Source organism: Thamnophis elegans, chromosome 2, assembly GCF_009769535.1.
Source record: "Thamnophis elegans isolate rThaEle1 chromosome 2, rThaEle1.pri, whole genome shotgun sequence".
NCBI lineage: Eukaryota > Metazoa > Chordata > Lepidosauria > Squamata > Colubridae > Thamnophis > Thamnophis elegans.
In genome coordinates, this window is record NC_045542.1 from 3,935,271 (window position 1) to 3,998,764 (window position 63,494).

The 63,494-nt window shown below is 43.6% G+C and overlaps 1 protein-coding gene across 3 annotated transcripts; it reads left to right on the forward strand.

Moving 5' to 3' along the window:
- The first annotated feature begins 1,175 nt into the window (after window positions 1-1,175).
- On the forward strand, window positions 1,176-55,569 carry PALM3 (paralemmin 3). Of its 3 annotated transcripts, XM_032209375.1 has the most exons (9): window positions 1,176-1,545; window positions 15,105-15,241; window positions 24,237-24,288; window positions 33,519-33,599; window positions 34,360-34,484; window positions 39,120-39,222; window positions 45,111-45,141; window positions 46,713-46,820; window positions 51,963-55,569. In XM_032209375.1, exons 3-9 carry the CDS (start codon window positions 24,244-24,246, stop codon window positions 54,281-54,283), a joined length of 2,814 nt encoding a protein of 937 aa, XP_032065266.1. In that variant the 5' UTR covers window positions 1,176-1,545; window positions 15,105-15,241; window positions 24,237-24,243; the 3' UTR covers window positions 54,284-55,569. The 3 variants fall into 3 exon arrangements, with proteins under 3 accessions (XP_032065266.1, XP_032065267.1, XP_032065268.1); XM_032209376.1 differs by lacking the exon at window positions 15,105-15,241; XM_032209377.1 differs by lacking the exons at window positions 1,176-1,545; window positions 15,105-15,241; window positions 24,237-24,288 and adding an exon at window positions 32,463-33,094.
- The last annotated feature ends 7,925 nt before the right edge of the window (window positions 55,570-63,494 follow it).

Below are 63,494 nucleotides of genomic sequence, written 5' to 3' on the forward strand. Positions count from 1 at the left end.
TCGGCACCCTGTCTTATTTTTGGGGAAACATGGTATATGAATTCAGGCAGCATGGTTTTCATGTTTTGGGGAGCGGGGAACAGATTTTTAGTATGTTACAAAAACCCAGGGAATAGTAAGATGGCAGCAAAAGGATACCTTTGCTAACATCTAATAGTGATCCACATTGTTGCAGTCAGATCATTTAAACCCAGAAAAATGTGGTAATTTTGAAAACCACGGGTGTGTTTCTGAAAACCCAGTTGCAGAGTCTTCTGGCAGCTGAGCAGCTTTTGGAAAGAGAAAGGATTGTAACATAAGCCCTTTGCCACACAGACGATTTCATGAAATGGAAACCTTTGACCATTTCTTTCTTTCTTTCTTTCTTCTTTCTTTCTTTCTTTCTTTCTTTCTTTCTTTCCTTCTTCCTTCCTTTTCTCTCTCTCTCTCTTTTTTCTTTGTTTCTTTCTTTTTTCTTTCTCTCTCTCTCTTTTCTTTCTTTCTCACTCTCTTTTTCTTTCTTTCTTTCTCTCTCTCTCTCTCTTTCTTTCTTTCTCTCTCTCTCTTTTTCTTTCTTTCTTTCCTTCCTTCCTTTCTTTCTTTCTTTCTCTCTCTCTCTCTTTTCTTTCTTTCTTTCTTTTTTTCTTTTTCTTTCTTTCTCACTCTCTTTTTCTTTCTTTCTTTCTTTCTTTCTCTCTCTCTCTTTTTTCTTTCTTTCTTTCTTTCTTTCTTTCTCTCTCTCTCTCTCTCTCCTTTTCTTCTTCTTTCTTTTTTCTTTCTTTCTTTCTTTCTTTCTCTCTCTCTCCTCTCTCTCTCTCTCTCTCTCTCTCTCTCTCTCTCTTTCCTTCCTTTGTTTCACTGAGCCATGAAAGAGCTGGGGGAGAGCTTTGCACTCAGGGAGAAAGGAGACAGTTGGGCAGAAACGGGATGACCCAGAAGGAGGGTCCCACAGGAGCTGTGTACGGCCAGCCTTACCATTAAGGACCGGGTTTTAAGCCTAAATGGAGGGGGACCATTAGCGCGTCAGTGGGCAGCCCTCTCTCTCTTCTTTCATTTTCTGGCCTTAAGATGGTCTCAAGAGGGAGGACAGAAAACCAGAAGTAACCAAACAGCTCAGGAATGCTGGTAAATAATTCAGCTAGGCAGCTGATAAGTCACTGACCCAGCAGTGGGAGGGGGAGTGAAGGGGGGGGAGGCTTTCAAGGGCGCCAGGGCCCAGCAGGGCTGGTGCTGCTGCCTGTGCGGGGGAAACTCACCTCCCTTCGCCCAACTCTGCCTGCCTCTCGGCTTTTTCCGAACTGAAACCGGACTGACCAGCTCCAGAGAGGCTCATTTCTTCTCTCCTCTGTCTTTTGATCTAGGCACACAGAGAGAGGAGAAAGGCTTGGAGCCAAGTCAGGCCCTGCTAGGATGTTAAAAGATGTATGCGCTCTTTGATTTTGCTCTTCTGGCTGCATCCCACTGAAGCGGGACAGAAGCTTTGCCCACCCCCTTGCTCATCCCTTCTGCGTCAGAAGAAACTCTGAAAAAGAACCACTGGCTGGCTGGACATCCCGTGGCTGAAAGGTAAGGAAGGCACAGGAGGACTGGGCAGTTCTGGTAGATGCTGGCCAAGGGGCTTGGGAAGTGAAGGGACAAAAGCAGAGCGGAATGACCAGGCTGGGCTGTTGGGTTAAAACCAGGCCAGAGCAATTCATCCAACAAAATGAGGAGCAGGAGAAAAAGTAACCAAGCTAGTTAGTCCTACAACAAGACCCCTGTTTTGCAAAGATCCTCATGCCATTTGTGACCAGAGGCAAAGACGGCAGCTGTGGATCCCTTCATAATTCCATACATGAAGGAAGATAGCAGGTGGAACTTGTTCTATAGGGAGCAGCCAAGTTGCTTCGCTCAAATTGTTATGTTCCCTTTTTTTTAACCTCCAGTCTCTTAGTTGGGAAAACCCTGTCCTAAAGTGCCTCCTTGCTGGGCAAAGTAAATAATTAGGGCTGCAAAAAAGCAATCAGTGTTAAGGAAAGGGAGGCCTTGATGTTCCAGACAGCTGCAGATGTTCATGTGTACAAGGGGTTGTCAAAAAACAACAACAACAGGTGTACAACTTTTTAATCAGAACCCCCACCTTCCAACTGCTTCATTATGGGTGCCCCGGTGGAAGCCCCAGTGAGTCTCGTGCACTGCGATACTGCACAAATGATGCCAATTGCAAACCCTATGGTTTGCAATGATGTCATGACCCGAATGACATCATTTGCTCCACCCTATGGACTTCCAGTGGACACATGTTCAAGCGTCTCCCTACTGGGCTACAGATGAAGTTTCAAGGGAATAGTTTCAGCCTAAGGTGACTGCTGGGAGATATCATGCCCAGGTGTCCTCCATGTATAGGTATTTGAAGAATGCACACCGAAAATGACTTTTTATGGGTGGTTAATTCTTAAAATTCTTTAGATGTTCTGCCGGATGCACACTTTGAGTTTATTGATGTATGAAGTTTAATCAAAGCCACAAGGCTTTCACCCCTTTCTCAACTATAGGTATGAATATGGTCATGAAGCAAAAGTATTAAGCTGTCAACATGCTAGTTTAAAATGTAGTTGGTTAATTTCTGGCTTAGTGTGTTGTATGAACCCACCCAATAGGTGTTTTGTGAGTCAATGGTCATGTACTATACATCCAGACAGAGGTGGGTTCCTACCAGTTTGCACCTATTCGGTAGAACCTGTTCATCAAATCTACCGAACCGGTTAGAAGAGGTTCCACCAGTGGACCCGGAAAGCAGGCCACACCTACAGAAGAGGTTCCAAATTTTTTTGAAACCCACCACTGGTCCTTGGAGATGATTATTCTACACTATCATGCTCCTATTTATAAAACTCAGTGCCTCTGTGAAAGGTAAGGATGACTACTGCGTTTGTGGTGCAATCAGAACATTGCATGTGTTGAAGTTGTTTTAATGCGAACCAAAGATGCCTTTTAAAAAACAAGTTTACATCATATTCTTATGCATGCCAGTGCTGTGTGGGGGGTAATTTAAGGTGGTTCTGACAAGTGTCGTCGGCATCTTCATATCCGGTCACATGGGCGGCAAGCCACTCCCATCCGGTCACATGGGTGGCAAGCCACTCCCACAAAGGAGGCCACACCCACAGAGTAGGTTCGAACAATTTTTGAAACCCATCACTGCATCCAGATAACTGTATTCAGTAAACCAAGTTTAGGTTGATCATGGATATGTATATATGTATATATGTATCACATGACCTAATTGCGTTTTAATGATTTCATGTATAAACAAAGGCATGAAAGATCTTCCAGAACAATTTAGCAAGTGTAAAAGTGCCCAGAGTAGATCTGTCCCTTGTTTGTCCAGTAGCAGCTTTTGTCCTTGACTTGGCCTTGAAACGATTTAGTGCATTTGAGACTGGAAACGGAGCCTTCGGGTCTTCTGAAACCTGCTTAGCTCTGCTCATTTCGTCGCTTCTCCCTGGGCCTTTTCCAACCCCCCCCCCCGAAATGGTCAGAGGAAACTGTGGCCCTCCTGATGTTACTGAGCTACTCAATGGCTGGGGCATCTGGGGGTTTGTAGCTTGAAATACTGTACATCAGCAGATCTTTCTATCTGTAATCATGTGAGAATACCATGGTAAAAATCCTCTGTCCTCTTGATTTAGGCCCCTAAAATTGAGATAATTAGGGGGGGAAGGGGTGGGGGAGACTGGACAAGATTTGTTTGCAAAAGGACGTACATGAACATTGTTGCTAAAAATAATCCTCACCTTAACATGCACCCAAAGACGTTGCGTACCCCAATTTTGGGAGGATTAAAATCCAGGTTAATGTGCTAGTTCTTTTTTTTTAATCCGAGGTAAAAATCCCATTATATTACAGACTTTATTATGCTGCTTCCTTTCCTTTCAATAAGTCTCTAGCCAGCCTTGATTAGTTATTGGTAAATTTCCTGGAGGATTCCTCTATTTGAAAATAGGGAGGGAGAGAAATTCCTGCTGTTGCCCATTCCTCAGATAATTAACACCCTCCAGATAGTCATCTCACTCCCTTTAGCACAACAAACTTTCTTAGCCAGACACCACAGCTGCAAGAATGAAGACCTCACATTATCATTCCAACAAGAGGTTACATTTACTATCGCAAGAGCTGAGATATAGTAAGGGTCTCTAGTGGGGGGAAAAATATATATTTGGTTTGCTCATCCAAAGTGTTGGTTGAAATTCATTAAATATCCTAGCAACTATCAATCATCCCAATCATAAGAAGCCTAGCTTTAATGGCACACTGTTTCTAATGATTGACATCTGCTTGTCAGTCATATTCTGGGTAACAGTCAGGTAAACAATCCCACAATTATTAATCTAGCAGATCTAGCCCATCTTCCATTGCTTATTTATTTGCCACTGTTCCGGCATCTGGATTAAAAAGTAGTGCTTATGTCTGTTAGAAGATTATGGTTTCTTTTTGATTCATTAATTGGCTGTTTGCCATCCCATGATTCCTCTAAGAGAAATTAATAAGCAAGCTCATATTTTAAACGAAACCTATTGCATCCTATTAATCATTGATTTATCCATTCAGATGAAACAGCTCTGGCATGCCAGTTTTCCAAGTTTCTCATAACCAAAGATGTCCTTTTCTGAATTAAAATTAGAGACTCTGTTCAGTTTGCGACTTCATCCTTCTGGTTCTGTCCCCAGATGAGTCATTGTTCCATTGTGCCATTTCATAAGTAGTAAGTAATTCCAAACCAATAATTCAGCCAGTGAAATTATTGAGTGAACAATAAGCGATCCACATGTGCAAGAGATACCAGCTCCCAGTAGAGGGCATTTATCATAGGAGAGACACAGTGGGAAGGAAGATCTTTTTCGCCATAAAAAGTTTTTATTTTCCATTTTCATAGCATATAATCACATATATACTATTACATAGTCAATATCAAGTTGCATTATTAAGTACATACAACAATTCATCTTACCATCAACTACCAAAGGGGAAAAAAAGAAAAAGAAAAACCCAGTTATTGGCTCTTCTGCTCTCCATACACCATATTTATACCTTATCCGACACTTTCTTCCTCTTCTCTCCTCCCCCTTTCTACATTCTGTCTTCCCTCCATCATTTTCTACTCTACTTCCCCTTCCTTTCTCCTTCTCCTCTCTCCCCTTACCACTCCTCCTTGTACACCTCATCTTCCCCCCTCACCCTCTCTCCTGTCCCTCTCTTCCTATCGTTCTTCTCTCCTCTGCTTCCCACTCTTCTACATCCTGTCTTCCCTCCATCATTTTCTACTCTACTTCCCCTTCCTTTCTCCTTCTCCTCTCTCCCCTTACCACTCCTCCTTGTACACCTCATCTTCCCCCCTCACCCTCTCTCCTGTCCCTCTCTTCCTATCGTTCTTCTCTCCTCTGCTTCCCACTCTTCTACATCCTGTCTTCCCTCCATCATTTTCTACTCTACTTCCCCTTCCTTTCTCCTTCTCCTCTCTCCCCTTACCACTCCTCCTTATACACCTCAACTTCCCCCTTCACCCTCTCTCCTGTCCTTCTCTTCCTATCTTTCTTCTCTCCTCTGCTTCCCACTCTTCTACATCCTGTCTTCCCTCCATCATTTTCTCCTCTACTTCCCCTTCCTTTCTCCTTCTCCTCTCTCCCCTTACCACTCCTCCTTATACACCTCATCTTCCCCTTCACCCTCTCTCCTATCCCTCTCTTCCTATCTTTCTTCTCTCCTCTGCTTCCCACTCTTCTACATCCTGTCTTCCCTCCATCATTTTCTACTCTACTTTCCCTTCCTTTCTCCTTCTCCTCTCTCCCCTTACCACTCCTCCTTATACACCTCATCTTCCCCCTTCACCCTCTCTACTATCCCTCTCTTCCTATCTTTCTTCTCTCCTCTGCTTCCCACTCTTCTACATCCTGTCTTCCCTTCATCATTTTCTACTCTATTTCCCCTTCCTTTCTCCTTCTCCTCTCTCCCCTTACCACTCCTCCTTATACACCTCATCTTCCCCCTTCCCCCTCTCTCCTGTCCCTCTCTTCCTATCTTTCTTCTCTCCTCTGCTTCCCACTCTTCCTCTCATTCACTTGGTGTATTTCAGCTTCTGAGCAAACTCCCTTTTGTGTTGATGGTATTTATAATTCCATTTAAAAAAGAAAAAATAGCAGTATACATGTACAATCATCCCTCCTCCAACTTAGTAAACTCCACTCTCTCCCACTCTCCCCCCCAACCCCCCAACCTTCCCCCACCCTGACTTCCCAGAACCAATACAAGGTATAAATCTTTAACAAAAACAGTTTAAGATATACTTTAAAAAAATGTAGAAAGTTAATAACATTTTTGAATTGAGCTTAGCTCCAGTGGGAAGGAAGCTCTTGAAATAAGACTACTGTAGAGTTTTTAGAGTTTTTAGAGTTTTATTTCATTTGTATGCCGCCCTTTTCCCTAAGGGGACTCAGGGCGGCTCACAACTCAAAGAAGGGAAAGGGGGATACAGACAGTTTGACAACAACACAAAACAATACATAATTAAAAAGCGCAACAATCATACCATTCGAGATAGGGGCAGCGAATCTTTAGCCCCAGGCCTGTCGGAACAGCCAGGTTTTAAGGGCTATGCGGAAGGCCTGGAGGGTGGTGAGGGTGCGAATCTCCACGGGGAGTTCGTTCCAGAGGGTCGGAGCAGCCACAGAGAAGGCTCTCCTCCGGGTAGTCGCCAGTCAACACTGGCCGGCGGATGGAATTCGGAGGAGGCCTAGTCTGTGGGATCTAATTGGTCTAGTGGAGGTAATTGGCAGCAGGCGGTCTCTCAAGTACCCAGGTCCAATACCATGAAGGGCTTTATAAGTGACGACTAGCACCTTGAAGCGTATCCGGAGACCTATAGGCAGCAGGAAGGAAGGAGTCCATTTGGCAGCAAATGCCGATGGTCTCTGGCAGAAAAGGGCTTGGAGATACTCAGCTGGCAGCTGAATTTGCCAAGGCTAAAAAGCAGCATCTCAAGCTCCTAGTCGGCACCTGTTATGCATCTGGCTCAATCTGGTGGGATTCAGCCAGTTCGCACCTATTCGGGAGAACCGGTTGGTAACTTTCTAAGCAGTTCGGAGAACCGGTTGTTGGAAGAAATATTTTGGTTTTTTCCCCACTTTACAGGGCTAATCCTTAAGGAAGGCAGGAAGGAAACATTCTGGTGTTGTTTCTAGCCTCATCTTTATTGCCCTGCTTACAGAAACTGCCTATATTTTTTTGAAATCTGTTAAAGCTTCCTTTTATTCAAACAGATCAGACTCCCTAGTGATTCACTGCATTCATAGGAACAGGGAAGCGAAAGCAGGCAGGCACCATTCCTGGAGTTTAGTTTTAATTCTTGGAATAACGATTCTATGACAGGAAGCAAAGAGTCGGAGGTGGTTAAGAGAGACTCCATCAAGAGGAGATGGTTATTTCCCTGCAAGTTACGATCGAAGGGTATTGTATATGATGGGTGTCTGTCTGGAGCACCTAACTACTGAGCATGGTGCTCTTTTTTCCCCAGTGGCAATGACTTTCTAGGAAATGAAGGATCCTCCCACTTTTGCTACCTGAGATCAATTACCTAATATCATAGATTTAATGTGGAACTCTGGCAGTGGTGGGATTCAGCCGGTTCGCACCTATTTGGGAGAACCGGTTGGTAACTTTCTAAGCAGTTCGGAGAACCGATTGTTGGAAGAAATCTTTTGTTTTTTCCAACTTTACCGGGCTAATCCTGTAAGGAAGGCAGGAAGGAAACATTCTGGTGTTGTTTCTAGCCTAATCTTTATTGCCCTGCTTACAGAAACTGCCTCTCCGGTTAACCCTTATTACCATTGTAACAACTCAGGCGAAGCGCCCATCGACCTGAGTGACATTGACTTGGCCACGCCCACATGATCACATGACCACCGAGCCCCGCCTACTTAGCTGGTCATTAGGGCAGAGAACTGGTTGGTAAATTATTTGAATCCCACCACTGATCTGGCTTCAGGGCTAAATAAAGACTCACTGGCATCCATGGCATAAAATTAAAATGTTACCTATGGCTTTGCTAATTAATACAAGGGATTCTTGGGTCTCTGGGATACAGCGGTACACAGAGCCATTCAAAATAAATGGGAGCTGTCAAAGAGAAACCTCAAGGCTAGCAGCCGAATGCAAAATCACTACAGCACTGTCACTTCAGCAGAAATCAGAAATCTGTCCATTCTATTGTTCCTGACACCCCAGTTTGCAAAATGGGCCTTTATCTAGATTGGTGGCAGATAGCATGGTCATAGTTAATAGTCTCTGGCGCTTGTTGAGCCACCTAGAATCTGTGTCCGATCCTGTCTGGCTGAGTGAAATCTGGGCGTGAATCATTTTGAGCTCATTGAAACAATTTTCCCATTGGTTTCTTTTTAGCTGGCAAAAAGCAGCATTTCAATATTGTAGTCTCCCTTCCGTCCTTGTTGTTCTATATTTTATGTTACGTAGCAGTCTTTCCCAGTCTAAAGCCCTCAAGGTATGTAAAATTAACAACCGGCAGAATTCCCAGCCAGCATGGCCAATTTATTTATTGTAGATTTTTTTTTTATCCTGCCTTTATTATTATTATTTTTTTAACAAATGACTCAAAGGATTTTAACAAATCCTCAAGGCTGGATTACTGCAACGCGCTCTACGTGGGGCTACCCTTGAAAAGCGTTCGGAGACTGCAACTAGTCCAGAATGCAGCCGCGTGAGCGATATTGGGTGTACCTAGGTACACCCATGTTACACCTATCCTCCGCGAGCTGCACTGGCTACCCATTGGTCTCCGGACACAATTCAAGGTGTTGGTTATTACCTTTAAAGCCCTACATGGCTTAGGACCAGCATACCTGCGAGACCGCCTACTGCCACACTCCTCCCAGCGGCTGGTGAGATCCCACAGGGTTGGCCTCCTTCAGATGCCGTCAGCCAGACAATGTCGGCTGGCGGCTCCCCGGAGGAGAGCCTTCTCTGTGGCTGCCCCGACCCTTTGGAACGAGCTACCCCCAGAAATCCGGACCTCACCCACTCTCACGGCCTTCAGGAAAGCTGTTAAGACCTGGCTATGCCGGCAGGCCTGGGGCTGTTGACCTCATTGTTGAGGTCCAGCCCCGATTGAAATGAATGTATCTGTGTCGTTTTAACTTTTCTTATTTTATTTTTACTTTCTTTTATTTTCTTTCTCTTCCCTTCTGTAAGCCGCCCGGAGTCCTTCGGGATTGGGCGGCTATAAATAAAATCAAACTTACAAACTTACAAAGCGGAAAACATACATTTAGTCCTTCCTCCTATTTCCCCCACGATAAACCTGGGAGGTGAGAGAGGATGATGACTGGCCCAAAGTCAACCAGCTGATTTTCATGCCTAAAGCAGGACCAGGACTCACAATTTCCGGAACCTCTTCTGTAGGTGTGACCTGCTTTCCGGGTCCACTGGTGGAACCTCTTCTAACCGGTTCGGTAGATTTGACGAACTGGTTCTACCGAACCGGTGCGAAATGGTAGGAACCCACCTCTGGTTACTTGGAACCCTGACAGATGAAGCTACCCATTTCTTATACCCATTTCTTATACCATTAATGTGGATTAGGAGGAAACAGAATATTATATGGTATAGAACAAGTGGTACAAATGGCTAGAGGACAGGTGTAAAGCTTAAGGAAAGATTAAATGAAGAAGACACAGGAGTTAAATTTAGCGATGTATAGGTAGAGATGAATAAATACATATAGATGGAATGAAGGATTGTAAATTAAGGAATGTATATAATAGTATCATATGTATAGACAAAGTGAAACTGAAATAAGGGGGCGGGGGAGAAGTACATTTACAAGGAAATTTAAAAATAACTGTTAAATAAAAATATTTAAAAATAATAATTTGGATTTTTAAAAGAAATAATAGTAATCTCCTGTTCTCCCCTTGACTTTCTTATAAGTCATCTTATAACCAAATAAAACTGACTGCTTCCTTGAAGTGATTATCAGCTAGCCAGAAGTCACACATTTGGGACATGTGACGCAAGGGGCTAGATTAGAAAAATGATTAAACTTGGCAAGTTTGAGGCAAGAGCAAGAAGTGAAAGATAATAGATAATAGGGTCTGAAGAAATCGCTGGAATGTCCTTGAAAGCCTATAGATTAAAGTGGGAGGCATTAGTCAATATAGTCACCAGGAAACTAGCTAAATACTTACCGTAATCATTTGGCTGCATTGTAACTAATGTAGAATAGAATAGAATTCTTAATTGGCCAAGTGTGATTGGACACACAAGGAATTTGTCTCTGGTGTAGAAGCTTTCAGTGTACATACAAGCAACAAGTGATAAATCATGATCATAATCATAAAATATATTCATCATAAATCATAAGATACAACACTCAGTGATAGCCATAGAATACTAAATAAACAATCAACATAAACCATACTGTCAGATCCCTAAAAGTGATATTGCCATTCAATTGGGAGGAGGGGAGCCTCGGAGTTAAATCATTAGTTACATCTGAAACAACTGAGTTTTACAACTTTACAACTGGTTTCCTGTCACCGGGAGACTGAAGGTCCCAATATCTCTGGAGGGATGTTTATGGTAGCTGTTGTGGCTCGGCAGGAGCTGTTGGAGCTGCCACCAGACTCCGACAGCGAGGGGCCCTATGAATCGGCCCTGGAGGATGTGGGGGACCCTGGACAGGGTTCCGACTCTGCGCAGGGTGCAGAGAGACTGGTTGGCCACCAGGAGGCGCCTGAGCCTTGGACCAGTGGGGAGGAGACAAGGGAGAGTGATCCAGAAACCACCTGTGAGTTGTTCTGGGATGCACGCCATCGAAGGGCTACTCGGCGTCAAGAACAACTACGTAATTAACAGGAGGTAATTATGCTCAGCTGATGCTCATTAAGCTCCTCTCCAGATCATAAAAGAGACTGCTTGTGCCACGCCCTTCTTTCAGAAGTCAACATTAGGGACTAGCGAGAAACAAACTTGGCAGGCTGGATTGCTGCCAGAGTTTGTTTGCATTGCTGCCAAGCTTTGTAGGATTTGCTGCCAAAGTGCTTATCTCTTTGTTGATTTGGCTTTCAGCCAACGAGAGTCTGGAATTATTAAAAAAACGTTCTCATTTACGTTTGTCTCGGCTTTCGTTCCTGGACGGAGGAGGGGGGGTCAGAACAGCTAGCCATGTGGGAGATATAACTTTGATGTCTAACTAGAGATAGCCATGGGAACGTGTGCTTTATTGACTCCCAGGGCAGAAGAGTTAAGGAAACATCTTCACACTTGTGTATTGGTCAGAATCTGCATTCGGACAAAGGGGAGGGGTCATGATCAGCTTAATCCTATTTGCGTGGCCTATAGGTTTTCAGAAGCTGCTTTGCTTCTAATAGTTTCCATCCTGACTGATTAAAGGTTCCTTTTGAAATAATCCGTTTCAAGAATCTTTACTTTCTCAAGTTAGGAGAGGAGCCATTATATAAAGGAGCATCTCTCTGCAAAGTGTTCAACCAGGAGAGAAACATTTTTACTCTACCGAGGGGACCCAGCAAACCATGTCTGAGCATAACAGCGAACAAGGGGAAAACTGACTGCTGGAGGGAGATGGAAACCCCTCCACAACCAGAGACCTGCTCCTTGTATCCTGGCAGAGAGAACGGAGTGAGCTTGGAGGACCCCAAAAAGCCCCGTTGGTCAATCGGAATCGGGACAAAAGACAGCTGGGAAGGGAAGACCAGGGGAGTCACTCTTACCCGAGGTAGCAGAAAACCAGGGTGGAAATTGGAGTTAGAAACCCCCTCTGACCGGGAGGAGCTAAATGAAGTCCCGCTGAGAGAGGATTCTCTGAAGAGGCATGTAACCCAGTTGGTGATGGAAATTTTGGAAAATCTCAACAGCCGGGGGGAGTCAGACCGGCAACCGAGAAGCGTTGGAAGGGCGGCAAACGGGGGTGACGCCAGGGGAAATAACCCCCCTCTGGTCCCTGCTGATCAAGCTGACGGCACAGCAGCAACAGCTAGGAACCCAGAAAACCCTCCCCCCCCAGTTGGCGCATGAGTTGGGGGCCACTCCTAACCACCTCCAAAACCTGTAGTTAGAAAGGAAAACTCCTTCCTCGGGGGTAAAATTTGATGGGAACCCGAAAAAATTGGGATTCTTTGTGGCACACGTGCTCACCTACATGCAAGAATATGGGTGTGATTTTCGAACCGAAGGAGCCCGAGTGCGCGTGGTCACCCTAGCCCTGGAAGGAGCCGCCGCCAGATGGATGGTGACTTTACATGATGCCGATGCCCCAGAACTGCGGGACTTTGATCGGTTCATGATGGCCCTGTGATGACGGTTCGAGGACCCCCTCGCAGATCGCAAAGCATGTGACCGCATTAGTTTGAGTTTGAGTTTGAGTTTAATTTTATTTATAGGCCGCCCAATCCCGGAGGACTCCGGGCGACTTACAGCGAGGGGGAAAAAAAGCAATAAAAGAAAATAAGAATAAAAATAGACAAGTTAAAAAACAACACAGATACATTCGTTTCGGTCGGGGCTGGACCGCAACAGTGAGGTCAACAGCCCCAGGCCTGCCGGAATAGCCAGGTCTTGACAGCTTTTCTGAAGGCCATGAGAGTGGGTGAGGTCCGGATTTCTGGGGGTAGTTCGTTCCAAAGGGTTGGGGCAGCCATAGAGAAGGCTCTCCTCCGGGGAGCCGCCAGCCGACATTGTCTGGCTGGCAGCATCTGAAGGAGGCCCACGCTGTGGGATCTCACCGGCCGTTGGGAGGAGTGTGGCAGTAGGTGATCTCACAGGTATGCTGGCCCTAAGCCATGTAGGGCTTTAAAGGTAATAACCAGGTAATTAAAGGTAATTAAAGTTGTGAAGCCGGGATGCCGGCCAGTGGCAGAGCATATCAAAGAATTCCGAGACCTGGCATGTCATGTGAACTGGCCAGACGATATCCTGGTAAGCTGGTTCAAGGATGGGCTGAGTGATGAACTCTACAATGCTTGCATGGCCCGAGGTGCCCCAACCAATCTACATGAGTGGTATCTCATTGCTGAAGACGCAGAGATCGACATGGCCAGAAATCAGTATTGGGCAGGACGAATGTGGAAGAAATCCCCACCCCAATGGAAACAAGAAGCTTTTAAACCGCAAACGACACCTTCTCCGAAATCCTTAGCCTGTTTCAAGTGTGGAAAAGAGGGGCACCGAGCTGCAGAATGCCGTTGTCAGGCACTGGCTAAGAAACCAGATCGGCCATTGTGGGGGAAACCTACGAAACCTGGCCAGCGTGGAAAAGAGATGGCCCTGAGGGAGTCATAAGAAGATAAGGAAATACTGTAGATAATAGGAAAGATGAGAAGGATAATAGTAATACAGTCCTACTAGGTAGCCTGACATTGTTGTGGGAATTAGTTCTTTAGCAGAGTGATGACATCGGGGAGGTGGGGGGGGGACTATCCTTGTGGCTAGTTGTTTTTTTAAATGAAAATTTTGGAAAAAAAAACTTTTACAAATATTTACTTCCCTCCCCCCATAGCAGTAGCAATAGCAGTTAGACTTATATACCGCTTCATAGGGCTTCCAGCCCTCTCTAAGCGGTTTACAGAGTCAGCATAACGCCCCCACAGTCTGGGTCCTCATTTCACCCACCTCGGAAGGATGGAAGGCTGAGTCAACCTTGAGCTGGTGAGATTAGAACCGCTGAACTGCAATAGCAATAGCAATAGCAGTTAGACTTATATACCGCTTCATAGGGCTTCCAGCCCTCTCTAAGCGGTTTACAGAGTCAGCATAACGCCCCCACAATCCGGGTCCTCATTTCACCCACCTCGGAAGGATGGAAGGCTGAGTCAACCTTGAGCTGGTGAGATTAGAACCGCTGAACTGCAGATAACAGTCAGCTGAAGTGGCTTGCAGTGCTGCACCCTAATCACTGCGCCACCTCGGCTCTCCCCCTCTCCCATCCTCCCCCTCAACCCCCCCAACCTTCCTCTCCCCCGACTTCCCAGAACCAATACAGGGTATAGATCTTTAACAAAAACATTCTAAAATGAGCTTAAAAAAAAGTTAATATCATCTTTCATTTGAGCTTTAACTCCTCCTTGGTAGGCTAGCTTATATGAGCCGAGGTGGCGCAGTGGTTAGGGTGCAGTACTGCCGGCCACTTTAGCTGACTGTTATCTGCAGTTCGGCGGTTCAAATCTCACCGGCTCAAGGTTGACTCAGCCTTCCATCCTTCCGAGGTGGGTGAAATGAGGAGCCAGACTGTGGGGGCGATATGCTGACTCAATTTGTTAAAAATCTGTAAACCACTTAGAGAGGGCTGAAAACCCTATGAAGCGGTATATAAGTCTAATAAATAAATAAATAAATAAATAAATAAATAAATAAATAAATAAATAAATAAATAAATAAATAAATAAATAAATAGCTCTAAGCAAATTATATATCATCCCTTGTTTCTTTAGTCATAAGCTATCTGAAATTTCTTAGTCCCATATTTATTTTGAGTATAGTCAATCCATCTTCTCCACTCCAGTTTATATCTCTCGTTGGAATGGTCCTTGAGATATGCAGATATTTTAGCCATCTTGGCTAGGTTTGTTACTTTCAATGTCCATTCTTGAATAGTAGGCAAGTCTTCCTTCTTCTTCCAGTATTGCGCCACCAACAATCTAGCTGCAGTTATTAAATGCAAAATCAGGTTAGTGGCTGGTTGTTTTGATGTGCAATGCACTAGTCACCTGGTTGAAAACCCCACTTGCATTTGAATGATCGCTGTTTGAAATTAGGGAGTTAAGGGAACTCATTAATGTTCCCAGAGTTTCTATAATCCTATAGTTCATCCACCAAAATCAACTGAAAATTCATGCTTTTGTAATCTGAAGGATCAGAGATTTGCAGCGCATGACATGAAATTTCAAAAAAATTTCTGAAGCTGCAGCTAGTGCTCTACGTGTCTGACCACTTCCTTTTGCCAAGGGTGCATAATTACTACTCCGTCAGCTGCACTGACTGCTTTTCCAGTTTCTGTGCACCGTACAGAGAGTTGCTGGTTTAATTTTATTTTTATTTTTTTGCTGTTTAATTTACAACAGCAGGAGCCTCCTCCATGTCTTGATCCTTTGAGATCCGCTGGTGGATTTCTGTTGGGGGAAATACTACTTTCGCCTCATTGAAGTTGCAAAGTTAGCTTCCTTAAAGTGCCTGAGGGATTCTGGCTGGTTTCAGAAAGGCAAGTGAATTCTATTTTGTTTATGTGGGCATAATTTATCATTTGATCTCTCTAATCTAATATCAAATTACGATTCTCCTCCATGTTTGTTTAAGGCAGTGTTTCTCAACCTTGGCGACTTTAAGTCCTGTGGACTTCAACTCCCAGAATCCTACGTGCTACGCTGGCTGGGGGATTCTGGGACTTGAAGTCCACAGGACTTAAAGTCGCCAAGGTTAAGAAGCACTGGTTTAAGGTATATGATGAAGTGCCATTGTTGTAAGGAAATGGATGTTATGATTTCAGTCTTATCTATTAGTTTAAGATGAGCTGAAGGAGGTGATCCCTTGGCAAAATGTCTGGAAATCCCCTCCTTCCCCCTAGTTTTGTCCTTAGATGTCTGAAACACAGATTTAATTACAGGAAAGATGGTAATAGTGAATCTCAGGAAACTGCCATGCTTCAATTCTCATGATATCAAACTCAAATACACTACTTTTAAGCTCCTTTCCTGTCTAAATGAATATATACATACATCAGAAAGGACTTGATCAAGCCAGGAATTAGCCATTTGAATCCTTACTGAATTCAGTGACGGAGTTAAACAAGAACTTAAAATGTTTCACTAAGCACCAGTGTTTAACTCTGGTGGGATTTACTGATTGCTGGTTTGCCAAAGCAACTACTCCCTGTACAAATTAATAAGACTGAACTGTCTTTAAGCAATGATAAGCAAATCCTTATCATTTAATAAAATAGTGAGAGCAGTAATAGAGGTATATTAAAGAATTCTGATGTATGTATTTAAGCACCCCTTTCCCATTATGAAGAATTGTATTTTTTTCACTGTCCACTCTTAAATTATTTTTTAAAAAAAGATAGTAGTTTAGATAATTTTTTAGAACCTCTTCTGTAGGTGTGGCCTTGCCGGCCATGTGACTGAGTGGGCGTGACCAACTTGTAAAATGTGCTGAAACTCACTTAACAACGCTCTTGCTTAGCAACCAAAATGTTGGCTACGAAACTCTGACATTTGAAGCACGCAAGTCTTAAAGCTGTCAAGTTACAAGACCCTTCTTGCACCCCTAACCCTTTAGAAAAAAAAACCCCAGGGGTGTTCAAACTTGACAGCTTTAAGACTTGTGGACTTCAACTCCCAGAATTCCTCCTCCAGTCATGTTGGCTCAGGAACTCTGGCATTGAAGCACGCAAGTCTTAAAGCTGTCAAGTTACAAGACCCTTGCACCCCTAACCCTTTAGGAAAAAAAAACCCAGGGGTGTTCAAACTTGACAGCTTTAAGACTTGTGGACTTCAACTCCCAGAATTCCTCCTCCAGTCATGTTGGCTCAGGATCTCTGGCATTGAAGCACACAAGTCTTAAAGCTGTCAAGTTACAAGACCCTTACACCCCAAACCCTTTAGAAAAAAAAACCCAGGGGTGTTCAAACTTTACAGCTTTAAGACTTGTGGACTTCAACTCCCAGAATTCCTCCTCCAGTCATGTTGGCTCAGGATCTCTGGCATTGAAGCACACAAGTCTTAAAGCTGTCAAGTTACAAGACCCTTGCACCCCTAACCCTTTAGGAAAAAAAAACCCAGGGGTGTTCAAACTTGACAGCTTTAAGACTTGTGGACTTCAACTCCCAGAATTCCTCCTCCAGTCATGTTGGCTCAGGATCTCTGGCATTGAAGCACACAAGTCTTAAAGCTGTCAAGTTACAAGACCCTTGCACCCCTAACCCTTTAGAAAAAAAACCCTCAGGGGTGTTCAAACTTGACAGCTTTAAGACTTGTGGACTTCAACTGGGCCAAGACTATTTGGTTGCTGGGGCTGCCGATTAAGATGATGGTGGAATCACTTTGATCCTAATTTGGAGGCCTGGCCTCTGTAGCCATCTGAAAGCACATTTCTGTTCCTATTGGCTGTTGTTTTTCACCCACATAACCTTTGGAATAACCGCAAGCCTCTCTTTCCTCTGAAGCAGCACTTTTAGTGGTGTGGGACATTAACCTTGTGGGAGGAGGCAGCCCTAAAGGGCAAAGTAGCCATTTCAGAGCAGGGCTTTTTAGCAGAAGTTGGCCTCTTGCACAAGTGCCCAGTGAAAGGTTAATGAGTGTCAGTTAAAGCAGGCAAAGCAAAATGCTCTTTAATTGAGTTTGAGTTTGAGTTTTATTTCATTTGTATGCCGCCCTTTTCCCTGAAGGGACTCAGGGCGGCTCACAACTCAAGGGAAGGGGGATACAGACAGTTAACAACAACACAAAAACAATACATAGTTAAAACGCAACAATCATACCATTCGAGATGGGGGCAACGATTCTTTAGCCCCAGGCCTGTCGGAACAGCCAGGTTTTAAGGGCTATGCGGAAGGCCTGGAGGGTGGTGAGGGTACGAATCTCCACGGGGAGTTCGTTCCAGAGGGTCGGAGCAGCCACAGAGAAGGCCCTCCTCCGGGCAGTCGCCAGTCGACACTGGCCGGCAGATGGAATTCGGAGGAGGCCTGCTCTGTGCGATCTAATCGGTCTGGTTGAGGTAATTGGCAGGTAATTGAAGGAGGTAATTGAAGGGCGGGTCGCCCTTCTGCCAAAGAACAGACAATCTGCCTGTTGGGCAAATGGGCATTCAACCAGGGCCGTACAGAGAGACACACACTGATATTATAAAAGGGACACGGCTCCATAGTTTTTCAGCGTTCGCTTCAATGGGTTGACACCCAGAGGTCACCACATCAGGTCTCTCAGGATTGAAGGCGGAACCCTCAAAAACACCCTCAATTTAGACTGAGCAAGCCCAGGGGGGCAGATGGGTTCTATGGGCAACATCTGCCTATATTTGCATGTGGATCCCTGGTCTCCATAAGAAGCATCTATTTGTAAGATGTTTTGCTCCAAGATTCTTGTTCTTCTTGTTTAGGTATGTACTTCTTACAGCATAGGAAATGCCCTTTGGGAGAGGTTAATTTGTTCTTACACAGTATGTGTTTCTCCATATTTAGAAACATGAACTACGTTTCTGAATTTGTTGCTGTTGGTCGTGAAGTTGGTCAAATCCTGGACGTCAATGGTAGAGCACATCTCGGAATGTTATGTTATTCACTATCAGGTTGTTATGGCTTTCTCGGAGCCAGTTGTCTCCTGTGTGATTCAGCGTGGCTCTGCAGGCCTTAATATGAACTAGGCCATGGAGGACACACACCTACACAAGGAACTATATTACAACACCTCGCGACCCCATGAACAATGTTCCTCCAGACCTTCCTGTCCTCTACCATCCATTTAAGTTCACACCTACTGCTTCGGTGACTCCATCCAGCCACCTCATTCTCTGTTGTCCCATTCTTCTTTTGCCCTCCATCGTTCCCAGCATCAGGCCCTTCTCCAGGGAGTCCTTCCTTCTCATTAGGTGGCCAAAGTATTTGAGTTTCCTCTTCAGGATCTGGCCTTCTAAAGAGCAGTCAGAGTTGATCTCCTCTAGGACTGACCGGTTGGATGGCCTTGCAGCCCAAGGGACTCGCAGGAGATAGATAGATAGATAGATAGATAGATAGATAGATAGATAGATAGATAGATAGATAGATAGATAGATAGATAGATTGATAGTTGATAGATACGTAGGCAGTCAGTCAGACAGATAGATAGAAGAAGTCCCCTTCTTCTTCTTCTTTTGCCCTCCATCGTTCCCAGCATGAGGCTCTTCTCCAGGGAACCCTTCCTTCTCATTTGGTGGCCAAAGTATTTGAGTTTCACCTTCAGGATCTGGCCTTCTAAAGAGCAGTCAGGGTTGATCTCCTCTAGGACTGACCGGTTTGATCGCCTTGCAGTCCAAGGGACTCCCCGGAGTCTTCTCCAGCTCCATAGTTCAAAGGCCTCAATTCTTTGGCGCTCAGCCTTCCTTATGGTCCAACTTTCACAGCCATCCATTGCAACTGGGATAACCATAACCTTGATTATACACACTTTTGTTGGCAGGGTGATGTCTCTGCTTTTTAGTATGCTATCTAGATTTGCCATAGCTTTCCTCCCCAGGAGCAAGCGTCTTTTAATTTCTCGGCTGTAGTCCTCATCTGCGGTGATCTTGGAGCCCAGGAAAATAAAATCTGTCACTACCTTCATTTCTTCCCCATCAATTTGCCAGGAATTGAGAGGGCCAGATGGCATGATCTTAGTTTTCTTAATGTTGAGTTTCAAGCCAACTTTTGCACTTTCCTCCTTCACCCACATCAAGAATCTCTTTAGTTCCTCTTCACTTTCTGCCGTTAAGAGTGGTATCATCTGCATATCTGAGGTTGTTGATATTTCTCCCGGCAATCTTAATTCCAATTTGTGATTCATCTAGCCCCGCCTTTCTCATGATGTGCTCTGCATATAAGTTAAATAGGCAGGGTGACAGTATACAGCCTTGCTGTATACTCAATTTTGAACCAATCAGTGGTTCCATGTCCTGTTGCTTTTTGATCCTCATATAGATTTCTCAAGAGGCAAATAAGATGGTCTGGTACTCCGATCTCTTTAAGAACTTGCCACAATTTGTTTTGTTTTGTTTTTTTAAAAATAAAATTTGTATTTTTAAACAAACATAAACAAACAAGACATGTAACATAAAAACACCTTAAATTACGTACAGTGTGTCGATTGGTTACAAGGTTTTTCTGCGTCCTTTCCATAGTCATCACTTAAACTTTATCTAAAGTCACATATTGTCAATCAAATGTATTTGTGTGCATTATTGTTATAATACTTCATTTGTCTGATTATCATTGTTGTTTCTTCATTTTAAACAAGACATTCTAAATATGAATTCATTTATATTATAATAATTCATCATATCATCTTCAATATATCCAATGAAAAAGTATTTTTATATCCTATTCTAAGTCATTCTATTATTTTAGTATTGGTAACATTCTCTAATAATTTCCAATTCCATGTTTCTTCCATTATTGGTATCATCAATCTAGTGTATAGGTATACAATTATTATGATTATTAAACATTCATTGAGTATAGCTATTGTTACATCCTTTTTATATGAAGAATACTAAATTTAAAGTAAATTTATATTATGGACAGTTTCATTACATCATCCTGAAATCATCCAATGATATTACTTCTTTATATTCTATTCTATATAAAATTGTTTATCTTTTATAAAAAGGCTTTTCAACATCATCTCCATAGTTCCACTTGCAATTCTATATAAAATTTCATATTACCAATCTAGTATATATAAATGCATTATTATCATTGTTAATCATTTATTTAACTATAACTATTATTACTTTGTCTTATACATAGTACTCAAAGTTTAACTAAGTTTAACTTAATTTTATTGTGACATTTCATTTCATCATCCTGTGTCCTTCCAGTAGTAGTGCAGTCCAACATCTCTTGCCTTTTGTAGAATCTGTATTCTAAGTGTTTTCTTGATAAGTCTTATGTGGACTTCTCTTAGCAACTTGTTGTTCCATATCAGTCATCCAGGTCATAATTGTCCCAAAGATACTTTTTCAAGAGACAACTGGACTTCCTTGTTTTTTTCCTTCTTCTCATCCAGGGAGCTTCTTCACCTCTGGTTTTCTTTGAAGAAAGAGAAAGAGTTGAAGAAGCTTCTTGGATGAGAAGGGAAACGTCTTCAAAGAAAAACAAGAGATTCCAGTTGACGCTTGAAAAAGCACCTTTGGGGACAATCTCCCAGATTGATCGATGATTGCTCTCACTTTGCATTATGCCTGCCAGCCTCCCTTCTGTGGGGGAGAACGTGGCTAGCCCTGTGGTTTTCTTGCAAATGGGCCCATTGGAGCAAGCCGTGAAGGCCTCAACACTCATTCACATCATCTTCAGCCTGCCCTGGTTCTTGTGGTAGGTCGGTCAGTATTCAGAGGCAGAAGGGAAGTTGTGATTCCAAAAATCTGGAGGCTGAGATAAACTGATCATGTGTTGATAAAACTGACATATGAAATGTTGAGTTAATTCCATTTGACTAAGATGGTATAAGAGTCCTGCTTTAAGCAGAGGATTGGGCTAGACGATTTCTGAGCTAGCTCCATCATTCTTCGATTATCTTGAGTCACCCACTCCTACATGACTCAGTAGCTTCTGGAGATCTTCAGTCCACTTCATCTATCCTTTGCACTTCTGTCTGGATCCTTTCGTCCCGGGGGGTGGGTGGGGTGGGTGGAGGAAGGAGGGAGGGAGGGAGATCAAGTGAGACATAATTTTTTTTTTAAAAAAAATCATTCATTGGAGGTGCTAAAACAGGAAGGATTCGCAAACATGAAAGTTAAAAATATCTTTCACACTTCCTGTGCCACCCAATTGAAATATACCTAATGCGATATGCCACCCATTGCTATCTTGCTTCATTTACTCCTAGTTGCCTAGCTAGTAATGTTCTACTTTCTGGCGCTGAACACTCATGGTGGGGTTTCAATGGTTGATTCTAATAGTTCTGCACCAAATGTATATGGTAGATAGCTCATACTGTATTGTATTGTAGAGCCGAGGTGGCGCAGTGGTTAGGGTGCAGTACTGCAGGCCACTTCAGCTGACTGCTAAGCTGCAGTTCGGCGGTTCAAATCCCACCAGGCTCAAGGTTGACTCAGCCTTCCATCCTTCCGAGGTGGGTGAAATGAGGACCCAGACTGTGGGGGCAATATGCTGACTCTGTAAACCGCTTAGAGAGGGCTGGAAGCCCTATGAAGCGGTATATAAGTCGAACTGCTATTGCTATTGCTATTCCATCCTTCTGAGGTGGGTAAAATGAGGACCCGGATTGTTGGGGGTGATATGCTGACTCTGTAAACCGCTTAGAGAGGGCTGGAAGCCCTATGAAGCGGTATATAAGTCAAACTGCGATTGCTACTGCTATTCCATCCTTCTGAGGTGGGTAAAATGAGGACCCGGATTGTTGGGGGCGATATGCTGACTCTGTAAACCGCTTAGAGAGGGCTGGAAGCGCTATGAAGCGGTATATAAGTCGAACTGCTATTGCTATTGCTAGAATTGGGCACTGTGCCCTAATACCATTTTTCCCCCCACACAAAAAGGTTTCAGTCTTCAATATATTTGTATAATTACAAAACACTATTAGATAAACCCAGATGATCATACCATTAGAAATGCAAATTCTTCCCTCTTATCATCTATCCATGAGCAGGCGTTTTAGTGGTGGTAAAATGTGGAATTGCATTGCTGAAGTTGACATTAAAAAGGAATAATGGGATATGGCACAGAAACTGGATGGATGGATGGATGGATGGATGGATGGATGGATGGATGGATAGATAGATAGATAGATAGATAGATAGATAGATAGATAGATAGATAGATAGATAGATAGATGCCATAGATAGATACCTGTTGTGGCCCAGCAGGAGCCGTTCGAGCTGCCACCAGACTCCGACAGCGAGGGGCCCTATGAGTTGGCCCTGGAGGATGTGGAGGATCCTGGACAGGGTTTCGACTCCGAGCAGGGCACAGAGAGACTGGTTGGCCACCAGGTGGCGCCTGAGCCTTGGATCAGTGGGGAGGAGACAAGGGAGAGTGATCCAGAAACCAACTTTGAGTTGTTCCGGGATGCACACTGTCGAAGGGCTACTCGGCGTCAAGAACAACTACGTAATTACAGAAGGTAATTATGCTCAGCTGATGGTCATTAGGCTCCTCTCCAGACTATAAAAGAGACTGCTTGTGCGACGCCCTTCTTGCAGAAGTCAACGCTTTGACTAAAGAGAAACAAACTTGGCAGGCTGGATTGCTGCCAGAGTTTGTCTGAATTGCTGCCAAAGTTTGTCGGCCTTGGTGCCAAGGTCCTTATCTGTTTGTTTACTTGGCTTTCAGCCACCAAGAGTCTGAACTTGTTATTAAAGGACCTTCTCATTTAAGCTTGTCTTGACATTTGTTACTGGACGGAGGAGGGGGTCAGAACAAATACCATAGGTAGGTAGGTAGGTAGGTAGGTAGGTAGGTAGATAGGTAGGTAGGTAGGTAGGTAGGTAGGTAGATAGATAGATAGATAGATAGATAGATAGATAGATAGATAGATAGATAGATAGATAATTTTACAGAATAATGATTGAAAATCATATTCCTGTAATTTGTCAGTGCACTCTCAGAGAGGAGGCATGCTGAGCTGAGGATAGTGTATGCCACATAAACTGTGTGCTTCCCACTTCGAGTTTACCATGTGTGTAGAATATGCAGAGTTTTGCACTGCAGTGTTTTTATACGTGACAATAGTGGTCTGAAAAGGGATACTTGAAGACCAGCAGAAGGAGGATTCATGCAGCATTCTCAGCACATGATTGGCTGTTTCACTACCGGTGGAGCCTTTATTATCTGCCAGTGTGGTGCACATATGAGATAACTATGAGTACACACCTTTGGGAATGTGCTTTCTCTTTCTCTTAAAAAAAATGACATTTATATTTTACCTCTTTGAGCTGAGCTGTGTTGGGAGGCCTTCTCTATGGGAACGATGCTGCTTTTCCATTGAAAAAGGAACACGGTGGTGGGTCAGGTGATAGAAGAAGTTAGAGGAGAGGAATCTGTCTGTACACCAATTGTCCTACATACCTTGCTACTGACAGCCATTAAATAGCAATAGCAATAGCAGTTAGACTTATATACCGCTTCATAGGGCTTTCAGCCCTCTCTGTGGTTTACAGAGTCAGCATATCGCCCCCCACAATCTGGGTCCTCATTTCACCCACCTCGGAAGGATGGAAGGCTGAGTCAACCCTGAGTCGGTGAGATTTGAACCGCCGAACTGCAGATAACAGTCAGCTGAAGTGGCCTGCAGTGCTGCACCCTAACCACTGCGCCACCTCGGCTCTGTTAAAAGACAATGACCAGCTGTTGGGAGCAGAAGAGAGGAAGAGAAGGGTCTACCAGAGTGCAGGGAATAAAGCATGAAGGACCTGAGATGGGAGTTGGGGGAGGAAAGAGGGTGAGAAGGTGAGTACTGTCAACCAGTGTCCACTGGACATATCCCAAGAGGCTTTTTTTTCTCTTTCAGAAGGAAAATGGCAGAAGGCTCCTTATTTGCCCAGCGGCTGCATACTATTGCGGTAAGTGTGCTTTCCCATTCTCCCCTGTGGCATCGGCCGATGCAGCTTTCGGACGGCGAGTGCTCCAGCAGGTCCTTCCGTCCTCCAGATCCTAGGCCAGTCTCATGCCCTCCCAGGGACACGCTTTGAAAATAGTGATTTGACCTCTCTCTCTCTCTTTCCTTCCTTTTGTCTCTCTGTCCCTTTTTTCTTTTTTTCTTTCATCTCTCTCTCACACTTTTTCTTTCTTTTCTATTTCTTTCCTTCTTCCTTTCTTTCTCTTTCTCTTTCTCTCTCTGTGTGAGTCTGTGTGTGTGTGTGTGTGTGTGTGTGTCTTTGCCTCCTTCTCCCTCCCTCCCTCCCTCCCTCCCTCTGTGTCTCTCTCTGTCAGTGGTGGGTTTCAAAAATTTTTGGAACCTCTTCTGTAGGTGTGGCCTGCTTTCCGGGTCCATTGGTGGGACCTCTCCTAACCGGTTTGGTAGATTTGATGAACCGGTTCTACCGAATAGGTGCGAACTGGTAGGAACCCACCTCTGAGTAGCAGACTTCAGAGCATTTCACCCCTGCTGTAGACATGGTAACTTGATTCATTTGTGTATGGTTCTTGCGAGTCCAGCTTGGCCATAGAGAGATGGGGCATGAATCTCAAGCGCATGCAATAGCAATAGCAATAGTAATAGCAATAGCAGTAGACTTATATACCGCTTCATAGGCCTTTCAGGCCTCTCTAAGCGGTTTACAGAGAGTCAGCATATTGCCCCCAACAATCTGGGTCCTCATTTTACCCACCTCGGAAGGATGGAAGGCTGAGTCAACCCTGAGCCGGTGAGATTTGAACCGCTGACCTGCTGATCTAGCAGTAGCCTGCAGTGCTGCATTTAACCACTGCGCCACCTTGGCTCTTTTTGCAATTTCTATTATGCTCCTGCAGCTCAGAATTTCATATGATGTGGTTTAGGTTTGGAATAGACATAAGTTAAAGGCTGGTTTATGGTGTATATCAACCCTCTGAGAGGCTCACTAAGGTCTTCATGCCATTCACCCTGTGAGTGTTGCCAGATATGTAATCTCCCAATCAGAGGTGGGTTCCTACCAGTTTGCATCTATTCGGTAGAACCGGTTCGTCAAATCTACCGGTTAGAAGAGGTTCCACCAGTGGACCCGGAAAGCAGGCCACACATACAGAAGAGGCTCCAAACTTTTTGAAACCCACCCCTGGTCCTTGGATAGGATTATTCTACACTATCATGCTCCTATTTATAAAACTCAGTGCCTCTGTGAAAGGTGAGGATGACTACTGCGTTTGGGGTGCAATGATGCTGTCAGCACTCCTCCATTGAATAATTAGGAAAGAAAACCACGAGACTCCATTGATAGAAATCAAGTGTACTTTTACTAATTATAAATGATTAGAAGCGTAGCAAAGCGAAGACTGATTATTTAGGCGCGAAAGCAAATGATATATAGAATAACCCATTCCCCTCCCTTTGGCATCCCAGCAGAGGTGGGGTTCCTACCAGTTCGCACCTATTCGGTAGAACCGGTTCGTCAAATCTATCGAACTGGTTAGAAAAGGTTCCACCAGCGGACCCGGAAAGCAGGCCACACCTACAGAAGAGGTTCCAAAATTTTTTGAAACCCACCACTGCTACACACACAAACAGAGAGAGAGAGAGAAAGAAACAGACTGACACAGAGAGAGAGAGAAAGAGAAAGAAAGGAAGAAAGAAAGAAAGAAAGAAAAAAGAAAGAGTGAGAGAGAGATGAAAGAAAAAAGAAAAAAGGGACAGAGAGACAAATGGAAAGAGAGAGAGAGAGAGAGAGAGAGAGAGAGAGAGAGAGAGAGAGAGAGAGAGAGAAAACACATGGCCGGCAAGCAAATCCCACAAAAGAGGCCACACCCACAGAGTAGGTTCCAAAAATTTTTGAAACCCACCACTGCATCCCAGTTACAGTCCAATCATAATTCTCCCAAGTGTCAGGTGTGAGATAACTTCGAAAGGCATCACCAAGATGGAATGTCGGTGCCGTTGGCCTTGGCGGGAAACCTCCTCCGCATGCGCAGTAAGACAGGCAGCAGAAACTCCAGAATCTTCCTCCAGCACAATTAGTATTCCCCTCCCAAATCTCATGCCCCCCCTCCCCGTTTCAATGGCAGCCGAAGCAGCAGCAAAGCAGAGGCTGACAGATGCAAAATGGACACGAATAGATCACACACCCAGCCGCGTTTTGTAAAATGCATTGTGGCTTAATATATAATTTTACGAATTCATCAAATTCCGGATTGATCAGAAAACTATGATTAAGCAAACTATAGTACCATTTGCAGGCCTAGTTTCTGTCTTAGATTAAAAGGACAACAGTAACAGTGCAGCGGGAATTAATTTAAAGGCTACTGAAATTGTGCACGAACTACAATTCTCAATTCTCACTGTGCCAAGTGGCTGTTTACAAAGCTGAAGAAATTGAAGGCAACCATTATAATTCCTTCCCTTCATTAAAAATATTGCCTTGCTGGGGATGGAATTTCTGAGATTCTACTTCCACGGGGAGAGGCAGAAGGGGTATTCCTCTTGAGAATAACGGATGCTCTCCAGACAATTTCATTAAATCTTATTTTTGCTGGGGAAAAGTTGCCAGACTCTTGCTGATTTGTCCGAGGAATGTCTAAAATAAATTGCAGGAATGTCCCAAGTAGAAGCGACCGAGGTGCCAGCTGTTCTCCACTTACAGTCTTTGACTTTCTGCCCAGTGGCTTTGGGTTTGTGCTAAATATGGGCTGTTTGCCCTCCTCCATGGGAAACCTGGGGTAACCTGAGTCCTTTTCTTTGGCTTATCCTCTCTTCAAACAAATGAATAATTCACCAGACAATAGCTTCAACCTGAACCCAACAGAAGGAGAGAGAACTTTGGAGCCTTGCCCAGATTTGGAGAGGCAGAGTTTGGGTTCCGGTTGTTTCCTGAGCTGCAGCCCAGCTACCGTTGTGTGGAGTCAGTCTCTCTCTCTCTCTCTCTCTCTCTCTCTCTCTCTCTCACACACACACACACACACACACACCCTGATAATGAGCTTGACATGAATGCTGCATTCCGGAGAGCGTAGCAAATATTTATTGCTAATATGAATTGTTTTAGTAAATGCTTCTATGCAGGGATCAAATCTGGGCTGATTTTCCAGATCTGGACAGAGCAGAGTGCAGCGGGCAAAAAAGAAGCTGTGAAAACAGCCTGTGCACTTTGGAGACACACAGGAACCTAGAGTGTGCAATCAGTAACAGACACATCAATGGCCATATGTCTGCAGCAAGGTGTCTGGTACCCACGCAGACTTCATAAGCAGCAAGTACTCTTTTGCACACAGAAAGCAGAGGCACCAGAAGGTATGTGCCCAAATAGAAAATTTCCTGGTACTCACTGGCACCAATTAAACTAAAGCCAACACCAGTTTTTATTTTCATTTATCCAACACCGATGCAGATAAGAATCCCACTTCACCTGTTAGCAAGAAGGGCAGACCAAAGCAAACTAAACACACCACCTCTTTTCTGCATATTTAGTTTTAGTTTAGTTTATTAACATTTGTATGCCGCCCACTCCCTTGGGACTCTGGGCGGCTTACAGGCAAGACAAAAGAAACATAGATAAAAAATTAAAATAAGGATACAATTATTAAAATTTCACACCATCCATACTGCTAGAGTGGGGCTGGATGCTGATCAACAGCCCCAGGCCTGCCGGAACAGCCAGGTCTTAGTGGCTTTACGGAAGGCCGGAAGAGTGGTAAGGGTCCAGATCTCTACGGGTAGATCATTCCATAGGGCCAGAGCAGCTACAGAGAAGGCCCTCCCCCGGGGAGCCGCCAACCGACATTGTCCGGTCGACGGCACCCGGAGGAGGCCCAACCTGTGCGATCTTATTGGTCGTTGGGAGGTAAATGGCAGGAGGCGGTCTCTCATATGTGATGAGGATCATAGACAAATCTCCTCCTGATCAAGTTCTTATTAAAAGAGTGTTTTCTCAGTGACCTGGTGCAATTTTGAGAAGCCCTGTCGGCTTGTTCATTGGGAATCAGATCTGTCTGTTTTCTGCTCTCCAAATCCAATGTGGCAGGCAGGCGTTTTATTTTCCTTCTTATCCAAACTGTATACCCACAGTTCAGTGGTGGGATTCGAATAATTTACCAACCCGTTCTCTGCCCTAATGACCAGCTGGGTAGGCGGGGCTCAGTGGTCATGTAATCTTGTGGGCGTGGCCAACTCAATGTCACTCAGGTCGATGGGCGCTTCGCCTTAGTTGTTACAATGGTAATAAGGGTTAACCAGAGAGGCAGTTTCTGTAAGCAGGGCAATAAAGATTAAGCTAGAAATAACACCAGAACGTTTCCTTCCTGCCTTCCTTACAGGATTAGCCTTGTAAAGTGGGAAAAAACAAAAGGAGGTTTCTTCCATTCCATTTCCATTTCCATATATTAGACTTGTATGCCGCCCTATTCCCCGGAGGGACTCAGGGCGGCGAACAGACACATGGGGAAGGGGACAATACAAAAACGAACGAAACAAGACAGGATACAAAGACAGATTAAAAACTACACAACACTCAGCAATTCGAGTGGGGCTGGGAACTCATCAGCCCCAGGCCTGACAACCGGTTCTCCGAACTGCTTAGAAAGTTACCAACCGGTTCTCCCGAATAGGTGCGAACCGGCTGAATCCCACCACTGCCACAGTTCCACATTAAATCTATGGCATTAGGTAACTGATCTCAGGTAGCAAAAGGGGGAGGATCCTTCATTTCCTAGAAAGTCATTGCCACTGGGGAAAAAAGAGCATCATGCTCAACAGTTAGGTGCTCCAGACAGACACCCATCATATGCAATACCCTTCGATCATAACTTGCAGGGAAATAACCATCTCCTCTTGATGGAGTCTCTCTTAACCACCTCCGACTCTTTGCTTCCTGTCATAGAATCGTTATTCCAACAATTAAAACTAAACCCCAGGAATGGTGCCTGCCTGCTTTCGCTTCCCTGTTCCTTATGAATGGAGTGAATCACCAGGGAGTCTGATCTGTTTGAATAAAAGGAAGCTTTAACGGATTTCCAAAAATATATAGATCTAAATGGATCAGTCCAAGTTGCAAAAGGTTCCAAAATATTATTAGCTTGTTGGCATTGTCTGAAAAAATAAAATATACATATTCAGACGTATAGGAGAAATATTTAGAAGCTACAAGTACAGTAATTCATGGTAAAGTTTCTTTTTTTTTAATGATAATTTTTTATTTATTTTAAACACATAAGCACATCAACAAAAACAAACACATAACTTAAAAACAACATAGGAACAATAAGTTCCATCGTACATCATACAGCAGTTCCGAATCGGTTTCTTTGCAGTTAGTGTTTTCCCTTCTATACATTTCTATCTTGCGTTCGTAATCTCCTTATTCGTTATCCATTTTTATGTACAATTCTTTATTTATTTAAACTTAGCTACTTATGACCAAATATTATTTACCTATATTATGCTTTATATTTTTACTGTCATTTATTCTCTTACATACAGATTATAGATATACATTCACATAATTATTCTTTCTCTTTGCCATTCTTATATTATTATTATTATACAATTGTATCACAGCGGCCAGTTGTTTCACCGGATTTGGCATTGGTTACTAGTCGGGCCCCACCCAGGGGCCTAGGACGTCGTAACGTATTTTCTTAATATGCGTGCAGATCCAAGCAGTGCGGCTTTTTGCATTTGACTGATGGTGATTTTGTCAATTTTTTATTTATTTTATTATTATTATTATTATTATTATTATTATTATTATTATTATTATTCCATTTGGAAGGTTATAAGGTATAGTTTAAAATGCTTTGTTTACCATACTTCGCACCTGCTAAGACACCACCTTGTTTTCTCTTTCTTTTCTCCCTCCCTTCCTTCTCTACTTCCTTCCTCGTCTCCGTCCCCTTCTTCCTTCCCTTACCTCTTCCCTACTCCTACCCTTTTTCTTCTCCTTCCTACCTTCTCTCCTTCTCTTTCTTTCTCTTCCTCCCTCCTCTTCTTCTTTTTCTCTCCCCTCTACCCACCTTCCCTTACCTCTTTCTTCTTCCCTTATCATGGTAAAGTTTCTTATTGTTAATGGAGGTCACACAGAGTGCCTGACTCTTATTCAAAGTCTTCCTCTGTCATCTGAGCCTGAAACACACACCATTTTGTGTTAGCAGAAACTAAAATTTGAATTGTTTCTTGAGTCTTGCTTATGAAGTCTGGTTTCTATCATCCCTAAGTAGTGGCTGCTCCAGGATATGAAAACATGGTAATCTATGTTTTTGTTGAAAGCCATGTATGGAATATGTATGTACGTATGTATGTATGGGACATGATGACTCCGTGGCTAAAATTCTGAGCTTATAGATTAGAAAGGTCGGCAGTTCGGTGGTTCGAATCCCTAGTGCCACGTAACGGAGTGAGCTCCCGTTACTTGTCCCAGCTTCTGCCAACCTAGCAGTTCGAAAGCACTTAAAAAAAATGCAAGTAGAAAAATAGGAACCACCTTTGGTGGGAAGGGAACAGCGTTCCGTGCGCCTTCGGCTGTTTAGTCGTGCCAGCCACATGACCACGGAGAAGTCTTCGGACAGCACTGGCTCTTCGGCTTTGAAATGGAGATGAGCACTGCCCCCTAGAGTCAGAAATGAGTAGCACATACGTGCGAATGGAACCTTTACCTTTATCTATGTATGTATGTATGGAATATGGATATTAAAGGTGTTCACTTTTAATTTGACTGTCTGGCCTTACGTGTAGCCCAAATATTGCCTTAGTTGGGAGAGCAGGAAAGGGATTTCTGGGTAGCTGCATCCTAGCCCTGAAATAGCCTTCCCAAGGATTCCCTCACTCCTAACTAGGTTAAAAAATATTTCCCATTACCTGGAAAAGTTGATCATCCAGTAGCTGTATGAAGAATTGAAGATACAGTACTTAACATGCGACATTACTTTGTCATTTAAAATTTTAATTCTGAAAATTTTAAATATTTTGATTTCCGTTACGTTGTTTTCTGCCGGTCGTTTTAAACTTGATATTGTTTTACTACCGATATTGTAAATCAGAATGTGTATTTAGTTAAATGGTGTACAAATCCCTCATTACTAATTTCTTAAGTGCATAGTAGTAGAAGGAGGAGGAGGAGGAGGAGGAGGAGGAGGAGGAGGAGGAGAAGAAGAAGAAGAAGAAGAAGAAGAAGAATAAGAAGAAGAAGAAGAAGAAGAAGAAATGTCATTTTACTACCAATATTGTAAATCAGAATACGTATTTAGTTAAATGGTGTACAAATCACTCATTACTAATTCCTTAAGTGCATAGAAGAAGGAGGAGGAGGAGGAAGAGGAGGAGGAGGAGGAGAAGGAGAAGGAGAAGGAGAAGGAGAAGAGGCGTTTTACTACCAAAATTGTAAATCAGAATGTGTATTTAGTTAAATGGTGTACAAATCACTCATTACTAATTCCTTAAGTGCATAGAAGAAGGAGAAGGAGAAGGAGAAGAAGAAGAAGAAGAAGAAGAAGAAGAAGAAGAAGAAGAAGAAAAGAAGAAGAAGAAGAGGCGTTTTACTACCAAAATTGTAAATCAGAATGTGTATTTAGTTAAATGGTGTACAAATCACTCATTACTAATTCCTTAAGTGCATAGAAGAAGGAGAAGGAGGAGGAAGAGGAGAAAGGGAGAAGGAGAATAAGAGAAGACAAGAAGAAGAGAGGAAGAAGAAGAAGAAGAAGAAGAAGAAGAAAAGAAGAAGAAGAGGCCGTTTTTAACTACCAAATATTGTAAATTCAGAATGTTGGATTAGTTAAATGGTGTAACAAAAAATCACTCATTACTAATTCCTTAGGTGCATAGAAGAAGGAGAAGGAGAAAGGAGAAGGAGAAGGAGAAGAGAAGGAGAAGAAGAAGAAGAAGAAGAGAAGAAGAAGAGAAGAAGAAGGAGTGGCGGGGTTTACTTAACCAAAATTGTAAAAATCAGGAATGTGTATTTAGTGGTAAAGTGGGGTACAAATCACACCAGCAGTACTAATGTCCTTAAGTGCATAGAAAAGGGAGAAGGAGAAGGAGAAGGAGAAGAAGAAGAAGAAGAAGAAGAAGCAAGAAGAAGAGAAGAAGAAGAGGGCGTTTTAACTACAAAATTTGTAAATCAGAATGTGTATTTAGTTAAATGGTGTACAAATCACTCATTACTAATTCCTTAAGTGCATAGAAGAAGGAGAAGGAGAAGGAGAAGGAGAAGGAGAAGGAGAAGGAGAAGAAGAAGAAGAAGAAGAAGAAGAAGAAGAGAAGAAGAAGAGGCGTTTTACTACCAAAATTGTAAATCAGAATGTGTATTTAGTTAAATGGTGTACAAATCCCTCATTACTAATTCCTTAAGTGCATAGAAGAAGGAGAAGGAGAAGGAGAAGAAGAAGAAGAAGAAGAAGAAGAGAAGAAGAAGAGGCGTTTTACTACCAAAATTGTAAATCAGAATGTGTATTTAGTTAAATGGTGTACAAATCCCTCATTACTAATTCCTTAAGTGCATAGAAGAAGAAGAAAGGGCGACACTCAACAAGATCCTTCATAAGAAATCTATGCGAACACATTTGTTGGCATCAAAGCTGCTTCCTTTGCTTCCTATCCAGAGAGTCTCTCTCTGCTCCCGAGGCGTTTGGGGTTTCTGAGAAAGCGAAATCAAAGTTGCCGCTGGGAGGGCGAGGGGGTGCGGCACTCTCCCCCCCCCCACCCGCTCCCCTTGATGCTTTCACCGGGCAAGCGCTTCAGACTTCTTCGGGGTGAGCGAACTGGGCGGCTGGGCGGTTTGGGAAGCCTGGGGAGAGAGCGGGACTCCCCAAACCAGCCGTGGGGGGGTGGGTGGGTGAGTGGGAGGCAGAAGGAACCGACCCAGCGCTGCAGACGGGACTACAAGTCGAGCGCAGGGGAAGATAAGTGGGAGAAGCCTCGTTTTAAGCCAGGCTGATTCTGCTGGGGGGGGGATTCATCCCCGGCGGCGTGATCGGTCCAGGCAAAAAAAACCAGCAGCCGGGTCCGCCGGTCGCCCACGTGGGCTCGATCCCGCCCTGCCTCCCTCCGCGCCGGGCCCTTTGTCCGCCCTTTTTTGCAGGGCGGCTCCTGCCTCGCCTCGCCTCTCTCTCTCCGCCTCCCCTCCGCCCACCCACCCCCTGTCTCTCTCTCTCTTTTTTTTTTGCTTTGCTGCAGGAGCGGCGGAGGCTGCAAGAGCGCATCTTAGCCACCCGGCGGGAACTGGAGGAAGAGAGACTGAGAGCCCAACGCCTCAAGGTACCAGCCGCGGAAAGGATACAGGAATGGATGGACCACCACCGAGAGGTGGAGGTGGCTGCGCGGGGGGGATCAGGAGCCAAAAGATGGGCGCGGGGCGGGGCGGGGCGGCGGCATGGAAGGGAGAAAGAAGATACTTGTAAGCTACAGCCGATCTCTTCCCCCCCTTCCCCTCCCCACTAACAAACTATGGGGAAGGAAGAGGCTGTGATGCGCCCTGCTGTGGGTAATACCGACTCTTTGGGGGGCTGGATCCTTATAGGCGATCCCAGAAGGCTGGTTGGGTTTGCCCGGTGTTCATTTTCGTTCTGATGCTTTGCCTTTGAGACAGTTTATTTGCTAATCTTACATCCTAGCTCTCCTCCAGGAGCTAGCTCCAGTTTCTCCCCAGAACAATCTTATATGTGTGTGGTTGGTGGTGGGGGGAGAGAGAGAGAGAGAGGGAGGGAGGTGGGGAGGGAAAGGGAAAGAATAGTATGCATTATGGAGCTGGGTATCTGCACTGGTGGGTGTGTCCCACATCCGCTGTCAAGCGGTAGAGCTTCACGTGAAATGTCATTAGTATAGGACCACATATATGGGTGTGGCTGAACAAGCATAGGATGGTAGATATGTGTGTGTGTGTGTGTGTGTGTGTGTCTCTCTCTCTCCATATGCACGGGCTTCAGACTGGAACTCGTTTGCCTGGATGAATTCCGTTGGCCCACGTGTGCGTCCAGCGTGAAGCAGACCCTAAATGCAATCTCTGTCTCTGCCTAAGAGGAAATCCCTGCGCGAACGCTGGTTGATGGAGGGAGCATCCATGCCTGCTGATGACAAGGATCACATGTCTTCTCTCTGGGAGGCAGAGTCTCGCGTCCAAGACTTAGAACAAGATCTGTCCAGGTGGGTGTGTCCTAAGTGATGGTGGTGGGGGGGGGTGGGGGGTGTAGTGCTTTGGGGAATACAGTAACTGGAAAGGATGACGCTTCTCAGAATCTCAGCCAGCCGAAGAAACCGCCGTTTCCTAAAGCAGAAGGATAGTTTCAAGAGAAGGGTTAATGCAAAGAGAACCGTTCGTTGCTTTAAGGGGGTTTCCTCCATCTGCAATACCTTCGGGAGGTAGCAGCTTGGGAGAAGCCAGCCTCAGTTGCTGTTTAGATCGTCCTGTCTGTGGCTTTTCTTCCACAGCTGCCTCCGGGTCTCCTCCCCTCTCAGCAAACGGTTCCACCACAAAACCGCGGTAGACAAAAGCGCGGTTGACGAAAGCGCGTATGTGATGTCATCACAGCGCGACGAAAAAGATCGAAAAATGTAAAAATAAAGCGAAAACCTTACCCTAACCCCCCCAAACCTAACCCTTAACCTAACCCTAAAGCTAACCCTAAAGCTAACCCTAAAGCTAACCCTTAACCTAACCCTTAACCTAACGAAAAACCTAACGCTAACCCTTAACCTAACGCTAAACGTAACGCTAACGCTCTAAACCTAACCCTAACCCTTAACCTAACCCTAAACCTAACCCTTACCTTTGTGTGAATCGGCTTGCTGTAATTTAATTTTTATTTCAATTTTTCGATCTTTTTCGTCGCGCTGTGATGACGTCACATACGCGCTTTCGTCGACCGCGCTTTTGTGGAACGCGGTTTTGACGGGTCACGCAGCAAACAGCTGCCTTTACTTTTCCAGTACCCTCGATGCTTCCTATCCAAAATTTGTAATTTTTTTGTAATTTTAATAGATTTGTATGCCGCCCAATCCCGAAGGACTCCGGGCGGGCTTACATAAAAGCAATTTAAAAAAGATTTTAAAAGATTAAAACACAGAACAGTACAACTTAAAAACAGAAAGACACAACATGCACTCAGTTATAATGGGATTGTAGCTCAGTCAAGATCAACAGCCCCAGGCCTGCCGGAACAGCCAGGTCTTAACGGACTTACGGAAGGCCAGGAAAGTGGGGAGAGTCCGGATCTCAGGGGATAGATCGTTCCAAAGGGCCGGGGCAGCAACAGAGAAGGCTCTCCCCCGAGGAGCCGCCAGACAGTACCCGGAGAAGGCCCGCCCTGTGCGCTTATTGGACGCTGGGAGGTATGTTGCAGGAGGCGGTCACAGAGATATCCAGGTCCTAGGCCATGTAGGGCTTATTAGGAAATAACCAGCACCTTGAAGCATGTCCGGAGACCGATGGGAAGCCAGTGCAGCTCACGGAGGGTAGGTGTAACATGGGTGTATCTAGGTACACCCAGTATCGCTCTCGCGGCTGCGTTCTGGACCAATTGTAGTCTCCGAACACTCTTCAGGGGCAGCCCCATGAAGAGCGCGTTGCAGTAGTCGAGCCTTGACTCCAGCCGCCCACCACCCTTCTTGTTTCCTGAATTTCCTCCCCAGTTCGTGAAGAATTTCCCACAATCCCTAGTGTCAGAATCATAGAGTAGCTCCTTTTGGGAGCTCAGAAGAAGCATCTTAGAAATAGGCACACTTTGATTTCTCTGCATTTGCTGTTTTACCTTAACTCAGTGTTTCTCAACCTTGGCGACTTGAAGTCCTGTGGACTTCAACTCCCAGAATCCCCCAGCCAGCACAGCTGTGCTGGCTGGGGGATTCTGGGAGTTGAAGTCCACAGGACTTCCAATCGCCAAGGTTGAGAAACACTGCCTTAACTGATATCTTCGGTACTTGCCAGCCTAATAAAGAGCTGTAAAAAGAAGTCAAAACCTGGCCCACTTTTCTCTGTAATAAATGTCCTGCCCAGTTTTTGAATTTGGGATGCTTTTCTTCCTGAAGCATAAATGACTGGATGGACCTCATCATCTTCTCCTGACTTCATTAATTGATTGAACTTATTTCCATTTCATTCCCCTCCCACTTTTGTTTCTCTGCATCACATTTTCAAGCTTAAACCACCCCGGGCAGAGATTTTACTTCTGGTGTTGGTTTATAAATAAAGACCCACATTTCCAGTCATTTGTCATTCTGGATAGAGCTGCAAATAGGGACTGATGATGGCATAGAGGTTTTCTGGGGACCTCAGGGAGAACTGCTTAGCTGGGACTTGGTGTCTTCCTCCTCCTCCTCCTTTCCGGAAGAGCCTAAAAACAAAGCTGAACTAAAAGTGTGTATGGAGTGGGAGGTACCAAACACACAAGAAATTTAAAACCACTATCTGGCCTCAGGGAACTGGAGAGAAGGAGGATGGAAATGCTCAAATGAGTGATGATTCAGCAGCCCTCCTGAGACAATGCAAAGATAAACCCCAAGCATCCATGGCTGGCCTGAAAAAGCTAAGCAGCATTGATTCTTGTTAATATTTGGATGGGAGACCACCAGGTAATGCCAAGAGTGGACTAGACTAGACTAGACTAGATTAGGAAGTTGGAAAACCTTCTTGGAAGAAATCCACTTTAGTTTAGTTTAGTTTTGGTTTATTTGTATGCCGCCCTTCTCCAGGAGGGACTCAGGGCGGCGAACAACTCAAAGGGGAAAGGGAACATAAACAACAGTACACATAATTAAAATACACAAAATCACACAGCCATACCAGTCGAGAGGGGAGGGGAACTCATCAACCCCAGGCCTGCCGGCACAGCCAGGTTTTGACGGCTTTCCGGAAGGCCTGGAGAGAGGTGAGGGTCCGGATCTCTGCGAGGAGTTCATTCCAAAGGGCCGGAGCTGCCACAGAGAAGGCCCTCCCCCGGGTAGTAGCCAGATGGCATTGGCTGGTGGACGGAACCCGGAGGAGGCCGACCCTGTGTGTCTGACGGGTCTTTGGGAGGTAATTGGCAGCAGGCGGTCTCTCACTTCTGGGCCGTTGCCAAGAAAACTGCATGGCTGAATCACAAAGATACTGGAACCATATAAATCCTACCTTTTGAGGGGGTGTGGGGTGGGAAGCCATAAGGGAACATACATAAATCCCATTGTAAATGTAGCAGTTATCTCATATGCACACCCCTTAAAAAGCTACTCAACAATTTCCCAAGAAAGTAAGTAGTATTCAACTCACAGTATAAAGGACAGCTGGGTGAATTGTTTCTCAAAGGGAAAGGGACTTGAAATCTATTTAACCAATGAGACACATTTTATTTTAACATTTCCCCCCCTCTATGTAGCCAAGAAGCTTTCCAGTGGAGATTACAAATAGAATAAGAGTATAAAATAAAAACAAAAATATCAAATCAATAAATAATAATTAATTGAGTAGTCATCTATATTGAAGTAATAAATTACATCCACTCCGTAGCTGTCTCAGCAGCTTCCAGATGTTTGTGTCAAAAGCCAGCTTGTTTAATACTACAACTTTTAATATTCTATATGGTGATGAATGTCTGGGCTTCTAGATCTGGGAATTCCGAGTTCAGTAACATCTAAAGGGCCACATGTTTCTCCAGGCTCTTCTATTCTACAGCTAGAATCTCCTCTCTAAAAATTCATGTGGTTGAGGTTTGCAGATCAAATCTTTCTTTCCCTTCGTGGAGAAAGGCAAATTATAAGAAATTGATCCTTCTGGCTTCCTCACAATGTCAAGCTTACTGTTGTCTGTTTTTCAGAAGCCATCTTAAATACCTGTTCTAATTTGGCTCAAATGTATTTTAGGAACACATCAAAAACAAGCATTAAGTTGAACATTTATAGTAATCTGCTCGCGTGGCACGACAAAACCGCGCTCGACTAAAGCGCGCCCGATTAAACCGCGTCGCTGACGTCATCAACAGGGCGACAACAGCCAGCGCGGAGAAAGAAGGGCGCTTTAAATAGCGCTTTGAAAGCAAGCCGATTCAAGTTAAGGTAAGGGTTAGGTTTAGGGTTAGGTTTAGGGTTAGGTTAAGGGTTAAGGGTTAAGGTTAGGGTTAGGGTTAGGTTAAGGGTTAGGGTTAGGTTAAGGGTTAGGATTAGGTTTAGCGTTAGGTTAAGGGTTAGGTTTAGGGTTAGGTTTAGGGTTAGGTTAAGGGTTAGGTTTAGGGTTAGGTTTAGGATTGGGTTTAGGGGGGTTAGGTTTAGGTTTAGGGGTTAATTTTAGGTTTAGCGTTTACAGCGTGCTTTTTTCTCTGCGCTGTTGTCGCGCTGTGATGACGTCAGCTACGCGGTTTCGTCGAGCGCCCTTTAGTCGAACGCGGTTTTGTGGTGGAACCATCTGCTCTAGATGATCTCAAAGCACGTATACTGCCCAAGTCCATGAATTTCCTGCTAAAAGAGTCTTCTCTTTGCTAACAGGAATGGAGAAAGGCATGCCCTTTAGGTGCTGTTGAATTCACTTCCCAATGGTCTTACAGTCTGGGAATGCTGGGTATGTAGCAGTATCCACAACAGTTTTCTCAACTTTGGCAAATTTGAGGTTAGTGCACCTGCCACAGTTCCCCCAGGCAGTATATGTATATGCTGGCTGGAAAATTCTGGGAATTGAAGTTCACACGTCTTAAAACTTGCCAAGGTTGAGAAATCCCAATCTAGAGGATCCCAGGTTCTCCATCTTCGATGTAGAACTTGGATCTCAGTATGGTGTGAGTTTTCTCTAATGTCTCATTCTTTCTTTCTCTGAAGTCTTCAGTCTCAAATGCAGGACCTAGATAATATGGATCTTCCCCAAGGACAGCAGCAACAGCAGCCTTTGAAGGATGTGAAGCAATTGGATGGCATTGTGAAGGTACTTATTATTAATTTGCATGCTGCCACATCTTGCAGCTTCACAGCGGCGTATGACAAAAGAGAAACAGAGTTAAACATCCATGGTGAAAGATGCAATACATTTTAATAACTCAAACAAACAGACAAGTTAAACACCTGACTAATAAAACAACTTTCCAGATGGCATACAGTATTCCCTAAAGATTCTCTGGAAGTGTAATCACTATCTTCAGAAGGCCATTCTCTCTCCTCTCTCTCTCTCTTTTGATATAAACCTATGGCGTCATCAATCCTTTTTTATTAGTTTATAACACAAAATAAAAACATACAAAAGCAAATAATAGGAGAAATGCAGGAGGGAAAAGGAAAGACGAAGTGTAGAAAAGAAGTGGTAAAGAAAGAAAAGGCATTGACTTCCAAGTCTTTTTGTGCAGTAGAATAAGAAATAACATTGAAACTCAGAAGCGGAAATACACCAATGAGAGGAAGAGTGGGAAACAGAAGGTAGAAGAAAGATGGAAGAGAGGGATAGGAGAGAGGGTAAGGGGGGAAGATGAGGAGAATAAGAAGGAGTGGAATGAAGAGAGAGGAGAAGGAGAAAGGAAGGGGAAGAAGAGTAGAAAAGGATGATGGAGGGAAGAAAGGAGGTAGGAGAGAGGTAGAAGAAAGAGGTGTATGGAGAGCAGAAGAGCTAATAATGGGTTTTTATCTTTTTGGGCGTTGACGACAAGAGGAACTGATGTAATTACTACTTAATACAATAGGATATTGGCTATGTAATAGTATACATGTGATTGTATGTCATGAAAATGGAAAATAAAAAAGTATACTTTAAAAAAAAAAGAAATAACATTGAAACCCAGCTTTTTACTTTGACATAATGGTATAAACTAGCCATTTCTATAACAACAGATCTATCTAATCAGTAAGCCCAAAAGTCAAAGTTTCGGGTTTTTTTTGCACTTCAAGCACAAAGTCCAGAGGCATTTTCCAAGTAGAAACAAAAGTGTGTTTTTTTCTTTTATCATAGCAGTCAATTTAACCATCTGTTCTAACCCCATTAGCTTTTGCAACCATTTATCCATTGTAGGGATTAAAGTGAGTTCTTCCATTTTGGTCCATAAAGTAATCCTGCTACCGTCAACATATATAACATCAAAGTTTCAAATATTTTTCCAAGTCTTTTTCTATTAAACCCAAGGAAAAAAATTCTGGTTTTATCTTTATATTCACTTTGAGAATCTCCTGTCTTAGAATATGAATCCTGCTCCAATATTTCCTCACTTTATCACATGTCAACCATAAATGATAAGAAGTCCCTTTACATTTGCATTTCCAACATTCATTTGAAATTCCTTTATACAGTACATTCTTTATAACTTATCTGATGTTAAATACCAACGATGCATCATCATCTTATAAAAAATTTCTTTTAAATTGTAATGTAATGTAAATTTTAAACCTTTTGTCCACATATTCTTCCATTGTTCAAGCTTTACGTTGTACCCAAAGTTCCTTGGCCACTGAATCATACAATGCTTTACAAATTCACTTTCCAAATTCAAATTCAATAACATTTTGTAGACCTTAGCAATAATATGTTCATCAGTACCACACAGTAGGATTTCCAATTCATTGTTAACAGAATCAAACTCACAGTTCTTTTTGTCTAATTTAAATCTTTCTTTCAGTTGCAGACTTTCTTAGACTTGATCACCAAAATTATTATTAAGTGATTATTTTACGATAAGTCTACCAGTTTGGCTTTGCCACCATTTCTTTTCTAAAAAAAGCTTTCTGGGGAGACACCCAGAGAGATATCTTCATAGAAAACCTTATTTTATATTTGTTGCAAACTCTTGGAATGGCACATCTAGCAAAGTGATTGTTAAAATCAACATTTACTTTGACCTTGTCATACCATATATAACTATACCATCCAAGTCTTAATTCATGACTTTCTAAACCAAGTAGCCACTTATTCTGGAGGTTCACCTATTCCTTTAGCCAGACCAAATAAAAAGCATTGAAATACAGTTTCAAATCTGGTAAACCCAACCCGCTTCTTTCCTTAACATCTTGCAGTAGTTTATATCTACCGTAATTCTTGTTTTTCCCTCTTGCCATATGCCAAACTTCGAAATACCCATCTGCCATTCTTTAAAAGGAGTATTGGTTGCAAGTGTTTGGCAAGGCCATTCTCAAGGAGCCAGCTTGGCTTCTAATGGGAGTCTGTTTCAGTGAATAAGCATCAATTATTATCAGTTATAAGATTCATAAATAGTGTTTTCTGGCTTTAGTCCCCATCACCTCATGAGACTGAAGTTCTCCGAAGAGATTGGCCAATTCTTCTTGAAGTGGGAGATTCTGACAATTCCTAGAACCTATAAGTCAAAACTAGCATGTTGAATTGCCTCTGGAAACTTTTGCTAATTAGCGCAAGGCCTAGAAGATAGTTGCAACATGGCAACAGGGGTTCACCCACAAAACCGCGCTTGACTAAACCGCGCCCGACTAAACCACGTCGCTGATGTCATCAACAGGGCGACAACAGCGCGGAGACAGAAGCACGCTGTAAACCCTAAACCTAAAATTAACACCTAAACCTAAACCTAACCCCCCTAAACCTAATCCTAATCCTAAACCTAACCTTAAACCTAACCCTTAACCTAAACCTAACCCTTAACCTAACCCTAAACCTAACCCTAACCCTTAACCTAATCCTAAACCTGACCCTAACCCTAAAGCTAACCCTAACCCTAACCCTTAACCTAACCCTAAACCTAACCCTAACCCTAAAGCTAACCCTAAACCTAACCCTAACCCTTAACCTAACCCTAAACCTAAAGCTAAACCTAACCCTAACCCTAAACCTAACCCTTACCTTAAGTTGAATTGGCTTGCTTTCAAAGCGCTATTTAAAGCGCCCTTCTTTCTCCGCGCTGGCTGTTGTCGCCCTGTTGATGACGTCAGCGACGCGGTTTAATCGGGCGCGGTTTAGTCGAGCGCGGTTTTGACGGGTCACGGGCAACAGCAGCTAGTACGAGTGGAACATTGTAAATATCTAATCATACAGTTGTGGCTTGTGTCACTATAGATATAAGCAGATTAAGAGTCTTCCTTTGCAGCCTCTAAAGATTTACAAGCTTGTGATGTCGACCTTCCAGAAACTGTTGTCCAGTAGAAAGTTTTAATTCACATTAGAAGTCATTGTAGCCAAAAAAAAAATAAAGCTGCCTTTGAAATAAAGATTTATCCAACTCCTGGTGACTAATATGGCTACATCAGTACAGTTGTCTTAATAGAGATGCCAAAATCATTTGGCATATCTTTCTTCCATGTGCTGTTTTCCTATGACGATTCTCAATCTTGCATTTTCCTGATTTTTCCCCTTCTAAGTGCTAAGAAGGGTTGAGCGTGTTCTGCTTTCTACATTATTAGATAAATGTATCTCATTTCACTGTTGTTATGCTCCCTTTTAAAAATCTTAATTGAAGCTTTTGATTGCACTGTTCGGCTCAAGAGGACTCTCTCTTCATTCTTCTGCCATTCAAAAAAGGGTATCAGAAGCAAGGTATTCACTAGGGGGGAAAAAAACTAGACAGACAGACAAGCTTTGAAATTAGACTATGGTTTATATCTTTGGGAGCAGCAATCCATTCTGATGGTGAAGTTTTTCTAGTGGAAATAGGCCTCAGCAGGAGCATTTGAACAAAATGTTCTATCACATTTTTCATGAATAATAAGCCAAGATTATGCAGAATTCCAATTTACAGTTTTGTATGAATCAGGGATGGGTTCCTGCCAATTCTAACCTCTTCTATAGAAGAGGTTCCACAAATCCACAGTGCCGTTTAGAACCGTTTCCAGCTCCCTCCCTCCCCCCGCCCGTCCACACATCATCAAGATGAAGAGAGAGAGGAGGAATTCTGGGAGTTGAAGTCCACAAGTCTTAAAGCTCTCAAGTTTGAACACCCCTGGGGTTTCTTTTTTCTAAAGGGTTAGGGGCGCAAGGGTCTTGTAACTTGACAGCTTTAAGACTTGCGTGCTTCAAATGCCAGACTTTCTGAGCCAACGTTTTGGTTGCTAAGCAAGAGCGTTGTTAAGTGAGTTTCACCACATTTTACAAGTTGGCCACACCCACCCAGTCACATGGCTGCCAAGCCACTCCCACCCAGTCACATGGCTGCCAAGCCACTCCCACAAAGCAGGCCACACCCACAGAAGAGATTCTAAAAAAATTTGAAACCCACCACTGGTATGAATGTAGCTACATTGTGTTACAGCTAGAATATGCTAAGACAAAATTAAACTTATCTGTATTTGCACAATCATTTCCAGACTGGGGACAACATCTGAATTTTAAGTACCGTGCCAGGAGCTATATTTTGAAAAGCGAAAACTATTTTTGATTTGATTTAATTTAAGCTTTGAATTTAATTAATATAATTTCACCCTCCGTTATGTTAAAAAAAATCATGCAATAAACAGTTTTACTTTTAGTATATTTTATTTTCATTTTCATTTTCATACACTCACATGTATACACCATACAGTATTAAACAGTAATTGCATCAATTCCTCTTGTCGACAATGCCCCAGAAAATAAAAGCCCAATATACCTCTTCCATTCTCCATACACCTCTTTCTTCCACCACCCTCCTACTTTCTATCTTCCCTCCATCATCCCCCTCTACCCTACTTCCCCTCGCCCTCTACCACTCCTCTCTCCAGATCCGCTCCCCCCCTTCCTTTCGCCTTCCCCCCCACCCTTTCTCCCATCCCTCTCTACCCATCTTTCTTCTTTCCTATTCCTCCTCACCTTGGTGTGTTTCCACTATATGTTAATGTACTTGGCTTATCCTATTTTTAAAGAAAAATTAGAGAAAAACAGTATACATGTGAAGTCACATTGCATTGAGATCTAACACATCATGTCTAGCCTAATATATATCCCTCCTTCCCCCAACCCTCCCCCCGACCCCCCACCCTCCTTCCCCCCCCGACTTCCCAGAGCCCGTACACGGTATAGATTTTTAACAAACACAGTCTAAAATCTATTGAGAAAAAAGAAATAAAAAAATTAATAACATCTCTTCATTGATCTTAGCTTCTTCTTGCTAAGCTAACTTTAAACCATTTAAATCATTCCTGATCTTAAGCATAGGCTAACTGGAATTTCTTGGTCCCGTATTTATTTTTTATATAGTCAATCCATTTTTTTCCAGTCTCGTTTATATCTCTCATTTGAGTGATCTTTAAGATATGCCGATATTTTAGCCATCTCGGCTAAATTTGTAACTTTCAATGCCCATTCTTGAGTTGTAGGCAAGTCTTCCTTCTTCCAGTATTGCGCCACCAACAGTCTTGCCGCCGTTATTAGGTGCAGAATCAAGTTAGTCTCTACTGCTGTAAAGTCAGTATTTATACCTAGCAAAAATAACTGAGGAGTAAACTTTATCCTCCTTAAGGATAAAAAATATCATGCAATAAACAGTTTTAGTAGTGTCTGGGGTATGATTTGCAGATTTCAGGGAGCACATTTGGTATAGTGAGGCTTTAGCTTTGGGCACTCTAGAGTAGTATGAGAGATGAATCTGATACACAACCTCTTAAGTCAAGTAACTAGCTCATTGTTTTAAAGAGTTACAAAACTGCTGTGGATGTTGCCAAAATGGTATCCAGGTAATGACAAAACTTCTGATGCAATCTGGCAAATGTCCGTCATTCATACCTCTCCCCACAGAAGTTTAACCTTGAAAAGGAAAATGATTGTATTCTTATTCATCATGCTGACAATGTTTCCTCTGACAATGATCAAGTTAAATATAGATAAAGTGCATTTAGCTTATTTATGTAAAATCTCCTTAATCATCACCTTATCAAAAAAATTTCTTTGGTTTTCAGATTGATGGGACATCTTCCTCTTCTCCAGAAAGTGAGTAATTTTCTATTTGGTAAAATGCAGATGGCCTGGAGTACTTTGTTAGCCTGGGCACAACGAAACCTGGACATTCTTTTATGTAGTTGCATTAAAATAAATAAGACTATTTATAGACTAATTAGTGGAAGAGATAACTAGTGGTAATTTCATGGAATTTGGGCTGCATTTGTTGAAGTGAGTCACTCTTGATGATTTATATCCTCTTTAGAATTGTCTAGAAGTTACAGAGCTAGTCCTCCACTCATACTATAAATATATATAAATATATTATAAATATAATAAAAATCAAAAATCAAAAATACTTATGGATCAATATAAAAAATACCTTGTCCAAGCAAATATAGTGTTATATTTCATCTGACCTCAAAATGTTCTGGTTTCTGACCTAAATTTCTAAGTTTTTAATCTCTTTCACCCAGCTAAAATATCAAAATGATGAATTAATTAAAGAGCAAACTATTATTTGCAAAGTTAGCCATAAGGTTGATTAGCTCACAGGGGGGTGATTTTTTTTAAAAAAACAGTCACCTGCAAGCTTATCTATTATCATCTAAAAGAACAACCCATACGTTAGTTCACAAGAAAGTTTTTAAAAAGAATTTAAGGAAATATTTTCTGTAATGTAGTTTTTCTTACACCTTAGCAATTTAAAGCATTTTTGGCTGGGGAATTCTGGACAACTGAAGTCCAGACCTTTTAAAGTTGTTAAGGCTGCGAACTGCTGCTGTAGTTGAGGGGTAAATTGGTTCTAAATTGGAAATAGTTCAGTTACTGAAATTCTTATAACTCTTATAAATTCTTATAAATTATAAATTCTTATAAAGAGCCGAGGTGGCGCAGTGGTTAGGGTGCAGGCCACTTCAGCTGACTGTTATCGGCAGTTCGGCGGTTCAAATCTCACCGGCTCAAGGTTGACTCAGCCTTCCATCCTTCCGAGGTGGGTGAAATGAGGACCCAGACTGTGGTGGCGATATGCTGACTCTGTAAACCGCTTAGAGAGGGCTGAAAGCCCTATGAAGCGGTATATAAGTCTAACTGCTATTGCTATTGCTAATCTCACCGGTTCAAGGTTGACTCAGCCTTCCATCCTTCCGAGGTGGGTGAAATGAGGACCCAGACTGTGGGGGCGATATGCTGACTCTGTAAACCGCTTAGAGAGGGCTGAAAGCCCTATGAAGCGGTATATAAGTCTAACTGCTATTGCTATTGCTAATCTCACCGGTTCAAGGTTGACTCAGCCTTCCATCCTTCCGAGGTGGGTGAAATGAGGACCCAGACTGGGGGGGCGATATGCTGACTCTGTAAACCGCTTAGAGAGGGCTGGAAGCCCTATGAAGCGGTATATAAGTCTAACTGCTATTGCTATTTCATCTCAGTCAATCTTATTAAATCCGAGTTTGAGACTAATTAGTTTTCCTTGACTTTTAACTTTCAATCTTAGCAAGGGTGCCAAAAGGCCTAGATTGTTTTACCTTTTGAGTTACAAAAAACATCTTTTGGCTCCAGCATTCTTCCTCTGCAAAGGGACCTGGTTAAGGTAACTGAAAGTAATGCTTTCTTTACAGAGGGAAATATTACCGAGACCAAACTTGAGTCGGCTTCTGCATCTCTTCAAAAGCCCATGGAGGCAGCAGCCAAAGAAGAACTGGAGAATGGAGATATGTCAGGAGATGGTGGGTATTAGCCTTTGGCAAGGTCTGCCATTAGGTAAGGGATCGAGCCAGATCCTTGGGTGGTGATAAAAATGAAAAACCCACAGTCCAAAGGACAATCGGCAAAACTGCTGAGCGGCTTTGCATCTGTCGCGTGATTTCTCACAAACATGGACTTTGAAATAGAGTGGTAGAAAATTTTGCCATCACAACAATACCCTGATTTCCGCTGTAAGTGGATTTCTCCTTTTTGGGGTGAGGACTTTTGAAGGTTCATCCTGGTTTTAGAAGAGTAATCTGGGTATGCAGAGTGGGGATGGTGAAAATTACTTTGTTTTGCTGAGAGTTCATGACAAAGAGCCAAGGTGGCGCAGTGGTTAGGGTGCAGTACTGCAGGCCACTTCAGCTGACTGTTATCTGCAGTTCGGCGGTTCTAATCTCACCGGCTCAAGGTTGACTCAGCCTTCCATCCTTCCGAGGTGGGTGAAATGAGGACCCAGACTGTGGGGGCGATATGCTGACTCTGTAAACCGCTTAGAGAGGGCTGGAAGCCCTATGAAGCGGTATATAAGTCTTAACTGGAAAAAAAATGAAATCCTGTGGTTCTCAGGAGCTTTTCTTGCTGGGAAAATCATTTCTGAAACATAGTCTTGTTGACAACTAAAATACTAGATAGCTCCTCTCCAATAAGGCCTCCCCCTTCTGCCAAAGCCCTGATCTTTCCACCCTAATCCAGCCCCAATTTCTGTCAGAAAGATCTTATCTCTGATTAGCAGCTGATTGGAGATAAAGCTCTCCATATGCACACAAGCACTATTTTGTACCCACAAACAGCTTTAATAGCTCCTATAATGGATAATGGAGATATTTTTAAATGTCCTTATTAGACAGTAAAAGGTTTTTTTTCCCCTAAAGACAGAAGGAATAAATTGCTTTTCCCAAATATGCCTTTGACCCAGTCTCACAGTAACTATCCACGGAGATCGTTCTACAGATTTCTTGGATGTGCTGTGAGGATTTTGTGTTAGTGTAAATGGTATATATAGGAAATGTTAGGCTGAATATTTTCTCTTCTCAGAGAGAGAGAGAGAGAGAGAGAGAGAGAGAGAGGGAGGGAGAGAGGGGAGGGGGAGAGAGAGAGATGGGGGGCACAGTGGTTAGAATGCAGTACTGCAGGCTATTTCTGCTTCCTGCTAGCTGCCTGCAATTTGGCAGTTCGAGTCTCACTAGCTTGAGGTTGACTCAGCATTCCATCCATCCAATATCGGTAAAATCAGGACTGAGATTATGGGGAGGGGGGGATATGTTGACTTTGTAAAAGGCTTAGAGAGGGCCGTAAAGCGCTATGAAGTGGTATATAAGTCTTAATTGCTATCGCTATATATGTTACGTTCTGCTGAAGTTTGCTTGCCCTCTGGAATACTCTTCAAGGGTGACATATAGGCTGTGGCTATTTTGGGGGCGAAACCTAGCCAAAAATGTTTCTGATTTTATGCTATTCCCCCCCCCCCCCCCCCCGCTCTTTCTGCCCACTCCTCCTTTCTCTACCCCTTCTCTTCCTCCTTGCCCAGAGGGCTAAGGAACAATGTCGTTTTTCCCAGAGGGAGCTTTTAGAGAGCTTTTAAAACGAAGCTTTTAAGTTTCAGCCTGTCTCCCTCCCTGCTGCAATACACGGCTCTGTGTGTGTGTGTGTGTGTGTGTGTGTGTGTGTGTGTGTGTGTGTGATTATAGATGGGCGCTGTGGCTTCTACAATATGGAAGCTGTAAGCATTCTTCGGTGGAAGGGACGTCTTCCGTGAGAAGGGTTATCTGAAACTTTTAAACGTCAGCACCATCACGTGAAAGTGGAGCTGGGAAGATAAAGTTATTGTGCACTTTCTTCAGTGTCCTTCGGCTCATCTGCAGTCAATGGAGCTTCTTGGCTAGCAGACGGATCCCTACCCGGGAGGTTACTTACAGAGTTGGACGTGTGTGTAGGAGAAATAGAGACCAGACAAAAATGGGGAGATACCGGTAGGTCTAAGTGAATGCAGCAGACTAGGCCATGAATTTGGAAATAGGGATTAAGGGGCTGAGTCAATAGCAATAGCAGTTAGACTTATATACCGCTTCATAGGGCTTTCAGCCCTCTCTAAGCGGTTTACAGAGTCAGCATATCGCCCCCACAGTCTGGGTCCTCATTTCACCCACCTCGGAAGGATGGAAGGCTGAGTCAACCCTGAGCCGGTGAGATTAGAACCGCTGAACTGCAGATAACAGTCAGCTGAAGTGGCCTGCAGTACTGCACTCTAACCACTGCGCCACCTCGGCTCTTCTCTGAATCTGAAAAACTGATCCCTTCTCTCCTAGTTGAAAAAAACAAAACACAATAGAATTAGCAGGAATAGAACCCGAGATTGGCAGCACTAGTCAGAATAGTGAAAACACAAAATTTTTCTCTTGGGAATTCATGAGCAAGAAGATCAGTTCCATAACTACAACCGTTACCGTTCCCCTCATCCCTCAAAAACCAGACTACAATTTGCTGCAATCATCTTCACAGAAGGTATGGTACATTAAATGTTAACTATGAGCATTCCCACTAGAGGGAGGGAGAAGAACCTTTCCTTCCAGTGTTTCAAAAGAAAAAAACAACTATAGCAATAGCAATAGCAGTTAGACTTATATACCGCTTCATAGGGCTTTCAGCCCTCTCTAAGCGGTTTACAGAGTCAGCATATCGCCCACAACAACAATCCGGGTCCTCATTTTACCCACCTCGGAAGGATGGAAGGCTGAGTCAACCTTGAGCCGGTGAGATTTGAACAGCCGAACTGCAGAACTGCAGTCAGCTGAAGTAGCCTGCAGTGCTGCATTTAACCACTGCGCCACCTCGGCTCTCTAAGTCAAAGGTTGCTTCATCTGGTGTGTAGTGTGGTGGGGTGCCTGAAGTAGAAACTCTAAATTGCATTATCCCCTCCCATCAATGCACAATCCCTTAGGGAAGATCTCTGCGCTGAAATAAATAGAAAGGGCACAACTGCCAGATATAAATCAAGATAGGAAGATAAGCCAGATCATGGTGTAAATGTCAATCTTTGGGTTATACCATAGCCTCCCTGATCCTGCAAGATCATTTTATGTCCTTATGGAAGACGGTCATCCATTACATAACTGTGTGGATTATCAGCTTGATCTTGAGAGAGTTAAAAGTCTTAGTTAAAAGAAAGGCTTCTCAATATCAGTATCACAAGCCATCATGGTTAAATTCCAGGTCCTCAAAGAGGGCTAAAACAGAGACAGGCTATCCCACTGCTTACTTCTCTCCAAGTAGATGTAATTCCATTAAAGACAGAGGTGGGTTCCTACCAGTTCGCACCTATTCAGTTGAACCGGTTCGTCAAATCTACCGAACCGGTTAGAAGAGGTTCCACCAGTGGACCCGGAAAGCAGGCCACACCTACAGAAGAGGTTCCACCATTGCCACACACACACACACACACGCACACACACAGAAACAGACAGACTGACACAGAGAGAGAGAGAGAGAAAGAGAAAGGAAGGAAGAAATAAAGAAAAAAGAAAGAAAAAGATTGTGAGAGAGAGATGAAAGAAAAAAAGAAAAAAGGGACAGAGAGACAAAAGGAAAGAAAGAGAGAGGGGGGTGGAAAGAAAACACATGGCCAGCAAGCCACTCCCACCAGGTCACATGGTCGACAAGCCACTCCTACAAAGGAGGCCACACCCACAGAGTAGGTTCCAAAACATTTTGAAACCCACCACTGAAGTATACTATGTCCACCAGCATTTTGCTGCTCCACTCATTTAGTCACTTTGTGGAAGAATGAAATAAAGTACCACGTCCAAACTCGTGGCACGACAAAACCGCGGTAGACTAAAGCGCGCCCGATTAAAGCGCGTACATGACGTCATCAGCAGCGCGACAAATAAAATTAAAAATAAATTAAATTAAAATTAAATTAAAGCAAGCCGATTCACATAAAGGTAAGGGTTAGGGTTAGGGTTAGGGTTAGGTTAAGGGTTAGGGTTAGGGTTACGTTAAGCGTTAGGGTTAGGTTTAGGGTTAGGTTAAGGGTTAGCATTAGGTTTAGCGTTAGGTTAAGGGTTAGGGTTAGGTTTAGGGTTAGGTTAAGGGTTAGGCTTAGGGTTAGGTTTAGGGTTAAGTTTGGGGGGGTTGGGTTTAGATTTACGCGTTAATTTTAAGTTTACCGCTAAAAGATTGGGCATCAGCAGAGAGGTAAACAAGATGAATATGAATCTCCTTCTCCACGTCAGACTGAGAGGTTCACTTTTGTCAAGAAGCTATCACCCTCATAACCTATAAAATCCAGGTTTTGGAGGCAGGTGGAGGTCAAGAAATCTGTAATGCAGCAAACCATTATCTGTACTGTATTTTCCAAAGTCAGATGTGTCTAAGAATTCTAAAACCGTGACCCGTCAAAACCGCGCTCGACTAAGCCGCGCCCGATTAAACCGCGTCGCTGACGTCATCAACAGGGCGACAACAGCCAGCGCGGAGAAAGAAGGGCGCTTTAAATAGCGCTTTGAAAGAAAGCCGATTCAACTTAAGGTAAGGGTTAGGTTTAGGGTTAGGTTTAGGGTTAGGATTAGGGTTAGGTTTAGGGTTAGGTTAAGGGTTAGCTTTAGGGTTAGGGTTAGGTTAAGGGTTAGGGTTAGGTTAAGGGTTAGGGTTAGGTTAAGGGTTAGGGTTAGGTTTAGGGTTAGGTTTAGGGTTAGGTTAAGGGTTAGGGTTAGGTTTAGGGTTAGGTTAAGAGTTAGGGTTAGGGTTAGGTTAAGGGTTAGGATTAGGTTTAGGGTTAGGTTAAGGGTTAGGATTAGGGTTAGGGTTAGGTTAAGGGTTAGGATTAGGGTTAGGTTTAGGGTGGTTAGGTTTAGGTTTAGGGGTTAATTTTAGGTTTAGGGTTTACAGCGTGCTTCTGTCTCCGCGCTGTTGTCGCCCTGTTGATGACGTCAGCTACGCGGTTTAGTCGGACGTGGCTTAGTCGAGCGCAGTTTTGTGGTGGAACCTTCTAAAACTTGTAGTTCTCATGCATATGGAGGGCACCTAATTGTGGAAGGTTGGCTTCTATGTTATTGGAGATATTTCAAAAGAGAATCTAGATCAGGGCCAGAATATCTGACATTTCCTTTTGTTCCCCCAAGGTATTTCTGGCAATGAACGCAGCTCTGAAAAAGCAGGAGTCAAAGTAAACCCCGTGGCTAGAGAAGGTGGGGACTTTCAGCCTCATCAAGGGAAAATCGAGGCTGCTCCTACTTTGAAGAATCTGGATACTAGTGAAGCCCCCACTGCTCACCAAAGAAAGCTGGCAGTGGAAAAGATGGTCATCAGAGATCATCTGGGGCAGGAAGTGGGGAGCATGGATGCTGTTGGGCAGACACAGAACTTCATTAGAAAAGAGGATGAGTTGGGAGACCATGATAACATAGGAAATGACTGTGAAGAATGGAGTACTTCAGGTAGTCTTTGCAATGCGGTGGATGAAAAGGAGACTGGTTGTGCTACTGAAAAGCACCTGGACTGTGATCTTGGTAGCCGTGATGGCCCAGAGGGAGCGTCTCCAACTTCCTGCGATCAACAAAACTCTTCCAACCTTCTGCAGGAGAGTGCTAACTGTCTTGATTCCCCCAGGAAGCAGGAAGATAGTGAACAGGAGATAGGCTTGTTGGTCAAAGAGGAAATGGGGCAAAAAGAACAAAATGCAGAGGACACAGAGCCTGCCAGAAACCTGGCAGTCTGTGATGTTGCTACAGAAGAAGCAGCAGGAAACCAGGCAAATCGTACACAGAAGGAAGAGACGCAAGAATGCCGTGGATCAGACACAATAATGCTAGGAGGAGCAGAAGAAGGGGAAGAGACCAAACAATCTGTTTCAAACCAGATCCCTCCTGGTCAAGAAACAACAATTCCGAACCCTTTGGAAGAAGCTAAGCTAGATCCAGGAATGACTTCACCTTCATCCAATCAGATCCCTTCTCTGTCAGATATTAAAGTATCTCTTCCAGAACAGAATCCATCATCTTTTCAGGAAACTGAAATTCTGTCCCTGGAGTCAGAACAGTCATCATTACCAAATCAGAGTCCGTCCCTCCTTTTGGACCAGTCCGTTTCATTGCAAGAAAATAAGGATCCTCTTCTAGGTCAAACCACATCTCCGTTGCCAGAATCCTTGATCGCTTCAAATCCATCATCTCTGCAGGACCATTTGTCTTCTCCAGAACAGAAAGCATTCTCATTACAAGACGATGCTACTCTTCAAGAAGGTAAAGGCTTCTTACCTGAGCAGACCCCATCATCCAGACATGAAGCTAATGGAGAAAATCTGGACCAGATCTCAACAGCTCTTCAAGAATGTAGTGATTCTGTAGTAGATCAGATACGGCCTACCTCTCCAAACCAGCTCACATCTCTGCCCGAAAAGATTCCATTACATGAAGGGCAGAGATCACCCCACATCTTGCCAACTGTTGCGGATCAAGAACAATCTGTGTTGGAGATGAAAGGTCCCCTTCCAGATGTCGCCCCTTCGGTTATTAATCAACTCTCTTCTCTATCTGATCAAAACATTCCCCTTGAAGAAGCCAATAATTCTTCCTTGGAAGACGTCCCAGTACCTTTGCAAGTCCAAATGCCGACGGTTACAGAAACTCAAACACTGCTTCTTTCTGAGGGCGATACATTTCCTTCAGGCCAGATCCCGTTGTCTGAGAATGAAAAGAAGGAGACCCCAATAACTGGGCCAGACCAAATTCCACTTGCCCTCCAGGACCAGAAACCCCCATTTCTGGATGGCAAGGAGTTGACAGGATCTCTAACTGATCATTCACCACTTCAAAATCAGACCCCTTCCTGTCTCCCAGAACAACCGCTTAAAGACCAAGCTCAGCCAACAGTCGTGGAGCTCACGTCAGTCTCTCTTCAGGACCAAACCTCTTCCCTTAAAGAAACAGAAGAGACTCCTCCAGGAAAGACATCTCCATTTCTTGTGGAAAAGACGCCCACGCTGCTGGATCAAACTCCAACCCCTAACAAAGGCCAGGGCCCAATTCTACAAGAGACGACCGTTCTTGATGCTTTGTCGACTGTGAACCAAGATTCTGCTCAACCCCTTCTGGATGCAACCGTAAATTCAGAGAACCGGGGATTGAAAGAAGATGGAGATGCTAATTTGGCTTCAGAAGCAGAGACCACCGACATCCAAGAAAATATTGCTGCTGAGCAACAACCTTTGTTGAACGACCTGAAAACCGCACTAACGCCCCAGGACATTTCTCTGGATCAGCAGCAGTCCAAGAGTGGGATCCCCAAGCACCAGGGTGCCTCAGTCCAGGAGGCCCCGATTTACATCACCACCGATGGCAATCCTGCCTCGTGCCACTTCCAACCTGCAGCGTCACACCAGGAGGAGGGCCAAGAGCAGAACAGGCGCAAGCAGAAGACGTGCCAGTGCTGCTTGGTCATGTAAAGCTTGGCGTCTTCTACCCGGTTGAGGAGAACAGGTGTCATTGATCTGGTCCTAGCAGCAGGCTCTGAAAGTGGTTGACATGCCCTGCTAAATCATGTAGTGTTAAGCATCTCACACATTCACGCATGCACATGTACACACACATGCATACAGTACACACTCCGTGGAAGGATTGGAAGGCGAGTTTGCATAGATGGGCCCGTGGAAGGCTTGCCGCGTCACGGAAGAGAGGGAGAGCGTTCAAATGACGGGATTGTTCCTCTTGATTGATTTCTCGTACCTCTCTCCTTCCAGTTTTCCTGGAGGCAGAAAATGAGGGGATGCCCTGCTTGGGCAGATTGTATCGGCCCACACATTTCTCCTGCAGCATGCACACTTCTCCCTACACTAGCAATGGACCTGCATTTTTCTTGGCACCATCAAATACTGTGTCACCATTCCCTCCACTTATAGTTTTTATGTGCCTGCATGTCATCCTTGTCGTGCATGCATGTACGTTACACATTCAGAATGCACATGTGTGTGTGCGCAAAGGTTAATAACATGCAATCCGAGATAGAGGCATATCCATCTTTTCTTCCTTTGGCTTGCAAAGCATTTTCCTATCTTGGGGAAACACCTGAGTTATGTGCCATTAGAAACCTACAGGCTTCCCACACCCTTTTCGTAGGGCTGGACACGAAGGCTACGATATGCATGCAGAACTCCTGCCATCCACATTCTCCGCATGTGCCTGAACCCCCCCGTCTGCTGAGTTGGCACGATTCAACCAAATCAATCTGGAACCACTCCAGACAGCTGAGCAATACCCTCTTTCCTCCTGTTCCCACCTCCTGCACCTCTGCTAAGATGGCCAGCCGGACACACCTAATCTCGCAGGGCAGTGACACATAGGACACAAGAGGACTTCCCGCCCATAGGCGGTGCATTGCAGGGATTTCGGACAAGGCGCTACTGGATCCTTCTCTCCTAGACGTGATCTCCAGCTAAGATCTTGTGTGTGGTAGACTCAACGTTCTGCCTCCCAAAACGGGACTAAGAAACCTTTCCTAGCTCTGGCTCTTCCCTTCCTATAAAAGCCCTGGGTTTGTTTTCCTGCTAGGTCACAAGCCCTTCCCTCAACCCTTCATGTCCTCCTTTTGGTGACTGTTTAATCTATGCACTTTGTTTTGATTTTAGTTATATAACTTCTGTTGGGGCCACCACCTAAGCCAGTAAGAGCCTTTTCAATGTCAGTTTCTGGCTAATACCGATTCTCAATTAAAGTCAGATGCAATGACAAGCAATAGCTGTGACTCTACTTGGGACAGGGGTGCGATTTTGCCTTTCTGGGTTTGGAAACGGGACAGAATTGTCTTGAGGATTCACTTGATGCCAATTATCGGAGACCCAGGGTGATCTGGAGGTAGATGGATGAAGAGTTGGTGATCCCATCTCTTGTCTAAAGTTTTCCAGTCCTGGGGAAGAGGTAGCAGTTAAAAGCCACTTCACTATCCCTCTTTTTTTCCAACAAGGGGCTTATGAATAATAAATAATAATGCATTATATTGATGTATCACTTTCAAAGGGCTGAAAGTACATCCCATGCAATCTCAGTCATACTTAACAATACAGTTAAGTAGGTCAGTGCTCCATCGCGTTAGAGGAACGGAGTGTGGAAAGAAGAGGCTGTAGAACAGATCCCTTGCTTAAAATCTCACACAATGCCTCTATAACGTAGCCTTTTCCTCCTAGTTATGGTGGTTGCATTCTAGGCAGTGGTGACCTACTCTGTGGGTGTGGCCTCCTTTGTGGGAGTGGCTTGCCAGCCATGTGTTTTCTTTCTTTCTTTCTTTCTCTCTCTCTCTCTCTCTCTCTTTCCTTCCTTTTGTCTCTGTCCCCTTTTTCCCCTTTTCCTTTTTTTCTTTCATCTCTCACTTTTTCTTTCTTTTTTTCTTTATTTATTTCTTCCTTTCTTTCTCTTTCTCTCTTTGTGTGAGTCTGTGTGTGTGTGTGTGTGTGTGTGTCAGTGGTGGGTTTCAAAAAATTTTGGAACCTCTTCTGTAGGTGTGGCCTCCTTTGTGGGAGTGGCTTGCCAGCCATGTGTTTTCTTTCTTTCTTTCTTTCTTTCTTTCTTTCTTTCTTTCTTTCTTTCTTTCTTTCTCTCTCTCTCTCTCTCTCTCTCTCCTTCCTTCCTTTTGTCTCTGTCCCCTTTTCCTTTTTTTCTTTCATCTCTCACTTTTTCTTTTTTATTTATTTATTTCTTCCTTTCTTTCTCTTTGTGTGTGTGTGTGTGTGTGTGTGTCAGTGGTGGGTTTCAAAAATTTTTGGAACCTCTTCTGTAGGTGTGGCCTGCTTTCTGGTGGAACCTCTTCTAACCGGTTCGGTAGATTTGACGAACCGGTTCTACCGAACTGGTGCGAACTGGTAGGAACCCCCCACCTCTGATTCTAGGTCTGAAGTATTATAAGGAGTGAGCGCAAGTAAGAACTGCGGGGTCGAAGTTTCTTCCAGGGGGGTCCAATTCCAAATGTCCCATGGGGAGAAGAAATAGCAACAAAAGCCATCTCAGATGCATAATATAAATAGACCAAGTGTGTGTTTTTTGGCAAAGCTGAGATTTGGAACTGGAATAGTGTTGAAGAGGCAGATCTGTTCCTCACTCTGAATAATTTGGCAAACTACATTATGTGTACAGAATGGATGAAATACTTGATAATCAACGCCTTGAGAACAAAATCATTCCAGTTGAGGAAAAGCCAAGTTTGTTTGTATGGCAGGAATCAGCCATCCATGTTATAGAGCCGAGGTGGCGCAGTGGTTAAATGCAGCACTGCAGGCTACTTCAGCTGACTGCTATCTGCAGTTCGGCGGTTCTAATCTCACCGGCTCAGGGTTAACTCAGCCTTCCATCCTTCCGAGGTGGGTAAAATGAGGACCCGGATTGTTGTTGGGGGCGATATGCTGACTTTGTAAACCGCTTAGAGAGGGCTGAAAGCCCTATGAAGCGGTATATAAGTCTAACTGCTATGGCTATCTATCTCTATCTATCTATCTATCTATCTATCTATCTATCTATCTATCTATCTATCTATCTATCTATCTATCTATCTATCTATCTAGAGCCGAGGTGGCGCAGTGGTTAGGGTGCAGTACTGCAGGCTACTTCAGCTGACTGCTATCTGCAGTTCAGCGGTTCAAATCCCACCAGGCTCAAGGTTGACTCAGCCTTCCATCCTTCCGAGGTGGGTGAAATGAGGACGCAGATTGTTGTTGGGGGCGATACGCTGACTTTGTAAACCGCTTAGAGAGGGCTGAAAGCCCTATGAAGCGGTATATAAGTCTAACTGCTATGGCTATCTATCTATCTATCTATCTATCTATCTATCTATCTATCTATCTAGAGCCGAGGTGGCGCAGTGGTTAGGGTGCAGTACTGCAGGCCACTTCAGCTGACTGTTATCTGCAGTTCGGCGGTTCTAATCTCACCGGCTCAAGGTTGACTCAGCCTTCCATCCTTCCGAGGTGGGTAAAATGAGGACCCGGATTGTTGGGGGCTATACGCTGACTTTGTAAACCGCTTAGAGAGGGGCTGAAAGCCCTATGAAGCGGTATATAAGTCTAACTGCTATTGCTATTGCTATCATCCATGGCTCCAACAAGCTGGTCACTCAAACTGCTGGTTTCTGATGGCACAAAGTGTACAACGTCACACATGAAACAAATTCTTAAGGTGTCATTTCAGAATAACAAAGAGTTGGAAGGGAGCTTGGAGATCTTTTTGTCCCACCTTATTTATTTATTTACTTATTTTGTTTAAGGGAAGTTTGAGCTGCAGGTGTAAAAAAAAAAAACAACAACTCTGCCCACTCTCTTGTGTCAACATAAGGACAGAAGTGGCATCTGAGTTAAAAACAGAAGCAGTGCTCAATTTGGGGGCAAATATAATACATATAAAATTCACAGCGCTAAGATTACAACGTGTATTTATAGACACAAACACACATACTGTACCTTCCCTTTCAAGATGACCAAGGACAAAAAGCGAGACAAGAGAAAAACCACAGGAAAGTAAGCCCCATTATTAGATCCGTCCATTCCTGTCTGCAGAGACGAGCATCTTTTGCTGTCTGTGATGATTCTCCACCCATATGGCATCACTGTTGGCTGTTTTGCCTGTAGGATATTCCTGCCCCATATTTTCCCTTGCATCCTCCTCAAGGCCCTGCGGAATTTGTATGGCCATGTAGGAAATCATCCAAAATGATGGTTCTGTTTGGCTTTCCCACCCAGTCTTGTATTTCTGCAACATTTGATTTCTCTCGCCGGAGCGCTTTCCAGTGGAAATTTAAGGCAACTTTCCAACTTCCTTCTATGTTTCAGAAGTATGATAGTTGTGCTACACCGCCAATACAGGCTTTGGAAGCTCTGAAGAAGAGACGGTGAGGTTGGAGGTTCACCGACAAATGCGCGCCCGACAAATGCGCGCCGACAAAACCGCCGCGACAAAACGGCGAAGTTGAAAGCGCGCCCACTAAAGCGTGTCGACAAATGCGTGCCGACAAAAGCGCGCCATTGAAAACAACGCAAAAACAACAGTAAACGTTAACAACCCTAACCTTAACCCTAACCCTAATCCTAACCTAAAAACCCTAATCGCGCTTTTGTGGGCGCGGTTTTGTGGGCGCGGTTTTGTCGGCACGCTTTCGACTTTGCCGTTTTGGCGCGGCGGTTTTGTCGGCGCGCATTTGGCGGGCGCGCATTTGGCGGGTCACGGAGGTTGGAGGTTTTATCTGTGACAAAGCTATACTTGCTCCAACGTAGGGAGGGAGGAAGCAGAGGGGTTCTTGCCAGTTTCTAGCCAACTAGGACTCCAAAAGTAGGGATTCACCGGACATCTTGGAAGAAGAAAGTTCCTTGAAAGATCCTCCTGGAGATTCAGATCATGCAGACTCACCTTGGCAAGAGACGGGAAATTGATCAAGCCGAGCCTTCGTTCCGTGCCCGATGAGGCAGTGGGTTTGATAGCTTTGAGAAACAAGCCCACGGCATTTTTCACCTGACTCTTTTCTCGTGGATGGTTCACAAGAGAGACAAAAGTGCCATTTGGTTTTACTAAATCATACTGAGGAGAGAGAGCCCAGAAATGTCTCTTCCCAGCTTGACCTACCTGGACGCATCCTTTAGCAAGGCTGCCAAACTCTGCTTTCACCCAAATCCCAAAGCCTCTTGCTTTCATGTGACAGCCGTCACTTTACCAATGCCATGGCTAAAGCACTAGGCAGCGACTGGTTTTATGTCCCCTTCATGTACTGTATGCTCTTGGTCCGGCCTGCAGGAAGGCAGCATCGTTTTTACTTTTGATATGGCAATCTTGTAGCAGTCTGACATATTTTCCATTGCAAATATGGTTCTTCATATTTGGCATGTACTTGTGACACATGACCCAAAGTTACCTTATTGCTTCTGACAAGTAAAGTCATCATGGAAAGCAAGATTTACTTAACAACCTGATGACTTGTTTAAAAACCACAGTGATTCACTTAACTATAATGGCAATATATATATATATATATAGTCTCCCTTTATTTATTTATCAGCACAAATAAAACACAAACACACACACACACACACACACACACACACACACACACACACACACACACACATATATATATATATATATATATATATATATATATATATATATATATATATATATATATATATATACATACATATATTAGTAAAACCGGGTGCAATTCAACAATGAAAGCTCCAGTCGAAAGTGTGATCATAAATCAAAGATACCTGTACAGTATTTGCCTTTGTACTGTATTATAATGGTTATACTTTTTGTTCAATATTAGTAGGCAATATAAGATCAGTTTCATTCTTCCTTGAGTTTGTCACCCTTAGGTGACCCCCCACAGGTTAATTTAATAGATTGTATTCAACTTTACCAGAATTTCAACTCATGATCTTTACAATATATACCATTGAAATAGAAGGGCATATAAATTCCACACTGCAGGAAGGACCTGAGGTTTCTAGTAGGACCCCTGGGTAAAATAATACCTATAACCCTCTATCTAAGAGTGCAAACTAAGGAAGGAAGGAAGAAAGAAGGAAGGAAGGAAAGAAAGAAAGAGGAAGGAAGGAAGGAAGGAAGGAAGGAAAAGAAAGAAAGAAAGAAAGAAAGAGGAAGGAAGGAAAGACAGACGGAAGGAAGGAAGGAAAGAAAGAAAAAAAGAAAGAAAGAAAGAGGAAGGAAGGAAAGACAGACAGAAAGAAAGAAAGAGGAAGGAAGGAAAGACAGACAGAAGGAAAGAAAGAAAGAAAAGAAAGAAAGAAAGAAAGCCAGCCATGGGAAATAAATATATGATTGTGCAGTGAGATTATTATATGCAGAGATGGAAAGATTTGCTGTCTTTACCCACGATGGAGGAATGGTTAGTGAAGCTGAATTGATAAATTGACTTATTAGGAAAAAAAACCATCATCTACATTTATTGGTGCCTGGAAGCCTCTTATGGACTTTTGCATAAATGTGAAAAAATGAACATGAGTCATGTCTTTGATGATTAGACAGGATAAATCATGAACAGGAGATTCATGATGAACCTTTAGAGAAAATGGTTTAAAAAAAAAACCCATCTAGTTATGGCTGCTGCGAAGAATTTCGGGAGCCACTTCTTTAAATTTATTTCTTTTCTATTTTTCTTCAGGGCTCTTCATTTTTATTTTTATTTTTGGTATGTTTTGCTTTTCCTTAAGTTTCTTAGTTTTTACCTTCTTGTTTAAAAGTTTCAATGAAATTATATTTAAACAGTGTACCGTTCATAACATCTACCTGCATTTCCCCACTTGCACCTGTGGGAAGTTATCACCCAGGCCCTCTCCCAGAAAAAATGAAATATCCTAGGAAATATTGAAAAGGCAGAATGTTTCTCTGGATGTGAAAAGAAAGAAACATGTTTTTAAAGACAGAATAGCTGCCTGTAGCTTCCTGCCCATCCCCACTTTGTCAATGGGCCATTAAGAAGGCCAAGCTAGTCCACTTTACATAATAAAGATTTCTCCACCAGCTACAGGAAAGCATGATAATATTGGCCCTTTACTCAACTGACCACATGGTATCTGAGAATTCATCCATACCTGGATTCAAAACGCAGCCTAGAGAGTTGCCCCTGCATGGCCCCATGGGAGTCTGACAACCAATCAGAATACATTTCTTACACAGGAACAGGAAACGGAGAGGTGGGACTGAACAGGTTATAAAAAGCCTAGCAAGCCCCTCCCTCAGCCCTTCTCTTCTTCTCCACCAACATTGAAGCATGTGGTCACCTTTTCTGCTCAGGGCTCAAGCCATGTGGTCCTGTCCACCAATAAACCATCTTTCCAAGCAGCCTCCGTGTCTCCAGTGTCTTTTTCCCCACTTGGAACTGAACCCGGAAGGACATTTCTTTCAACACAGAACACACCTAAATGTGGTCAACATTGGGTCAATAACCTTTTATTCTCTGCCAGTTATTGACTAACTGATTCAATTTTTAGGCTGACCAATGGCAGAACAACTCTGGGTGGCTCCACAAAATTAAAACACTATCATGTAAAAAAAGACACCACTTGTCTGAAGGAACAACATCTCCCTCCACTTAATGGGGGTCCACGCAAATATTGTCTTCATCTCATCTGACAGGAAGCAGCTGGGTGGAGATGCCAGCGTGGAAGAAGAAGATTGGACCATGCGATGGATTGTGGGTGTGGGGACAAGATCATGAACTTTTAACTGGGTGGGATTGTGATGTAACTTCCAGAATTGGGATTTCCACAGCAATGTGCTAAGATGTCTGCTTTATTAAATTGGAACTTTAAGGATCGTTTTGCCTTGGACTCTGATTTAATTCTACATGATACTTGGGATTTCCACAGCAATGTGCTAAGATGTCTGCTTTATTAAATTGGAACTTTAAGGATCGTTTTGCCTTGGACTCTGATTTAATTCTACATGATACTTGGGATTTCCACAGCAATGTGCTAAGATGTCTGCTTTATTAAATTGGAACTTTAAGGATCGTTTTGCCTTGGACTCTGATTTAATTCTACATGATACTTGGAACGCTGACATGATGTTTGTGCGCCTCAAGACAGAACGCTGAGTCTATTTGTTCAACGATCCATTTGTTTCCTGGGCTATCTGTGGTACAGTCTGAGTTTCAAAAAATGGGATGACTGGTGACAATTATTTTGCTTTGGAAATAAGATCAGTTCAGCGCACTTGAATGGACATGTGGATATCCATCTACCAGCCATGATAGAGCCAAGGAGGACTCTCTCTGGTCTCTATACCTGTAGAAGAATTGGAGACTAGTGTGTTTCCATGCTGCTTACTACCTGTAATTTACTGGTCTTGTTGAGGTACTTATCTGATCTAACCGTGGCACGACAAAACCGCGGTCCACTAAAGCGCGCCCGATTAAAGCGCGTACCTGACGTCATCAGCAGCGCGACAAATACAACCGCGGAGAAAAAAGGGCGCTTTAAAAAGCGCTTTTAAAGCAAGCCGATTCACATAAAGGTAAGGGTTAGGGTTAGGGTTAGGGTTAGGTTAAGGGTTAGGGTTAGGGTTAGGTTTAGGGTTACGTTAAGGGTTAGGTTTAGGGTTAGGTTTGGGGGGGTTAGGTTTAGATTTACGCGTTAATTTTAACTTTACCGCTCACAGTGTGCTGTTTTCGTCGCGCTGTGATGACGTCACGTACGCGCTTTCGTCGAGCGCGCTTTAGTCTACCGCGGTTTTGTGGTGGAACCGATCTAGCAAGCCTCTACATCCTTACGAAATCATAAAGAACAAACTATGCGTCTGCCAACTAAATGGTGGAGCCATAACCCCCCCTGCTCCACATAGACTCCAGGGTTAATGTATAAGATCTTTCATAGCCCACAAGATTTCTTTGGAGAAGCATAGCTTTCCAGTATTCGATTTGCTGCTCTGGCCAGGAAAAGAAGATGGACATTAACATTGCAGTAATCAAAAAGTTGAGAAATGAACAACAGAAAAACACAAGACAACATCTGTACAAAGGAAACAACTGTATGCACAAGATAACGTCTACATTTGGGTTTCTTAAACCCAATGTACCCTTTAGGAGCATATGCTGCTGCTTAAAAAAAAAAACATTTATGAACTACAAAATACCAATATTACATGCAAATCTATTAGAATTTTAAA

Excerpts from the sequence above, each read along its gene's own strand:
- PALM3 (XM_032209375.1), top strand. The coding sequence starts at position 24,244 with ATGGCAGAAGGCTCCTTATTTGCCCAGCGGCTGCATACTATTGCG. Across the intron at positions 34,485-39,119 it reads TTAGAACAAGATCTGTCCAG|TCTTCAGTCTCAAATGCAGG; the intron begins GTGGGTGTGTCC and ends CTTTCTCTGAAG. Across the intron at positions 39,223-45,110 it reads AATTGGATGGCATTGTGAAG|ATTGATGGGACATCTTCCTC; the intron begins GTACTTATTATT and ends TTTGGTTTTCAG.